Here is a 72,089-nt window from a genome sequence, read left to right on the forward strand (position 1 = left end):
GTTTCCCTGTAATAAGGTTCTCAAATATATTATTGAAGTAATCAATTAATGAGTTCCAATTTGTGGACATTCTACTTATTGAAAGATTCCTTCTTAAACTCTTCATCTTCTGTCAGCTGGTCTTTTTACTTTCTTAGGAGTTTTCCAGCCCAAAGGTGGGGCTTTGAAGGGTTAGGGTTTGACTGCAGTCAAAATATCCTAGCAAAGTGAAACATTGCTAAAGCCGCTTCCAGGGCCTTGAAAGCCCCTGTACTAGTGAGGAGCCTTGAAATTCATGGTCAGTCCTTTCATGAATGAGCATTTGAGTTGTTTTAAAATGTGCCTGGCTGGATTTACCCTAACCTGCTTATGCTCTGGTTTTCCTTGTGATGGGTGGAAGTATATGACAGAACGACTAGCCAAGGTCAGGAATGCTGTTGGTTATGAACCAGGAATTTCATAGGAAGTTTTAATCCACACTGAAACAAATCATCAGCCTCCTCCCTCTGCTCTCTTACCTATAAGTCACCTTCTTGTTACCTGTCTTGGGCATATTTTTCTTGTTCTTGTTCCTGAAATCTCCACCCAGCAATCATCCCTTTTCTCACGTATGTGTAACTACTTCATCATGCTTCCTAATGAGCCTGTCTCTATGACTCTCTCTCCCTGTGGTTCATTTCTGTTAGGTCCACAATTCCTTCATAATTACACAAGCTTTTCACATCCAGACTTCCCTGTTGTCATTATCTCCCACGGAAGACCTACCCATTGATGACTCCCCCGTCCAGTCCTGCCTTTCTCCTGGGCTTGTTTGGACAAGCAGCCCAGCCTCTCCCACTGGCATTCATTGAACACCACTCCACAGATAACAGGAGACTGGGTTGGACGCAAGAAAGTAATGATTATTATTATAGCTCCTACTTTTTGAGTGTCTGCTCTTTGCCTCATGCTGGGCTAAACTCTTTATGAGCATGATCTCATTTCATCTTCACAATAATACTCTGTGCTACACAATCTCGATATCACAAGTGAGAAATCTGAGGCTCAAAGAAGTTAAATAACTTGCCAAAGATCACACAGCTGAAGAGGTCCTGCCAGGCTATGAACCCAGATTCAATTCTGAAGTCCAGGCTCCCAATCACCATGCTATATTCCTTCCTTGAGAGCCTGCTTCTGGAATTTAAGCCTTTTCAAACTGTAAGGAAGTCCCACACATGATTTGCCAATTCTAGACATAGGTATAAATCCTCTCAACCTCTGCTGTCATACAACTGCCTCTTTGATGGTGATATTTTTCTATATTATATTATTCCAATTACTTTGCTGAATATGGAAGAATTTAAATTAATTTTTCAAAGTGTAATTTTAATATACCACACTCTAGGATAGTAAATTACTCTTAGGAAAAGTTATGCTACTTGGAAACTTCAAGTAGCCTTCTCGAGTAACCTGTAATTATAATGAATTCTGTTGATGCTATGTGCATTTTCATCGTGTATAATTTAATAAGTATGTGATGACTATCTAACTATAGTCTATAGTTCACAGAGTAATACTTTACAACAGTATTTCCTCTGTAGAGGTTATACTTCTATATGAGATGCTTGTTTTATGTCTGCATACAAGTGGTGTATTTCTACAAAATGTGCATACAAATCAAGCCTTACGAAAAAGATAGACTTTAGAAGCATAGTCTGTTTTAGAAACGCACTTCCAAAAATTTGCAGAAAAAATTACATTCCTTAATCCAATCAAGCTAAACAAATTCATTAAAATATCTGTATCCTAGCAAACATAGTAAGAATTATTTTGACAATACTCATAAGAGAAAATCTGTTATTCAAGAATAAAACAAAAAAAAAGTGAGTAAATTTTTCTGTCTCTGCAAAAGCACTGTGGACTCTCCTATATCATTGCATCCTTCAAGTGCTAAGTTAAAGAATAGAGATAATAACAAAGGAAACCCTATTGGCTCTACTTCAAACTATATTCTGAGTCAATCCACTTTTCACCACCTCCATTGCTGCCCTCTTGGTCCAAACTACTATCATCTCTCACCTGGATCACTGCAATAGCCTCCTACTTGGTCTTCCTGCCTCCCCCCTGCCCTACTTCTGTCTATTGACAACAGAGAGCCAGAATGACCCTGTTACAACCGAAGTCAAACCAGGTCCCTTCTCTGCTCAGAGGACTCCAATGGCTCTCTTTTCTTTGAGAGGAAAAGCTGAAGTTGTTACAGTGACCAATACGGCCTCCCCCACTCTGGTCCCCACCTGCTCCTCATCCTCTACGCGTCTTACTCGCTCTCCCTCTGCTCCCATCACACTGCCTTTTTGCATTTCCTCAAAGATACAAGACGCACTCTTGCCTTAATGCCTGAGCTCACCTGTGCCTTTGCCTGAGAGTCACTTAGTTACCTCCCTCACCTCCTTCGGATCTTCGCTCAAATATCACCTTCCCAGTGAGGCCTCCCTGGACCACCCAAATTAATAGCAACCTTATCATCCAATCAAATCTCAAATTCTCCAATCTCTTTTACTCTGCTTTATTTATTTTTCTTCCATAACACTTACACCACCTTTTCACATACTCTATAATTTACTTGTATACTGTATTTATTGGCTGCCTCCCTCATTGTAACATCCAACAGGGCAAGGTCATTATTGTCTGTTTTGTTCACTGATGTATCAATAAAAACTTGAATAGTGCCTGGCACATAGTAGCCACTCAAATATTTGGTGTGTGAATGAATGAGTGCTAAGATTACTCAGGTATTTGTCTTAGTATTTCATTCTCTCTGGGCTTCCCCAAAATGGCCATGATGCCAGCCTCCCTGAAATCTTGGGTAATTTAAAGAGCCATGCATTAAGATATAGCTTAAAAAGTGGTTTAAAAATTACAGCCATATTCTCCAGGGTTCTGACATTAATATTGAAATATTCATCATGACATCTTGAAAGGGTCTCTGCTTTATTAAATCCTCAAAATAATTTATCATGTCAGGGACAAAATTAATTGAATTATTCTCTACTCTTGAATCAAGAATTCAACTGATTTGCTGTTTTTCCTCATTTTGGTGTGCTGTCATGTATAAGCACAGCTTTGATTTTGTGATGAACTTTTAAAAGCTATTGTTAACTCATCCTTGTGACATTTTTCAGGCACAAATGCCATGATTTAAGCAAGCATCTACGGATTCACCAGTATCTGATCCTCATTAAATGTAATTGTTCAAGTATAATGAATCTTCAACTCTCAGAATGATAATCTCTCTGGAGTAAGAATTTCCTTGAATGATATGAGATAATGGAATCTGATGCTGTTTTTTTCCTCTTTCAACAAATACTAACCACCTGTCCGCCATGATAGATCTATTGCTAGATGCTGGTGCCCAGAGATGAACAAATACCAGTACTTGTCCAGAATGGTCCAGTCTAGTGGAGGAGACTAATAGGTAAATTTCTAACAATATGCTAAGTGCTATAGCAGATTCATTGAAAAGTTCTGTGAAAACAGAAGAGAGAGTGGTTTAAAAAAATTCCTATATTATTATTGTAGATCTTTGTATTTTTTCATTTAAAAAATATTTTCAAGCACATACTAAGTTCTAGGCATTGTGCTTGTCACTTGAGATGCAGACACGAATAAGATGCAGTCTTTGGAGAGGTGCTGCTGCTGCTGTTATTCACGCTGATCCTACATGTGTGGCTGAGAATGTTATTCTAGAAATGCAACTTGGAAAAAATGACCAGTTGTAACTGGCGACGCTTTTAGAGCATGCCTTTTCCATGGTGTAGTTACTGGACACTCAAAGTGCCAGGCCCTGAGCTCAGCACTGCTGAAGAGTCTACTCTCTAATTACTACCTCTGCATGCCAGGGTGCACTGGCTGCTCTGAGTTCCAGGAAATATTTCAACCTAATAAAGCACCGAAGACTTGTAACTATTCTTGATCATAATCTCTTCTTTATCTGATTCTTGCATAATGTAGCAAGGTTTGTATGAAAAGGCTGAAGCCTCATAAATACTTTATAAAATTTTAATGCTATTATTGTGAGAGGAAAAAATTAAGAAAAAACAAGAAATACCTTCAGCCATCTTCTATGAACATTTAAAAACTGAGAAACTGACTAAGGATATCTGTGAATTGAATTGCTCATCACTTTAAGTTAATGTTGTGGCCAAGAAGGCAAGTTTGCATCACATTAAAGTGTATCGTGAAGCCTATGTACAGTGATGTGAGGATGGAGTTAGTTACATGTGAACATAAATGTGCTCTTATAACCATTAACATAGTTGAGAAATGGCAGTAATAAAACTAACAATACAGTAGTTCCCCCTTATCTGCGGGGGACACATTCCAAGACCCACAGGGGATGTCTGAAACCACGGATAGTACCAAATCACATATATACTATGTTTTACCTATGCATACATACCTATGATAAAGCTTAGTTTATAAATTAGGCACACTAAAAAAATAAAAAACAATAACATAATAAAATAGAACAATTATAACAATTTATTGTAATAAACGTTACGGTAGATCTTAGCAACCTCAGTATTTTTTTTTCTTTCTACTAAGTCGGGAACTTGCACCTTTTCTCTTAAAGGAAGCACTTTACAGCTTCTCTTTGGCATATCCAAATTGCCAGCATCACTACTCTTGTGCTTTGGGGCCATTATTAAGTAGAATAAGGGTTGCTTGAACACAAGCCTTGCGATGCCGAGATAGCATATCGGATAACCGGGACGGCTGCTAAGTGACTAATGGGTGGCAGGGTATAGTGTGGACACGATGGACAAAAAGATGATTCACATCCTGGGTGGGACAGAGTGGGATGGCATGAGATTTAATCACACTACTCTGAATGATACAGCAATTTAAACTTATGAATTTATTTCTGGAATTTTCCATTTAATATTTTCAGACCTTGATTGATCATGTGTAACTGAAACCGCAGAAAGTGAAACACGGATAAGGGGGGACTACTGTATCGTACTTAGTATATACTAGATACTATTCGTATATAAGTAATTCAATAACCTAAATGACCCTGTGTGTTAGGAACCATGATTATCCCCATTTTACAGATGAGGAAAGGCACAGCGAGGCTCATCAGCCCAAGGCCACTGCTAATAAGTGGCAGAGCCAGAATTCGTCGTACCCAGGTGATAGGGCTCTGGAGTAGGTGAGGGCAACTGCTGTGTTACCACACAGGTAAGACGGGCAGATTAGCTGTGTTCATTATTTCACTCATAACATATTTTAGCAGACTCAGTATGTATTAAGTGGATGTTTGCACTCAGAAATGCGTTAGGGAAAAAATATTCAAAGTGTATGATGGCTTGGGACAATATTACCTTTTAAATGTTTATCTGACATCTTGAAGCCTTAAAATAACTTTCAAGAGTGACTCAGTTTGTGCTTAACCAAAATTTTACTGCTGATGAGTCAGCACAACCTCAGAAGGCCTAATTACCAATCATGTACTGCAAGGCACACCCCGATAATTAGATAATTATGTCTTGTAAGGTGAGGCTGGGAGTCTTGGCTACCGCGAGTTCACTTTGCAAGGCATAGGAATTAAAAGTGGTGTGAGCTCCATGTTCTTCTGGACCTAGAACTTCAATACTGAGTGTTGTCATTTTGAAGAAAACTGCTTAATATTTATAGTGAGGTGACTTCATAAGTAAAAATCTTCAAGAAGATTTTATGCGGATTTTAAAATCAACTTAGATGTTTGGAATTTGGATTGCTGCACTCTTACTCTGTGGTACGTCAACAGGTAAGACTCATAATTTATAATAAGTCCCTTAACAATAATGAGTATGGGGCGGGCCCAGTGGCAGGGTGGTTAAATTTGAGTGCTCCACTTCAGCAGCCTGGGATTCGCAGGTTGGTATCCTGTTACGGAGCAATGGGCTCGCTCTGCTCACTGCGGCGATCTGAGCCAATTAATCACAATGAGTTAGGGATCGAGAAACGAAGTTTTAATTCAATTAGCCAGCATAACCAGGAAATGGCATGCTGTCTAGAAAGGCACAATAGTGCCTCTCAAAATCCATCTTCAAGGATTACAGAATCTTGAGGCAGTTATATAGGGAAAATGGGCAGTAAGGAGGGGGTCCAAGGATGTTGGTCTCCAGGCATGACGGGCTCCAGCCATCACATTGTTCCATTCTTCTGTCAGCTGTGATGGATACCCTGTAGGTGTGTTTCCCACCTGTGGTCAGCCTGTTCCTGGAGAGAGACTCATAGAACAAAGTTTTTAATTTATCAAGCTATCAGGGAATACATATATAAGCAGAGGCCATAAATCAGGAGAACATGTGAATTTTTCAGAGTACATGCAGAGCAGCGAGTAGTCACACAGAGGAGGGACTGGGGCCATTTAGTGAACAAGATGGCCTCACTGTGCTCGCTTACAATTTTCCCCTATGTCCATAGTAACCCATAATCTTATGGTCAAGGGAGAGATAGGGCATCGTAATTCTTCTAGCTACTTCCTGCTGAATCAGGGTGTCGTAGGGAGACCATATTATGGAAAAGAGTTACTTTATATTCACTCCCTTAAGGTGAGCTGTAACTGTGAGAAGATAGAAGAGATCAAAGTTTCCTTTTAAAGGCATGTTTTAGCTCTCCAAGGGGTTCTGCCACCCACTTTCCACTCCATACAGGTGGGATACTTTCCTGTGATTTGGGGGCTGCCTTGATCCCGGAGTGATGTATGTAGGCTTTCATGCCTGTAAGTTTTACAGATGAGTGAGTGGTGAGAAGAATCTCCAAGGGGCCCTTCCATTTGGTTTTTGGGTGCCTGGTCTTTCCAGGTTTTCAGCATCATGATCACCAGGTCAGAAGGTGTGTAGATGGATCTCAGACGAATATGCAGACCTTTGAGAAGCAAACTCATGGACAGAAGTTAATACACAGCTTAATGATTTAACATAATTAGTAATCATAACACTCCTTAAAACGTCCAGAGATTCAGTCCCCGGGGAAGATGCCTGAAAGAGTCTCTCATATAGAATTTCTAAAGGACTCAATTTAAGTCCACTTCGGGGAGCTACTCTAACCCATAGCAGGGCAAGGGGCAGTGCCTTATCCCAAGTTAGTTGTGTTTCCTGACAGATATTGGCAATGGTTTTCTTTAAGGTGTGATTCATTTTTTTCCCATCTTTCCAGTTGATTGATGTCTCCAAGCTGAGTGTAGTATCCATCGGATGTCTAAGCTTCTGGATACTTGTTGGGTTATTTGGGAGACAAAAGCTGGTCCATTATCACTCTGCAAGATATTAGGCAGACCAAACCTAGGGATGATTTCTTTTAGCAACATGTGAGTGACTTCTGATGCTTTCTAAGTCCAAGTGGGAAAGTCTTTTACCTACCCAGTGAATTTGTCCGTAAACACTAACAAAACCTAAAATTCCCAGTTGCCCGGAGCATCTGGGTAAAGTCTATTAGTCAGTCTTCAGTAGGCCAATTTTCTTTATGTTGGGTGCCCGGATGTAGGGGACTGGAAGTGATCTTGGTGTTGTTCTTTGCACAGGTTCTGCAATTTTTAGTCACCTGTTGTATAGTCCTTTGTAAGTGAGGACCTGTGATGTACTTCTGGCTCTCTCTGGTGGCCGGGGCAATGCATGCTAGCTACCTAAGCAGACTCATTAATAGTAACAAGCAGTTTTAAGATTTTAGGTCCATGCCTGATTTTTTTTTCTTCTGCTGTTAAGAGTTTCCTTTCCTTCCAGATTGTCCCATGAGCATGAACTACAGCAAGGCATAATGGGAATTTGTGTATATATTTACATTTTTCCCTCAAGCTAGATCTAGAGCCCAAGTGAGGGCGATGATTTTCACCTTTGGGCCAATGTCCCTGGGAGTAGGGCTTTAGCTTCTAAAGTCTTTTATAAAGTTATGACCACATACCCCCTGCGTCTCTTATCTTGCCATCTGCTGCCATCTGTGACAAGTTGCAACTCAGTTTCTTCCAGCAGACAGTCCAACAAATCAGGTCGGCTAGAATACACTGTTCCAATAACTCGTAAGCAGTCGTGTTCTAAGGCTTCTGATGTCTCATTAAGGAGCAAGGTGGCTGGGTTTAAGGAGGACAATACTTGCATCCGTACATTTGGATTGTCCGAAAGGATGGCCTGGTATTTGTCCATCCTTCCTGTGAGCCAGTATCCTCCTTTTTGTTCTAATAATGTGAGTTCTTGATGTGGCACATATACCATGGTGGGTTGGCCCAGAGTGAATTTTTCAGCTTCCTGCAGAATGTCGCAGGTAGCAGCCACTTCCCTGAGGTGGCGGGGGCAGCCCTTGATAGTGTGATCCAATTGCTTGGAAAAATAAGCTATTGGCAGGGGGGTCATGCCCAATTTTTGAGTTAAAACCCCCAAGCTTATTTCCTGCCTTTCATGTATATATAGGCTTAAGGGCTTGTCGAAGTTAGGAAGTCCCAAGCCTGGCGCTGGAATTAACTTTGTCTTAACGGTATCAAAGGCCACCTGACACTCCTTTGTCCATTCGAGTGGCTCCTGGTCTAGCCTTCTTAGAGCCTCAAAGGGGGTTTTACTATGAGTCCATAGTTAGGAATCCAGATCCGACAGAAACCAGCCATGCCTAAGAATCCTCGTAGCTGTCGCCGGGTGGTGGCAGGGCTCAGGCAGGCTATAGCCCTTTTTTTTTGGTCTGGCAGCAGTTCCCTCTGGCCTTTTGATAAAGTAAATCCCAAGTACGTAACTTTCTGTTTGCAGATCTGTGCTTTCTTTTGTGAGACCTTGTACCCACGTTCAGCCAAATGATTCAAGGTCTTTATTGTGTTGGCCAGACACTGCTCATAAGTGGGGCTCACGATCAGCAAGTCATCCACATACTGTAACAGCAATCCTTCTTGTAATTGTCTCAGGTCTTTAGCCAGGGCCTCCCCAAATAGCATAGGGGAGTTTTTGAAGCCCTGGGGGAGCACTGTCCAACAATATTTTTGAGTAGCCTGAGTGTCTGGGTCACACCATTCAAAGGCAAAGAGTTGTTGTGATTCTTCTGCGAGCGGTATGCAGAAAAATGCATTCTTTAAGTACAAAACTGAAAACCAGCCGTATTCACCCGGAATGTTGGTTAGCAAGGTGTAAGGGCTGGGCACCATAGGGTGCAGGTCCTGAACCACCTCATTTATGGTGCGAAGCTCCTGAACAAACCGATATTCTTCTGAAATAGGGTTTAGTTTTTTGTTTTTGACCAGGAGAATAGGAGTATTATATGGTGACTGGCCAGGTCCGATTAATTCTGCCGCCAGGAATTGCTGCAGCACTGGCTGAATGCCATCTGAGCCTCCTGTTGTAGCAAATATCGTTTCGGGCGAGGCTTTATCTTTTGGGTTTTCAAAGGTGTATGTATTGGCTGGACATTCTTTGCTTTCCCAGGCTTCCCATCTGCCCACACGTGCTGTCTTACCTCCTTGAGACTCTCCAGTGGCAGCGGGTCCAGAGGTGGTATTTGAACACCTAGCAGGGCCACCTGGAACTGTAAAGATGATTGTTCCAGTGGCGTTTGTACCTCTAGCTGGCCTGGAGCAAAAGTCACTTGAGCATTCAGTTTACATAGAAGGTTTTGTCCCAGGAGGAGAACGGGGCATTCAGGCATATAACATTTTTCCAATTAAAAAGATCTGAGGTAGAGAAAGGAGAGTGCATCCAAATGAAGCCAGCCAGTTGCCCTTGCCCATTTATGCCTATGGGATATTCTCACAGTGGAAATTGCCTCGTTCCAGGAAGGGGCCCCCTGACCAAAATGTGTCCCTTGCCAGGTTCGTGAAGGAGAGAGTACCTCTCTTAGAACGACTGCCAATACCTCAGGCATTTTCCCCTGGACAAGCCGTGGGCCTGGGAAAAGGGGGAGGAGGGGGAGGAGGAGCCGGGGGACTCCTGGTCCATTGTCCTCTCTTCCCTGATCTAGCTATAGCAGCATAAAGGCTTAAACATAGGGGATTTTATTTTCCTTTCCCTCCTTCTTGTAGAACAATTCTAGCTGCAAAATCATATCATAATTAAGTGACCCGTTTGGGGCCACTTTTCACCTGAGCCCCGTGTATCTGGGGCCAGGCTTCATTACAGTAGATGATTATCCTTTTCTTTGTCGTGGGCTCATAACTGAAATCAGCCCAATTGGCCAGCATGCACTGTAGTGGGCCTTTGTTTTTTTATTTTTCATTTTTGTTTTTTTTGGAAGGAACAGAGTGGTGCCCATGGCGATAAAGTTTGTGTCTGACTAATGGACCCAGAAAAGGGTGCAGGGCTTGACTCCAGGCATCCAGGTAACTATGGGACTTAACCAAATCCCACTCCACCAGAGAGTACAGTTTTCACACCAGTGCTAAACAAGCCAAAGACACAAAGGGTAAGATCTAATTTTTCAAGGCCAGTGTAGGAGGGCAGATGCCTGGCAGAAAGTTTCTGTCTTGCAGGAAGTCCAAGTCCAGCTTACTTTAAGCCCAAACCTAACTTCCACACAATGACAGCAAAGAAGGTGCCAGATAAGACAGATAAAGAGGGTGGATAGATGGTCGGGCTGTGTTCTTATGGCTTTCACCCAAGGGTTAACACGCAAACAGCAGTGCCTGCATTGAGGCATCCAATTCTGGCTTGACACTTGACAGAAAAGATTGCAATCCTCACGTCCCCACAGATGATGTCACGGCACTGGAAGTGTGCTGTGAGATTCTGACACAGAGAAAAACTGGCACACAGGCTAGTGGAACAACACACACGCTCAACAGGAGAACAAGCCATACAGGCGTGTACACCACAGAAAAACCAGAGACCAGGCTTCCAGATAATATGCTAGGCAGTCTGTTCTTTCCTTTATCCCTAAACAATGGTGCCTAAACCAGATGGGCCTTGGCCTGAACTAGGCCCCAGACAAGAAAAAGGAACATAGTACCTGGGAGGTGCACTCCGGGAGACTCACCTAGCTGCAGATGCAAGCTCATCAGCTTAGATCCAGTCCTTCGTTTCCCGATCACTGAAGCGTTCGAGGCAGTCGGCGAGTGAGGAAGCCACAAGGGGAATTCCCCGGGCGGTTAAAGTCGCTTGGCAGCTGCAGGGAAAACCCCAAAACAGCTTCTTCCACATCGACTAGCCAGGGCAGAGCGTATGGTCCCCTCCGGGTCACCAGAATTTGTTACCGAGCAATGGGCTTGCTCTGCTCCCTGTGATCAGAGCCAATTAATCACAATGAGTCAGGGATCAAGAAACGAAGTTTTAATTCGGTTAGCTGGCATAATAGGGAAGATAGCAGGTTAGTGTCTCAAAAAACCATCTTCAAAGATTACAGAATCTTGAGGCAATTATATAGTGAAAATGGGTGGTAAGGAGGGGGTCTGGGGATGTTGGTCTCCAGGCAGGACGGGCTCCAGGCATCATATTGTTCCATTCCTCTGTCAACTGTGATGGATACCTTGTAGGTGTGTTTCCTGCCTGTGGTCAGCCTGTTGCTGGAGAAAAACTCATAGAACAAAGTTTTAATTTATCTAGCTATTGGGGAGTGTACATAAATAAGTGGATGCCATAAATCAGGAGAGCGTATGAATTTTTGAAGTAGGTATAGAGCAGTGAGTAGTCACACAGAAGAAGGGCTGGGGCCATTTAGTGTAACAAGATGGCCTCACTTATGCTCACTTACATTTCTTCACTTCTAAGATGGGTATGTAGCAGTAAATGAGAAAATACATACATATTTCTGAATTCAGTACTTGATTTCACAGTAGATGCTCAATAAATATTTGAGTGAATGATTAACGCTGATTGGAACTTCCATGTTGATTTTTTCCATTGGGGTCATGATTTTGTGAAGACATATTGGTCTGTGTACATTTCTTACACATTAACTCAATATTCATTGACTCGTGCTCTTTATACTGTGGATTCCTTATGCATGTCCTATGTAGCACCTGTTGGTTTTGTCTATTCTTACCACCCTGGTTCAATATTGTACCTATAAGCACAATACAAATTAGTTGGCATGTTTTAACCAAAATAGAATCAAAGAATTTCAGTGTTTTTTAGTCCCTGCCCTTCAGCTCTCCTCTATGTGATAAAAAAATGAAGGAGATGGAGCTACCATTAGTTTTAGTATATGCCAAGAACTGTGCCCTATTTTCCAGCTGCAGGACAGTCTTGACTGAACGCTGAATGCAGTTAGACTGATGAGTTCCAGAACAGAATTAAGAAATGAGCGAAGTCTGCTCTGCTCTGTTTTCTCATATTGTCACTTTCTCTTCTCAGGTGGCATCTCCTCCTTCCAGAGTTTGGTGCCCTCCTTGCTACCTCTACTCAAACCCCACTCGTCAAAATCCTTTCTGAACAAGGATGCTAAAACATGTTTTTCAATGAACAAATACAATCACCTACCATGTGCTAGGCACTGTGTTAAGCTCTGGAGACACAGTTGTGATTGATGAGGCTTCCCTAGAGCCCAAAGGAAATATTTGCTTTTCACTAGGGAGTGACTTCTGCTCGGAGGCTCACTGAAATAAGCACAAATTGTAAAATGGCAGGTACCAGAGGACTGAATGCAAATGCACTCTGTTGCAAATTTGATAGATGCAGTATAGGTAATAATACAAATGTGGTGCAGACTCAATTTTTGAATTATGGAAGCTGTGTAATGGATATATGTGTCTAGTAAAAAAGTATATATATATAATCTAAAATATAACTGTCTGTTTTATTAAATTTTTTTTTTTAATTTGGTAGCTAACTCTCTCCTCAGTTCCCTCCTTACCAATAAATCCCACGGTCAATCATAATCACTCTTTAGCGTACACATTGGGCTTCTCTGTGCTTTTGCTTCACTTTGCTTAACCACAACCCTGGTTAAATCCAACACTTCACCTACTTTGTGCCTGCATCTGTGCAGCTGAATGTGCCTGGAGGAAAACACAGACCGTGCTGACTGTCTCACTGGGAATTCGTGGTTAGTCAACTGAAGTGGACCCTATAGCTGCCAAGCCACCATACTCTACTTCCTTAGTCCGTTCATTTTCCCAGGCTCCTGGGTTGTTTCATTTTCTCCCCCGACTCAAACCTCTAACACCTCCCTGCCCACTAACACTCTTGGCTGATGGCCTTGTTTCCTATTTCAATGAGAAAATAGAAGCAAAGAGAAGAGATCCTCCACAAGCTCCCAGTACCACATTGACCCAGCTACCTGCATATACCCACCCACACATTCCGTCCTCTCTCTCACAAGAGATGAGCTGTTCTTGCTCCCAATAAAGGCCAGTCCTTCCTCCTATGTCTTAGACTCCATCTCCTCTCACCCGCTGAGGATAAGAATCAAAAATACTCCTTTTTATTTCTCCTGCTTCACTAATTTTCCTCCTCTTTACTGGATCATTCCCAGCAGCATACTAACATGTTATTTCTCCCATTTGAAAACTCCACCTCCATGTTGTCTGTGTAAGGTTTCCTATTTCTTTTCCCCTCCTTTCCTGAACTCACTCCAATCAGGCTTTCACCCCTAAAACTAAACACATCACAGTCATCAGTCACCCCCATGTTGATAAGCCAGTGTTCAGTTCTCCATCCTCATCTAATTGGACTTCACGGTATTTGGTACTCTTGACTGCTTCCTCCCCTGGCAGTACAGTTTAAGTTGGCTTATAGGATGGCACACTCTCCTGGGTTTCCTCCTATTTCTCTGACCACTTCTTGGCAGTGTTCTTTGCTAGTCCCCCCTTATCTTCCTGATTTCTTAATGATAGAACGTACGAGGACTCAGTCCTTGGACCATCCTGATACCAGCTCAACACAAGGTTGACATAAGGGAAGCCATAATGTAGAAAAGAAACTATATTGTAACTTTGAATGACCTCTGACTCACTAACCCAGCTGGATCTGCACCCTCCAGGAGATCTAACTGCTCTGTAGATTTTATGACCCCTGCTTGTGAATGTACCTCCCAGCTGAGATGAGATGATGACTTTGTTCTTGTGAGTTCCTTAGGAATGTAATGACCCCCAGACAGAGAGTCTATCTGGTGTGGCCACTCCTAGTCTGTAACACCAGAGGGTCAACATTCCTAACCCCCTCCCCTGTAACCCACAGGCCTATACAATTGCTTCAAGATTCTATGCCCCCCTTAAAATGGTTCTTTTGGACATTATTTGGCCATCTTCCCTCTTGCTAGCAAGCTGTAATAAAATGCCCTTTCTCTGCCAACATCTTGCCTCTTAATGATTGGCTTTGTCTCGCGGAGAGCAGATCATGCCCTTTGTGCAGTAACAATCCCTCTTTAACTGCTCACTCCTTGGTGATCTTATCTGTACTCATGGCTTTAAACACCATCTTTATGCTAATGACTTCCAAATTCATATCTCTAGCTGAACTTTTCCCTGGAATTCCAGTCTCATAAATCCAATTGCTTCTGTGACATCTCCATTTAGTTATCTAATTCATACAAAATCTACATATCCAAAACTGAGCTCTTGATCTCTACCTCCAAATCTGTTCCTCCCAGAGGTTTCCCCATCCCGATTAATGGCAACTCCAGCCTTCCAGGTGCTTCGGCCAAAAACCTTGACATCATCCTTGACTTTTCTATCACACTTCACTGCCAATTAATCAGCAAATTCTTTTGGATCCTCCTTCAAAATATATCCAGAACCTGACCACTTCTCACCACCTCCCTGCTAGCACCTTGATCTTAGGCACCATTCTCTAATCTAGTTTACCTCAATAGCCTCCTAGCTAGTCTCTCTGCCTCTACCCTTGGCCTGCGTCGATCTATTCTCAACACAGAAGCCAACCTCAGTCAGTCCCTGTCACTTTTCTGCTCAGAGCCCTCCAATGGCTTCCTAGCTCACTTCAGAGTAAAGGCCAATGTCCTTCCAATGATCTACCAGGCGTTACCTCCTTTAGCCCTGTGTTACCTCCTTTAGCCCTGTGTTACCTCTCTGACATCATCCCCTGCCACTTTTCTACTATCCCTTATTCAAACCCCTGGGGGCCAGAAGCGCTCCAAAATTTAGATGTTATTGAATTTAAAAATGGACTATGTTAAGTATACTGTATCATACCAAACCCCCAGAGGAATCTGGGGCTGTACCCGTAAACAATCACACATTATTTCTGTAGTAAAATGTATGACTATTCATATTAAGTGGGATAAAGTCTATATATACAGCCTTAGGTCAGTTTTTGCTGCCAAGTGAGTTTGCTGCAAACTAAAAAACAAATGAACGAAAAACCCAAAACCTCACTTTATTTTCCCCAGAGATTTTTAGATTTTGAATTTATAGAATAAGATGTTGTGGACTTGTCTCTCCTCCCTGTTTCCTCAGCTCCAGTCTGGACGGCCTCCTCATAATTCTTCAGTCACACCAGGCAGGGTCCTGCCTGCAGAGTCTTGTACTTTCCCTTTCCTCTACCTGGAATGCTGTCCCCCCACACACACCCCCCACCCCAGAAATCCACATCCTTTGAATCCTCACCCCCTCAGGTCTGGATTCAAATGTCACCCTTTTTTGTGAGCTCTTCCCTGGCCATCCTATTTGAATTGCAAACCCCTCCTCACCTAAACACATGCACCTTCACCCCTGCCCTGTTTTGTGTTTCTCCAGCATCTGCCACTATTTAACATATACCATATTTTATTTACTTATTTGTATCCATTGTCTGTCCCCGTCCCCTCACTAGACTATATACTCCACAAGGGCTAGGATTGTTTTGCCCACTGCTGCATCCCCAGTGCTGAGAACAATATCTGGTACATAATAAGCACTCAAATAAATATATCTTGAATAAATTAATGAATCTATTTTCCAGCTTTTCTATCTCATTGGAAAAGGCTGCTCACAGTAAGATAGAGAAATGACCCATTTAGAAAGTGGAAATTAGGAAAATATGAACTAATATGCCAATTTATATGATTTCTTAACCAATTAAAGCTAGCTTCATGTAATGTGCTATATTTCAGATGCTCCTTTAAAGAACTTTTAGGTCAAAGAGGAAATAAAACACTTCAATTGCAGAAAATATCAAAATATAATGACTCAAGAACTGAAGAAACTAGAAAAAGAACAAGTAATGTTGAAGGAAGAATTTAATTAATAAAAATAAAAGTAGAGGTTAATGTATTAGAAAAAATAGGAAAAAACCAATATAATTGATAAATCTATGTGGTGGTTGCCTAACAGAACTAAAAAAATAGAAAACGGTCTTGCAGATTTAAATAAACAAAGGGAAATTACCACAGGTGTGGAAGACATGAAAGTGATTATCCTTTGTATAAATTCATGCTAAAAGAATTGAAATTCTAGATGAGTATCTTATTCTTTACACCAAAATAAATCCCGGATAGATGAACATTTAAAAGTAAAAGAGTGAAGCAATAAAAGTATGGAAAGTAAACAGTGAAATTGTTAATAATCTTGGAGTAAAAGGCTTTTCTAAACAAGAGAAAACCTTAAATCCATAAAGGAAAAGATTGATCATTTTGTTGAATAAAATGTGAAACTTCTATATGACAAAAAGTAAACTCTATAAAGCAAAAATACAAACAACAAACTAGAATATCTTTTCTAAACATCTGACTGAAAAGGGGAAAGTCTCTTTACTATTCAAATTGTTTTTACAAATAAATAAGAAAAATCAAAGTTTAGAAAAATGTGCATAGGACATGAAGATCTCACCCACAGAAAATGGACAAATGGCCAGAAATGCACAAAAAGATATTCAAGTATGTAGTAATTAAAGAAATGCAAATTAAAAATGACAGGTTTTCATTCCGGTGGGACATATAAAAATTTAAACCTGCAGACCCTTCCGCGATGAACTGTATTGTTGTTCCACATTCTTTACTCTGCCTCCCTTGAAGAGGATTCTACAGCCCCACCTGGCCACATCACGTGGCAGAGAGAAGCCAATAAATGAGCTGAAAACAGTGTAAATGACTCTACGGGAGGAGGAGATGAGAGGAAGCAGAGAGCAGGATGGACTGGCTGGTGCGCCAGAAGCCGGCCTTGCTTTGCAAGGGCTGGGACGCGGCAAACACGGTTCACCATTTCAGCCACTCCCCGACAGGCGCTGTCAGTAGGGGCACTAGAGGGACACGGAGGCTCCAGGAGGTTGAGAAAGGAGGTGTTCCTTCCTGTTTGCTCCTGGTTCCCGTGTGCGTTTTTCCAGCACCGGCGTTACACCCCGGCACGAATAGGCGATGCAGTAGCAGCACTTGGTGCCGGCGTGCAGCTTTTCCAGTACTCCGAGAACCAGACGCATGGTGCCCACTCGAAGGTGCCTGCACCAGCCGGCCAGCACTCGCTCCTCCGGAGCCCGAGTCCCAGCTCTGGAGTGCAGCACTCCCTCCCCCGGGTTTAGCAGCGCCTGCCCCAAGATTCCACATTTGAATAACCCAACCTTTTCCGTTTCTTTCGGCAGCCCTCGCGCTGGTAGCTGCTCCCTGAGGTTCCTACTTGTGAGTTCCCACAGTGTCCCCTTTTGTCTTGCGTTCTCCTGTACCCGATTAATAACAATTCATTATGTTAAACTCTCAGAGTTAAGATAACTAGGGTGGTTTCTTTTGCTTGCCCTGATCCTGGCTGATTCAAGGAATAGGTGGGTTAAACCTTCAAATATTTTTGCAGCAAGTTAATAGATCATGTGTGACTAAAGTTGATAAATCGAAACTTGGCAGTATAAGCACATTCTACATAGATATGGAGGGAACCACAAGATCTGCAAATATCTTTACAAGTGGTTGCCTCTGGGGGAAGGTTGGGTCTGGGGGTAGGCAAGGAATGTTGCTCATCTGTACAATTTTTTTTTTAATGTGCAAACATTTCCTTCATTAAAAATATAATTTTAATTCCTTATCCTCTCTCTTTATATTTATTGTGGAATCTCATTCTTAGCTCATGGAGAAAAAGCAAAATATCCTAAAATTTTGAAGTTAAAATCTGGTGGATTTGAGAGTCAAAGACTTATTTAGTATTTTTTGGTAAGTGATAAAAGAAAATCCTCAATTTCAAGTCTTCAAACAGATCTAACCAATACTAATGAATAATCATAAATTGAATAAGTTATAATCAATTTAATAAATAATAGCAATAAATTGATAAATCAATAATAAATTGAATAAATAATGGTTAAAAATTATAATCCTAATTGAATAAATTAAACTATCCCTCCATAAAACAGCATGAAGTGAAGTTATTTGTTTTGGGGTTTTTGTTCCTGTCTGAGTATTAAATGAAACTGAAAATGAAAGGCCATCGTGAAAGGATAAATCAGAATCAGCAAATGGCAGAAATGATTAAGACTCAGTTTCCCCAAAGCCCCTCATTTTAGAGATGAGTAAATTGAGCTCTGGAAAGAAGAAACTTGGCTAAAACTAGATGACACTTTGCTCTCATTTACACTCTTAGAAAACATATATTGGACTCCTACTGTATGCCAGGCATTGTGCCAGGCTCTGGGGACACAAAGATCCCTTTCACCAAGAGCTTTCAGTCTAACAAGAATAGGCAAAAGTTCAGGGAGGACACAGTATTCCATCTTATGTCTCAGGCCGGTTAATAAAGCCTGTCCTGTTTAATAGTTCATTTCGTCTTCATAACGAGGTTGTGATATTATTTCCATTTTGCAGAGGAGGAAACTGAGACTCAAAAAAGGTGAAATAATCACCCAAAGCCGGGAATGTATGATTCCAAAGCCCGTATAGTCTCATCTGCAGCATTGCAATCTACATGGTCACGGTCATGATATGGGGAAGGGATAAAGAGGGGAGGGGAGAAGAGGGCATTTTTTGAAGAGAATCTCCCTGAGTCAGACTCCTTCAACTTAAAGACTAATTTCAATTAACCCTCACAGTGAGAAACAGTCTCTCTCTGGCCTGGTTGTTGCAGTACTGACACTCTTATCTTTTTGCTGTAGGAAAAGAAGTTTGCTATGAAAGGGTGGGGTGCTTTAGAGATGGTGTACCATGGACTGGGACTTTGTCGAGAGAGCTGGCAGGTTTACCCTGGTCTCCAGAGGAGATAAACACTCGCTTTCTGCTCTACACTAGACGTAATCCCAAAACCTATCAGGTAAGCTGACTTGCTGCCTTCACACATGGATTATTCTAAAATATAAGAGGTAGCTATAGATATAGAAGACATAGATGCAGTAACCTAGTATGGCATAAACTATTGATTTAAAGGCAAATATCTCTTTTTGGTATTATGAGCCAGATTTTTTTCTCGTGTTATTTGTCTTAGTATTTCAATATAAAGATTGCGCTGAATATGTTGTTTCATATGAGGTAAATTTGATATTTCATTTGGTTAATATATTAATTGAAAGCCTTCCACATGTAAGACAATGAACAAGCAACAGTGCCTATTATGTATTAAATTGAGTAAACAAGACAGTGTCTTAAATTTCTTATATTAAGGGAACGGGGTATGTAAACAAATACCTCCATTGCAACAGAAATTATGATCTGTGATCTAAGATACAAATAAAAGACTCTGGAGCACAGTGAAGAAGGGCTTACCTTCCCCTTAGGGGTAGGGATGGGAACAAAGAAAGGCTTTGAGGACACGTATTTGAGGTGTGTCCTGGAGGATGGGCAGGGTTTTTGTAAGCAGAGACAGACAGGGAAATGACATGGACAAATACGTAAAGGAGAGAAACTGTAGAGCATGTTTGATGAACAACAACATGTTGGGTTGGACTGGGGACAGAGAAGGAGTCCTCAAATGTGGAGTTAGTTAGAAAAGTAGCTTAGAGACAGATTGTGGACCTCGTTCCGGTAGAGTTCAGACTTCATCCTGTGAGCCAGGAGGCCCCACTGAGAGTTTTTAAAGAGGCTTTAGGACATTTACTCTGACTGCAGTATACCTTCTTGCCTGGAGCTGGGAGAGCCTGGAGGTGACTGCTAGACCATTTAGTACTGTGCAGTCCAACATGGGAGCCACTAGCTACATGTGGTATTAAAATTAAATAAAATTAAAAATTCAGTTCTTCAGTTGCACCAACCCCATTTCAAGTGCTCATAGCCCCACATGGCTAGTGGCTACCATATTGGACAGTGCAAATACAGGATATTTCCATCATCGCAGAAAGTTCTGTTTGATAGGGTTGAATAGAAAGCTATAGTGCAGTTTGGTTCAGACATGGGGAACTAGCCTGCACCAGAGTAATGAGAGTGAGTGTGATAATAGAAAATTGACATGGTAAACATCATAAACTGTCCTGAGATTTCACATGAGAGATAGGGAGAATAATGGCCCTCTTGTCAGAAAAATTTGGGGTGAAAGAGAATGAGTTAAATTTTGGAGAGATGAGGTTTGGACAAGCTATTGGAGATTTTAGTCTTATTTTGCTTAGCAGACAGTACAGAGCTGGAGAAAGAATTTTGAAAGTCTTTTACCCAGAGGTCAGAGTTGAAACCCAAAAGATGATATGATCTTAGGGACAGAGAAAAAAGCATGATACTAGACCCAGGTGGAGCATCGATATTTAGGGAGCAGGAGGGAAAGGAGCCAGAGAAGGAGCACTCCCAATGCAAGATCATTTCCAGTCTTTTCCTGCATGTATAACCTTGAGGTTTGCTGTCCATCAGACCCATCACACACAGGGCAGGCCTTGCCAGCCAAGACAGCCTTCTGCTCTGCCTTTGCACCCTACAAACATAATCTGATTTGTAGCTGTCTACTTAGCAGACACACACGTACATATGGACACACAACTCTTTACTGAAATATGCCATCTATTCTGTAGATGATGGCACCAGCTAGAACAAAGAAGGAAAGCCCTTATTTTAGGTATAGAGAAACTTATAAAGAAAGTGCCCTCAAAAGTTTGATTTTTCTAACTATCAAAAAGCAGAGAGGAATATTACTCAGCTTTAAAAAGAAATTAAATTCTGACAGATGCTACAACATAGATGAACTTTGAAAATATTTTGCTAAGTTAAATAAGCCAGACACAAAAGGACAAATATTGTATTGTTCCAGTTAAAAGAGGTACCTAGAATAGCCAATTTCATAGAGACAGAAGGTAGAATAGTAGTTACTAGGGTCTGGGGGGAGGGAGTCATGGAGAGTTACTGTTTAATTGGTGCACAATTTCAGTTTGGGATGATGAAAAAGTTCTGGAAAGTGGTGGTGGTGATGGTTGCACAACAATGTAAATGACTTAATGCTACTGAATTGTACACTTAAAAATGGTTAAAATGGTAATTTTTATGTTATGTGTATTTTGCCACAATTTTAAAAAATATAAAGAGAATCTGTGTTGGATACAAACGTTTTGGGGCAACTTCTCTGTCTGTGTAGGACTTTCAGGGTATGTGTGTCCATTAAGGGCTACCTGTATCCCCTGGTCTTGACCCTCAGTCCTCACAGGACTCGTTGGTCCTTTATCCTTCTGCACAGTGGCCATGCACTGAACCTTGTAGAACACAGGTGCTAACACAGAAGGTGATGAAGACCAGTCTTTAGGCGAGGCTAGGCCCTAAAGGCGATGAAGAGAACATCAGAAACCAAGCACTTTCCTAATAAAGAGACCATAAAAACAATGTTCCTCACGTCTTCCCTACTCCCTTCTGTTTGGAAAGAATCATGTGTGACAAACCAGATCTGTACCTGAATTTTGCAATAGTGGAAGCCTGAGGGTTTGCTGTTAAAGGGTTTTTTAACAACAGTGATGATATAGGATGAGTCAAGGTACACTATTGAAAACAAGGAGTGTCCCAGTCTTGACCCACATGCTGTGCTGTACAAATCTGACTGCTTTTGTTTATGAGAAAGCAGAAGTAAACTATGCAATGGTTTAACGTACTTTTCTCTCAGAGGGAGGAATTGTCAAGGGCAAACATGGTGCAATGAACTTGGTCTTCTGAGAGTCATAGGTCGTCTCAGCTACATTTTTGTAAGAATAAAAGCAACCCACTTCCCCCAGGAATTCATGACTCCTTAACCTAGAGGCTCATGCAATCACTAGTGGTGAGGCACGTTTTGCATAATTATGGCAGTTTCTGTGCCTGCAGCTTTTGTCAAGGCTAGAACGTAAATAACTGGTGACTATTTTTGACTTACTGGAAATGAAGTCACCTGGAAAGGAGTCAGCAGTTGTAGAATGGGTTGATCTCACACAAATTAGGCTCCATGACGACTCAAAGATAAGAATATTAAGAGAAAAGGCCAGCTAAACACCCAGCTAAACACTGATACTTGAATGACCCCTTTCTCTGGATAACCTGTTCTGTTCTGACACTCTCTTTAGTTTCTATCCTTGTGGCAGCAGAATCCGAGTTGTCTTCTTTTGATTCATGATGATGTTGTTTGGAGTTTCCCATTTTCTAGGTTAGTATGCCATTTTAGAGTGGTGTGCTAGATTGAATGTGAAGTCAACAAAAATGTTTTTTCTACCTTTTCTACTTTATTAAATTCCTCAGTGGCTTTTGTGACAATGGAGGATGCTCAGATCCCACAATACTTGTCAAATTGCCACTTCGAGGCTTGCTTGAGGTCCCACTTCTACAAACTATTCACATGATGGGGGAAGACTAAACAAATTTTTTCCACTAAATTCCCTCTCCAAAATAGGCTTTTTTGGTGTGGAAACAGGAATGTAGTAGATGTTTAAGGGGCTCTAGCTGGAGGGGAATGAGCACCTGAATTCTTTTAGATGCATAGATGGACAAATATTTTTGCACTTGGATTCCAGTATTTAGCAGAGAAGTGCTTCCTAGAAATCCCGAATACAATTGATTTTATTACCTACCTCAGCAGATCCCACATCCAGTCTGGGCCGTATCAGTCGAGAACACTCTGATCAGATCAGAACTTGAGAACACTCTGATCAGATCAGAACTTGAGAACCCAGTGGTTAAGCACATGACTTCAGAGAAGACTATGTGAATTTGAACCCCAGCTCCAGGACTCATTAGGTGCGGTACTTTTGGACCAGTGACCTGACCTCTCATTGTGCCCCTTCCTAATCTGTAAAATTAGTACCAAACTCACAGTGTTGTGAGGGTTACATGAGCTACTCTATAAAGAGCTTAGAACAACTTCTGGCACATAGACAGATGTAAGCGTTCGCTATGTTCTAATTACTGTGTAACCAACTTATGATTCTCATAATCGCGTGCATACAGTCTTGGAGATGCTTTAGCTAGCCAGCAAGTTGTATGACGAACTGCATATTACTATTAAACACAGGTAGCTAGTAATAGGCTCGTCGTTTGAATTTCCTAAGTATCTAAATGTGTTGCTTTCCAGTTATATGATTCACCATTGTGAAACTTGCTATTTGCTGATTAGAGTCTTCATTTTTTCTCCATAGAATTGGTTATACTTGTGCCTTTTAATTTTTTCTTAATAATGAAATCACTTGCATTCATAGAATTCTAACGTCTGTGAGAATTTGGTTATAAAAACGGTCCAACAAAATACAAGAAATACAAAAGAATGGTTAATGTAATCATGTAAAACTATCTTTAATATGCTGTTGTATTTCATGTAGTGAGATTCTTACCACTATTCCTCTCTTATAGAGTGAGGAGGAACTGCAAAAAAATCTTTTTTGCTACCCTTATAGCATGCTTCTAAGCCTCAAATAAGACAATTCCCATGAAATATGTTGACAACTGTGATGTGCTATACAAAAGTAAGGTTTACTGAAATTCTGCTTGAAACTGACCCAACATTGTCTTACAAACGTTGCCTTAAAACCAAACGTTTTTATTTCCTTTCCTCATGATTAAATATGTATATTGCATTTTATAACGCATTAATAATTTCTTGGTACTTTTGCAACATGTAGCAGTAACTGTTTCTTTGGTAAAAATGTATTAAAGAAGGTTGTTAAAAATCATATATAGCAGAAGACTTCTGAGTAGATTTAGAATAATTCTACTAAATGTTACATAGTTTTGAATTATTATTTTACCTTAATCTCTTTTCACTTGAAACAGGAGATCAGTGCAGTTAATTATTTAACCATCCAAGCCTCAGACTTCGGAACAGACAAGATCACCCGTATGAACATAGCTGGATGGAAAACAGATGGCAAATGGCAGCAAGACATGTGCAATGTATGGTGTGAATAAACTCTTCTTTACACTAGTATGAGAGCTTTATGTTTAACGTGAATGTACTTTGCATGGTATTAATGTGTATTTGTGGAAATCCTCCATTCGGTTATTTACGTTGTCTGTGTTCCAAGGTCTCAAATGAATTATACATTTTCCATTTATTTTCACTTATTATGAATTGCATAGATTATAAAGGGAGCGTACTTTATAATTATTCTTTGCTAAATTCTTACCTTTGACAAAAGATTGAATAGTGTGATCAATTTCTTGTTTAATTTAAGGAAAAAATTTCCAAGTTCAATCCATGAAATTAAGTTTCCTCTCTTATACTCAAGATTAATATACTGCTAATGTAGTAAGCAATTAATTATTTATAAGGCTATATAGTATAAGGGAATTAGGCTGTCTGAATTCATATCATGGTTCTACTTATGAGCTCTGTGATTGTGGGCAAGTTAATTAACCTATCTGTGCCTCAGTTTCCTTATCTGTAACTGAGGATGAAATAAATTACTGTGTACACGTAAAAGGATTAGGACGGGACCTCGCATGTGGTAGGTTTTCAATACCTGCTAGTGTTATTTCTTATCATGGCATCAATTGTTCTGGCATTTTGGCTTTCTTTAATTCTTATTTCTTTAATACTTACAATAAATCTTTGTACCAGGTGTTGCTAAAAGTGGAGGATGTGAACTGCATTAATTTAGACTGGATTAACGGTTCGCTGGAATATATCCATGCCGTAAACAATCTCCGAGTTGTCGGTGCAGAAGTGGCTTATTTTATTGATGTTCTCGTGGTAAGAAGAGTTGATTTTTTAAAAATTATATTTACTTGGTTTTGCATCATAACACCAAGAATTTGGGGCAATTTTATGTTCTTTTGTGTGTGTGTGTGTGTGTGTGTGTGTGTGGAAGATTAGCCCTGAGCTAACATCTGTGACCAATCTTCCTCTTTTTGCTGAGGAAGACTGGCCCTGGGCTAACATCCGTGCCCATCTTCCTCTACTTTATATGGGACACCACCACAGCATGGCCTGACAAGCGGTGCGTCAGTGCGTGCCCGGGATCCGAACCTGTGAACCCCGGGCCGCTGAAGCAGAGTGGAGCGTGAGCACTTAACCGCTATGCCACAGGGCTGGCCCCAATTTTATGTTCTTTTTATTAGCTTATGCAAGTATTGAACATGTGAAATAATAAGCATTCCAGTATGGTAGCCAGAAAAGGGAAGTTACTTCTTGTGAAATAAGTGCCTGTGGTTACACAAAGTGCCACTTGGTGGCAGTGTCCCTTCACAGGCTCCTCACCAAATGTCTCCCTCGGGCCAAGGCTGCTGCCTTGGTCAGCGTGTTGGGCCATCTAGGTTAGATTTTACCACATTGTAAACCTATCCTCAATGATTATAAACTGTTTCAGTCTTCCAAATGCTATTTGTTTAGAGCGTGAAATGCATTTTCCTACAGAAATGGGGTTCTATGGCAGTGAATTAGTTAGGTCTATAGGCCAGGCAGAACTCATTAACCTACATATTTTCTTTTTTTTTTTTTGTGAGATCAGCCCTGTGCTAACATCTGCCAACTCTCCTCTTTTTTTGCTGAGGAAGACTGGCCCTTGGCTAACATCCGTGCCCATCTTCCTCCACTTTATATGGGATGCCGCCACAGCATGGCTTGCCAAGCAGTGCCTCGGTGCGCGCCCAGGGTTCTGAACCGGCAAACCCCGAGCCACTGTAGTGGAGCATGCACACTTAACTGCTTGTGCCACCGGCCCGCCCCCCTACACATTTTCTAAAAGTATCAAATAGACTTCACTGTTTATGAAGGATATACCTTGAGACATATATAAATCTCCAAATGCTCTACCATTATAGAAAGTAATTTCCCACCCTAAAATGCAGTGAAGTAAAATCGAAAGATTTATGACCCTTTCAGATTTCTAAGGAGGGTTCACTTATTCATTCAACAAATATTTTACTCTGCACTTGCTGTGGGCCGGGCACTATTCTAGGCACTGAAGGGACACGGTGAGTGAGATGGTGCTTCTGCTCTGACAGAGCATAGGGACAAGTGCTGGGAAGAACACCCCAAGCAGTGGGATGCAGAGTGCAGACCAGCTCCCTTAGATGGGTGGCCAGGCAGGGTGATCTGGAACCCTGAGCACAGTTAGCAAACAGCCCAGAGAAGGAATCTGGGAGCCAAATACTCATGCCCCCCGCCACACACCTCTCTATCTGCTCTGTCCCTTCTGTCAGGGGAGACTAGAGTGCAAGGAGGTACTTCCAGTGGGTCTTTGTATACAAAGGATGAAACTGGCCTCGTCTCCTCTTTGGAGAAAAACCAGTTGTAAGCTTTTGTGAATTTCTTCATTGATCCTGGGGCCTAAGCTGTGGACTCTTCTAGGACCAGGATATAAATACTAGAGGCTTATAGAAAGCTGGGAAGAGATGTTTGCTGAACCTAAGGGAAAAGTGTTTGCTGAATTAAATGTTCATTGGATTGACCCAGCCACCTTGGAGGCCTAAGGTGAAGAGTAGGAGTGGATATAGGGTGAGGGAGCCCCCTGGGAATAATCCAGAAGCCAGGCCTGCAGAGGGAGCAGCTGAGGAACAGGTATGAGTCTTTTCTCTGCCTCAGTTTCTCTCATCTCATCACAGGTAACTAGGCCACGTCCCCACCTGGATTGGCCCTGGAGCAAGCAGGGGCCTGGGAAGAGGGTACGAGGTAGATGGGGAAGGAGGAGAGAAGGCTGAAGGGGAGGAAGGCTGAGAGCTGATCTCAGATACCAGCCTGTATAGGAAGCTAGGAAAGAAAGCCGAGATTTAAAATGGTGGCAGGAGTGGAGGAAGGGGGCCCTCAGGACCAGGAGCCTTTCCTGGGCAGCTATTCACGTGTAAACGAGAGAGAAAATACTCTTCCTCATAAAGCAGCACATAATACTGTCATTACTGGTGGAAAAAAATGGAACGTTTGATCAAATGACAAATTTATCCAAGTGAGGGCAATTACTTGATTTTCACTATTATCATAAAGAGAGCCTGAAATTTGGATGAAACTGAAAACCTTGCTCCTGTGTTCCCTGGTAAGTTGTGTGTGTGTGTGTGTGTGTGTGTGTGAACTCTTAGTCACATAGTCTCTTTGTGAATATTCTTAAAAGCCCCTCTTTGAAAATCAAAGCCATCTCAGACGTTTGCTAGAGTTGCCTTAACCTGGAGGAAAAAGACACAGGTGAGACAGATAACAGCTCAGGCCTGAGCGGCCTTTGACCTGTGTTGAGGGCGTGCTGGAAGGGTTGGGCCTCAGGAAGGATGGGCACGAGCTGGCAGCCATAGACACAGTCGCTGGGCTGTCCTCTTGTTCCTGAGGACCATGCGGCTCCTGAGTGCGGGGAGAAGAGCTCCGACAGAGGCGTTCCTTCAGGCCCGCCTGATGCTCTCTCCACTCAGCCGACATAGGTGGCTGTGGGGGTCACTTTTTCCTTTTACCAGTCCGTCATGGTGTGAGAGGGAGAAATATGTCAGCTCTTCCTTTATTTTAAGCACATTTAAATCCATTCTGCCTGCTCTTTTAAAAATACTTGTTCTGTTTTCTATTTTTTAAAAAAAAACCCTATCAGAAAAAGTTTGGATATTCCCCTTCTAAAGTACACTTGATTGGCCACAGCTTGGGAGCTCACCTGGCTGGAGAAGCTGGCTCACGGACACCAGGCCTTGGAAGAATAACTGGTAAGCCTGCCCTGGAGTTGGGCCTTGAATCTGTTTACATATTTGTTTACACACAAAATCAAAAATAGTGACTCACCTACACTAAAACATGAAGGTGCTTTCAAGCATGAGTGTGTGGGCACATGTTCAAGGGCCTTCACCGCAGCATTATCTGTGGTGGCAAAGTAATGGAAACTATGGGATCGTCCACCTGTAGGGGACGGGTGAACGAACTGTGACACATTCCCTGCTTTGTGATTCCACATCATTAATACAAAGACTGAGTTAGAGCCCCACTGACAGTCCTGGATGTCCACGACACATCTGGGTGGCAGCTCACCCAGTACACGCTGGCAGTGCTGAATTGGTTTGTTTAAGGGGCGTGCCCATGCCGGTCCAGTTGCTAAAATTTTGAATATTACCCCTGGATATACTGTTAAATCTAAAAATAAGCTGAAGAATAAAGTATACGCCATGAATTAGGTTTTTGAAGATGATAATTAACCATATCTCTTCTCTGCACTCTTTTCCAAACCAACTGAGTCAAGTGGATGGAGATCAAAATATCCACTCCGTTATCGACAAGCTGGGCTGGCCTCTCTCCCCTCTGCATCTCCAACTGACAAGTCAGTCAGCGTGTCCCATGTCTGCATCTGCTTTGTGCCTCTCTGTGGCCTGGCTGCCGTCCTGGTTCGGGTCCTCTCCATCTCTTGCCTGGATCTTGGCTGTCCTTGGCTGGTGCCCCAGCCCAGTCTTCCACAAGCACTGCCAGTGTCATCATCTTTCTCAGCACAGGCCCTGCCACTCCACTGCTTGAAACTTCCCATTGCCTAAAGCTTCTTAGCTTGTCATAGAAACATCTCAGGTTTCGGCGTGTTTTTTCATGTTTCTTTGTCTTTCCACATGCTGTTGCCCCTCACCCTAAGCATCCGCTCTTCATCCTTCAAGATTCATCTCAAATGTTTCTTCCTCAGGCAGAGTTAATTCTCTGTGCATCCCACACTCTTTGCAATATGCCTCTATTACATTTGAAAATACAAATATTGTATCACATGGTCTTATAATTATTTATGCACTTGTTATTCTCAGTAGACTCTGAACTACTTAGAAAGCCTCCCTTGCCCCACCCCCACCCCAGGCCCTCACTTTGTAGGTGCACAATTTCTGTTTGTTAACAAAAAAAAACAATAAACTGCAATTCTGTGTACACACACACAAATGCACACACATATGCTTTAATTTCACTTTTCAATTAAAAATATTTTTTCTAAAAACAGTTAAGATTCCAAATTGGGTTTAAAGTATTTTGCCTCTGCAGTCTCTTGGTATAACAGGCTTTTCCTGCTGAAACTTTCTTCTTTCTCCCAGCTCTCTGATCCCAACTCCAACCCCAGTCCACCGCCACTATTTTTATTTAGGATACTAAAAATTGTATTTTTACTCTGAAGTCGTTGGGTGGCAGAAATTCCCCTTTGCTCTAAGTTTGCAAGCCCAGAGGAAAGAAGAAATGGGCCCGAATTGTGAAGGCAGAACCTCATTGGGCCCACACAGCCTGTGGGGCATTTCAGCCATAAATTAAAGGGAAGAACATCACCGTATATGCATTAAAAATTCACACTGGGTTACAATAAACTCATGGTACTTTTGTCTTCCTTAATTCTTATTTCAAAAATCAGATACTATTTAACTCCAGTTTTTCCTGCCAAGTGAATTATACCGTTGAGTAAATAGAAAACAATAAATTTTTAAAGGCTCTCCGAACGTCCAAAGAATTTATGTCATTTGGATGTTTCAATCCACATTCCTTCCAAGTGATTAGTTTTTGAACAGTCATGTTCCTTGAAATAACAGAACTGAGACCTCAGAAAAGCTGTATAATAAAACCAGTTAAAAACAAAATTAATATGATAGATTTTATGACATGCATAAGTGTCTATGTCTGTGGTAATTATCTGTAACTGGTAGGCAGTTGTCATAAATGACTATAGCATGCGGGTTACTCAGCCGATTCAAACTTTTATTTTCCTTTTATCTATAAGCAGCATCCATGTTTTCCCTATTTGAGAAGAGATTACTCCCTCTGTGCTGACCCACATGCACCCAAATACATACACAGTAATAGATTCAGATCCCAAATGGTTAAGCTCTCGCTCATATGTAGGCGTCACGCCTCAGATCAATTAATATGTTGAACCTAATAGTTCTCCTCCTTCTGTTGACCTTCCTCCTGAGATATCCTAGAACTACACATCCAAGGTCCCCTCTTTCCTGCCTCTTGGAAGGACTAGTTGTCTTTTCTTTTTAACTTTTTATCTAGTTGCCTTGTCCTCAGATCAATATAGTCTGAGGTGTACCTGCTGTATTTGGGTGTGTCTCTGCAGGGCTCCTGACCTCATCAGAAGGCTGTAGCTAATCGGTGATTGCACACTAGCAGGAAAAAAAAAATTCTTCCTAGAGTTGAAGGTTAATTTTGAGATAAATGCTTTTGTCTTTCTTTTAAGCGTGGTTTTGGCAGAAACTGGACTGCAGTGGGTTGAGGAGAGGACGGCCCCTGAGGAGATGCGGCCACTCCACTTTGGAGGAGTTGGGATCTGAGGAACGAGAAAAGCCAGAGCATCAGTTAGAAGGGGCTGTATGGCCCGGAAGGAATGGGCCATATCAGGGCTAATAGACTGAGCTGGGGAAGAGAGCTTGATGAGATTGGAGAACGAGTGGATGAATGACAGAGTCAAGTCTCCAAAGCGGGGATGGGCCTCAGAGCACAGGTGGAAAGATAAAATTAGAGAGGTCAATGAAGCAAACCTACAACCATCTGAACAAAACAGCCACGCAGAACAAATACAGCGGGTACAGCGCAGAATGTGACCCGTCAACGCCACCCACCATGTTGAAATACCCTCTCCTCTTAGCTTCTGTGGTTCTGCCACTTCTGGGTTGTCTTTGTTTTTCTCTGATGGCTTCTCTCTGGGCTCTTGTGCAGGTTCCTTTTCTCTTGCCTCCCTTAGACTTTGGTGTTCTTCAAGGTTCCAACCTAGGCCCCCTTTCTCTCCTCTTCTCATTCTATCATTTCTTTTCCAGTGATTATATTAATTAGAAAAATAAAAACAAAAACCAAATTCTATGGCAGGCTAAGTGTGCTGATACTAAGTGTGCAAAAAACACCCCACACCTGTGGCACGCATCCTCACTTCTCACTCAAGCCACGTTTCCAGAGGGGGCGGCTGCAGCTCTGCTCCACATCCTCTCCATGCTGGGCCCCAGTCTCCACGTGACAGCAAGGAGATCTTGCTAAAATATAAATCTCCCCTTTGGCAAACTTATAAGAGCTGCCCATTGACAGCCAGATGATGTCCAAACTCCTTATCCTGGCTCAAATTACATCTGGCTCTTGCTTACAATGGTATCTTCATTTTTCACCAAATTCTAGAACTCTACACACCAGTCCTTGCAAACTAGTGACAGTTTCCCAACTGTGCTTAACTTTCTCATTCGGAGGCCACCTACATCCTCTTTCCTCCCCTGGGGATGCGACTGACCCCGTCTTTACCCTGGCTGACTCCTCTGGTCTCTCAGATCTCTACGTGTATTTCCCATCCCCAGCAGAGGCGTGTCCTCATTTCCCAAGACTGGGTTACAGGTTGCTTCTCTGTGCCCGTATAACACCTATGCTCACCTCTGTCTCTGCACTGGACTGAGGTGCCTTCCCCACAAAATGGAAAGCTCTTTGTGGACAAGGCTAGGACTTCATCCTCGTATCTGAGTGCTGAACTTAGTTCGTGGGACATAGTAAGTGCTTGATAAGTAATTGTCAGATGTGTAATGAGTGGATATGTGAATGGTCATAGCATTTTAGAGACCTGTAGATATTCTAGCTTTATTTTACTAGGCATTTGAACAAGAGACAATGGGCTAAGAGTCTGGACACCTGGGCTCTTTGTTCATTTTCCCTCTTACATATGGTGGCCTTGTCAAGTCACTTCACTTCACTGGGCTTCAGGCTTTTCATTTGTAATATAACGAAGTGGAACTAAGTGAGCCTTAGCTGAGGATTATGATTCCATTGTGATTCTATTATTTTAACTATGTTGCCTTATAGATTCATCTTTACATATTGAAGAGCGCTTATGTTTTATTTCTATTTTTTTTGCATACAGATGTTTCCTTCGAGATCATCTGCAATCTGTAACCTTAATTGTATATATGGTAGTCCATGTACAGACTCTAGAATAGCCACTTTGATTTTCCTCACTTCGTTAGCTGTTTGGCACTGTCTAGACACAGTCTTACTTGTGTGCAGGAATCTGACATTGCAACCTATACAGACCTGGCATTTATATACTCAGCTTGTATACCTGTACTTTGTCCTGAGTGGTGTTTCACCTATATAAATCATATAGAAGAGAATACCTTGCCTTTACCATCTATCCTTCCAAAATAACAACACTATTGATGTACTCTTTTATATAATAGACATTATGCTTTTTCCTAGGGTTGGACCCAGCAGGGCCATATTTCCACAACACTCCAAATGAAGTCAGGCTTGACCCCTCGGATGCCAACTTTGTCGATGTTATTCATACAAATGCAGTTCGCCTCCTCTTTGAGCTTGGTAAGTTTTTAACACAAACAGAAGCTACACTGAAGCTAGAGGAGAATTTTAGAAGCATTTATTCTGCTTTTATCTATTTCAGGTATTGGAACTATCAATGCTTGTGGTCATCTTGATTTTTACCCAAATGGAGGGAAGCACATGCCAGGATGTGAAGACTTAATTACGCCTTTATTTAAATTTGATTTCAATGCTTACAAAGAAGGTAAATACTTTCTAAAATATGAAGGCTACTGTTAAACATTCACTCAGCTCCCTCCTTGGACAAGATCCACATCCTTTTGTATATAATATAATATAAAAATATGTTTTAGCCCAAAACACAAGTCGCAAGTATGAAGCTCCCACTAGTTGTGAGATCTGCAAGGTTCTACAGACAGAATGTCTAGCATATTGTATTCACTCAATATAAATAAGGAGGATGTGTTCATTCATCCAACAAATATGTATTGAGTGCTTACTATGTGCCAGGCATTATTTTAGGAACAGCAGTTGTAGGAATGAATACAAAAGACAAAAATCCCTCCCTTATAGCTAATATTCTAATTTGCTAGAAAACAAAAAAAAACTAAATGCTAAGGAAACAAAATAAAGCATGGACTGGGAACATGATGTGTTGGTGACAGTGGGGGTGGAGTAAGGGAAGGAGATTTTTGATAGGGTGGCCAGGGAGTCCTTTCTGAAAAGATGACCTAAAGGCGTTAGTCTTGTGGATGCCTAGAGGAAAGGCATTCCAGGCTGAGGGGTGGGGATAGCAAGAACAAAGGGCCTGGGACAGGAGCCTGCATGAGGTTCATGGCAGTGAGGAGCCCACTGTGGCTGGAGTGAAGTGAAAGGAGAGTAGTAGGGCATGAGGTAGAGAAGGAACAGAAACAGAGAGAGATAATACAGGGCCTTGCGGATAATGGTAAAGACTCCAGCTTTTACTCAAGTGACATGGGAGCCATGGGAGGATTTTGAGCAGAAGAGAGACATAGTTGGGCTTACTTTTAACAGAATCACTCTGGATCACAAAATAAATTAATCACAAATTAAACAAATAGTATTTAACCTATTATAGTAGTTTCCAATAATAATAATACCTATAAGGCAGTTATAGGGCACCAAAAAGTTATTATTTAGGAATTATATTCCTCCATATTTTTATGTATTATCATCATGTAAATAGTGAAATACATCATACATAATATAACACTACTTCATAATATAAGAATGATGATATGATAATAAATATCTGGATGATTCTAAATATCTCACCACCTGATCCCATGTGGTCAGAACATCTAGATGATGTAATTATTTGATCTTCCATTTGGCTGTTGTAGAGGAAAGATACACAGATCACGACGTTGAGAATAGCTCAAACTTCCTCTTCACTAGAGATAAATTACAAAGTTTTAACATTTGTTCTGAAAGAATAAATGTTATTAGAAATATCTATTTGCGATGACTACTTAAAAAAAAACTGGTGAATCTACAGATACTCAAAATGAAAATTAAAGCCAATTCCATCTAGTACAGATAAGCAAAATTCATTCAAAAAAGGCCTGTTATAAAACTTATTTCTCTTATTATTTTCCATATTATGATTTAAAATCCTTCTGTTAGGATAAAATATAGATCATAAGACTCCTTTACATAACTATATTAAGTGTTATACACAGAGCATTTGAAATTCTGTAAGAATTAATTCAAGTAAAATACATTTATCATATGCTATCTTTTTGAGACATGATAAGATTTCCTACAACTTTATTGGATTAAAAGCACATTTATCATTCATGTTAAGTCTTTATATGAGTTTTAAGACTTCAAGATATTCTATTTTACATTATATTTATTACTAAGAAACCATTTACTTTTAAAATTCATAGTTCCTATATTCTAATTAAGCATCTTGTCTAAATCACAATTAGTTGTGAATATAAATCTGTATATAAAAAGAGCTGATGTAAGAGAAGTCCTCATTAAAAAAAAGATAATGCCAATTATTGATCTCTGCTTCTATATTGCATTTCGGAAATTGTACTATCTCAGTTATCTATTGCGTAACAAACCATAGTGGCTTAAAAGAACAATGGTTATATTGCCCATGGTTCTGAGGCTCAAGATTCAGGCAGAGTTCTGCCAAGATTCTGCTTTGGGATGTATCCATTGGGATAACTCATGTGATTGTGTCTAGCTGGGGGCTGAGCTGGGCTAGGCTGGGTGGGAAGATCCAAGATGGCCTTCCATGTCTGGGATCTTAGTACTGGTTCTCCTCTTCAACTGGTCTGTTAGCCTTCAGGGCCTCTCTCCCTAACCAGTTAACCTGGATTTCTTAATATAGAGGCTGGGTTCCAAGAGAGCAAGAGTGGATGCTGGAAGGTGTCTTAAGACCGAGGCCCTGGAACTTGCACAGTTTTAGTTCCTCCACATTCTATTGGTCAGAGGAAGTCACAAGACTAGCCTGTAACCCCGAGGGTAAAAAAATAAGCTCCATCTCTTGAAGGGAGGAATAGTAATATGATATTGCAAAGGGGTGAGGACCTAGGAAGGAGTGCTTCACTGGAGGCTGCTATTATAGAATAATGGTTTCCTATGTGTACTGAAACCCAAATCCAGGTTCTCAAAGATCAACCAAGCTGTGTAGGTCATTGGAAGAATAGTCTATGCCATGCATTAAAAATGTTCTTATGTAAGGTAAAGAGAGCATAAATGGCTGGACTGCTATGAGAACTTTAGACTACACAAATGTATTTAGATCTTGTTTATTATTACAATAATCCTGACTATTGGTGGCAATAATGTTATGCCTGACAATGACAGAACTAATTTGTCTTTAGCATTCTTTATAATACCTCTCACCTGTCACAGCTTACAGCTCAGCTGAAGGTGTGTACAGGTTAACATTGCTGGCTGTTTTGTGATTGAATAGGAGGGAAGTCAGTCCTTCCTGCAGAAACAGGGAGACAGAATTAATTGGTCTGAGTTGGAGACACTGTGTGCACAGGGATGCTTAAAGCTCTAAGTGCTTATGTCAGAGATCCAGGAAGTGTTGAGGATGTTAGTGTCAGAGCACAGAGTCACCTAATTTGCATTTGTTTATTTACCCTGCTTGAATGTCCCATTAGATTTACTCAAAGCTACTTTGGCACAAAGAAAATGATATTGAATATTGATAAAAGTTGTGCAATATCCAAACCCACATGCAAGGTCTGGCTGTCTAGACCCAAGTCAAGAAACTGTCATTTAAAGTTACTTTTTCCAAGAGATGGTTCATACTATCAGTTATCAGTTAATCAGTTCGCTGCTATCAGTTAATTGGAAATTGTTTTCACAGAAGTGACTTCCTTCTTTGATTGCAACCATGCCCGAAGTCATCGCTTTTATATTGAAAGCATCCTCAATCCTGATGCGTTTATTGCTTATCCTTGTAGATCCTACGAATCTTTTACAGCAGTAAGTAAAGCATTTTGCAGTGGAATTTAATTAGCAAGTCATTTTTTAAAGCCAACTAAAAATTAGGGCTTTGAGTATGTGGCAAAAAATGCATCTGCCATTTCGGGAAATAATAGATTCTTTCTGTGCCGAGTACTGAACAGTAGCTCGGGTTGCTGAGGGGCTTAAATAACTGAACCAACTATTTGTATTCTGGTTGTTTCAGCTCTTTTGAAGATTATATCCAATTTCGCTTTTTTGGCCATTTGTTATGCAGTAATTAGATGCTACTGTGTAACAGGCAAAAGTCCAGGGCAAAAATTTTTCTGTGTATATATTTTAAATGTCATCTTCAAAGACGCCCTGAGAAGTCTGAACCAATCAAACAAATTACTATTTACTTGGAACATGAAAATTATTCTTTTAAAATTTAATTATTTATACAGAGCAGAACTAAGGCATAGATAGCTCACAGGAGTTCCACACACATCAATATGTGACAAAATACCAGATCTGATTTTGCTTGATTCATAAAGCATGCCGTGCCAGATCTGAGCTAAATGTGTTTTTCACTTGGTTATCACCATGAAAAGGAGGATGAAAATCTATTTTGTAGTGGGAAGTGGAAAGATTTTCCTTCTTGTGCTTTAGAGACCTAGTTCCCTCTTTTATCAGGGTAGAAAAACGTGGGGTTTCCAGCCAAAATTTATTGTAAGTAATAGCACTTTGTGAATAAGTGCAGTGTTGGGACAGGAATAAGCATTTCCCTCCTGTTACAGAGCAAGGTGAGTGGAGGTCGTCCGGCCGTCTTCTCAGTTTCCTGAGTCAGTTGTCCGTACTCATAATGTGCTCTGGTGAACTGCCGTTCTCAGAAAGCTTGCCAGCCAAGCACTGGCGTTTCTGCCTATAACCGCCTTCCCCACCACCTCTCCCTTCTCCTGGCCCCGGATGTTGCTCTGAGTGGCTAAAGGATCCTTTACTATACTAAAGGCTGGCCCTCAGAGTCACGGCGTATTCAGAGATAATGGGGTTCAATCTGTCTGATTGGAGAAGCTTAGGCTTCTGTGCCCATGGATGCTAGTTATGGTTACAAACTAGAGAACCTCGAGTCAATTTCCTTGATGTATTTTATTGTACTTTTACCCAAATAGGCAGAAAAATAAAATAAATAGAATAGAATAAAATAAAATAAAATAAAATAAAATGAAGAGGGATTCTTGCACTTACTAGCCGTGCAACACTGGACAAAGTGTTTAACTTCTCTGTACTTCAGTTTCCACATCTGCAAAAGAGAAAGGAAAAGCATTATAATAATTAGGGACTTTGTGAGGATTAATTGAGTTAAATGCACATAAAGTGCTTAGAACAGCTCTTGGCATAGGGTAAGCACCCAGTAAATATGAGCTAAAAATAGAATTTTAAATGGGGTGTTTTACTATAGTCCTAGCCCAAATGTCCATGGTTTATAAATCTAAAAGTTCAAAATCTGAAATAGCAAATACTCGCACTGTGCTACCCAGACTTTTTTTAAAGTTAACATCTTGTTAGTTAGATTTTAAAACATACAGATAAAATTAAAGAATTGAAGTGCCTTATATTCCCTCACTGCTTCCCCTAAGATAGAGTTTAAAGTGAATCAGATATATATATGAAATAAATAGCAGCATGCTGTAAGTATCTTTCTGGATTTGCTTTTTTTTTTTTAATTTTATAAATTTGAAATCTATGGTGATGTATGTAAATGATGAAGTAAATCTATGTATTTACTTTCTAGGAATTAGCCACAATGTATTTATTCATTCCCCTACTAATGTGAGTTTTGGTTGATTTCAATTTTTGTTATTAAAAGCAATTCTGCAATAAAGACCTCTGCGTGTCTCCTTATGTACTTGGGTAGAAGTTTCTTTATGGCATATAATAGAAGTGAAATTGTCAAAAGCGTATGTGCATTTCTGTCTTTATTAGACATAACCAAATTGCTGTCTGCAATGTCTGTCCATTTATATTCGCAACAGAAGCAAATGAGAATCCTCCACTCCGTGTCTTCACCAGTACTTGGTATTGCCAATTGTTTTAATTTTTGCAAATCTGCTGAGTATGAAATTGCATGTTGTTTTAATTAGCTCATCCCTGACAACTAGTGAGATTGAGCATCTTTTCACATAGTTATTGGCTATTTGAGTTTCCTCTTCTCTGGATTGTCTCTTCATATCTTTTACCCATTTTTCTAATAGGCCATTTTTCTTTTTCCCTTCAGTTGTTTTGTTTTTGAAAACAGACACTGTGGCCTGTTAGGCAACTCAGTCAATTTTAAATGCATGTACTTTATTTAGATTCCAAAGAGTTATTATAGTTTAGTAACATACCATGAGTTTATTGAAGGACAACATTTATAATTACATTTCTAATTGCCTCTTATTTTCTGTCACCAGGGAAATTGCTTCCATTGTCCCAAAGAAGGTTGTCCAACGATGGGTCATTTTGCTGATAGATTTCATGTCAAAACTGGGAAGCCTAATAGATCATATTATTTTTTAAACACAGGGGCTCTTTCCCCATTTGCTCGTAAGTATTGTAGCTAAGTTTTATTGTAATGCTTTAAGGTACTTATCTTTAAAAATTCAGCAGTTTTTACTGAGTGTCTACTAAATAACTGGGCATTGGGCCAGACTTTGAGGATGCAATGAAGAACAATACAGTGAGTTTAGGCTAGTGGGGAAGACAGCAAAAAAAATCTGAGTTTCGATTTCAGATCTCGGGTAAGAAACTTTGTGTTAGGAAACAAAGGAGGAACTTCCACAACCAGGTCAGGGGTTACTTCTGAGGGAAAGCAATTTCTAAGCTGACTCCTGAAAGATGAATAAGAGGGAGAAGGAAATGGGGGTATTCCAGGCAGAAGGAAAAGCTTATGTGAACTCTAGGAGGTAAGAGAGCAGAAACTGCAAGACGATCCTCCTGCTGGGACTACAGCGACCAGGAGGAGAGTAATATGAGATGAGGTGGGAGAAGTAAATTGGGTCGAATAATGAAATTGTGTGCCATGTGGGGAGTTTAGGCTTTATCTTGGGGCTAAAGGAAAGCCACTGAAGGGTATTATCAGATTGGTTTTTTGAAAAATCACTCTAGTTGCTGCATGGATTATAGAGGGACAAGATGGAGGCTGAGTGACCTGTTAGAACTGTTGCTGCCTCACCAGCATATGAGGTGACGGATGTGTTAACTAACCTTATTGTGGTAATCATTTCACAATGTATGTATATCAAATCATCACGTTGTATAAACTTATAAAATGTTATGTCAATTATATCTCAATAAAGCTGGGAGAAAAAAAGAGAACAGTTGTTGTAACAATCCAGACAGAAAGGCAGAGAGAGATGGAGAGATGATTAGGGGGTAGAAACAGAAAGGAACCTGGTGAATGGATCTGAGGAATGCGGAAAAGCCAGAAATCAAGGATGATTCTGGCCAGGTGGATGAAGTGCCATTTGCTGAACTTGGCAACACAGGAAGAGAGGCTGGTTTCGAGTAAGTTGATGGGCTCAGTTTCTAACATGTTAGGTTTGAGATGCCTTTAGGACTTGGGAGTGTGCATGCCCACGAGGCGGTTGGAGATATGGCCCTCAGCCTCTGGAGATTGCGGTGGTCTACAGATAGAGATTTGAGAGTCACCCCGTTAGAATGGTAATCAGAGCCATGAAAGTAGATGATATAATTACCCATGAAGAGTGTGTCAAATAAAGAGACCCCTGCAAAAGAGACTGAGGAATGAGCAGAGAGAGAGAGAGAAGACAAATTAGTGTGGAGTAGTAGTCAAAGGAGCCAAGGGAAGAAAGAGATAAGAAAGGAAGGAAGGATGCATTCACTGCGCTAAATAAGCTAAAAGATCAAATGAGACAGGGGCCCAAAGGGCTTGTTGGATGAAGCACCAGTTCAGTCATTGAGCTTGGGGAGAATAGTTTCAGTAGAGAAGTGACGGTGGGAGCTGTATTTCCTTTCTTTTCTGTTTTTTTAAAGTTATTTTATTGAGGTCATATTGGCTTATAAAATTGTGGAAATTTCAGGTGTACATTATTATATTTCAGTTTCTGTATAGACTACATTGTGTTCAACACCAATAGTCTAGATTTTTGTTTGTTTGTTTTTGTTTTTGTTTTTTTGGTGAGGAAGATTAGCCCTGAGCTAACATCTGTACCAACCTTCCTATATTTTGTATGTGGGTCTCCACCACAGTATGGCTTGATGAGTGGTGTAGACCCATACCTGGGATCTGAACCTGCGAACCCAGGCCGCCAAAGCGGAGCACACCAGATTTAACCACTGCACCACAAGGCCAGCCCCTAAACTATCTACTTTTGGAAAACTAAAATTTATATTATTTTTAAATGTAGTTTTTTCAGCAAATTCACTCAAACAATCTAAAGTTGTATTTTTTCTTGAACATGAACAGCCTTGTTTCACTTTAACCTTGAAAGTTGCATTTACATTAAAGCGTCCAGAATGTCGTGCTTTTCACATGTATTTAACCCTTCATTTTCTCTCCTTTTTTTCTTTATTTCCAGGTTGGAGGCACAAATTGTCTGTTAAACTCGCTGGAAACAATGTCACTCAAGGGACCGTTTTTCTCCGTGTGGGTGGAGCAGCTGGGCAAACAGAAGAGTTAGTGTTGGCCAGGTAGGCAAGGACCAGGAACTGGCAGGTAACAGTGCTGGGCACTTGGTTAGACCGGCTCGTGAAGCAGCTCTGTCTCGTCTTTTCCTACAATACTACAGGCTATCATGTTATATTTGACTTTTCTTTTTACTTCATGTTTTCCAGATATAAAATAGAAATCATAATATCTATTTTCTTTGCAGTTCCAGCTACAAACAGAAAATGTTACATAATGATAACATAAATATACAGATCTAGATAGTAAAGCAAGTGGAAAAAAAATGGCAGTGAACAAGACATATTTTTAATCTAGTCCATTAGTAGTGTACAAATTCGAGCATATATTTTTGTTTGTATAGATTACAAATTACTTATGAAATAAGACATTTATATCAATTGCCAAATTTCTAATAAGCTTTCTCAGTAGTACCCACAGATACAGGACATGTGTCGGAACAGACAAAAGTAGGAATAATTTGGTAGAGACATTCACTGTGTATCTTGGGCTAATGTTCCCTTTTTTATTGAATTTTCCTTAATCATTTCTTTGATCAGCCTAACCATTTTTGTTTTACATATTTCACCTTCATTGTTTAATTCTGTAATTCATTTCAGAATTAACATTCTCCACACTAATTAGATGCTACCTTTTTGCAAACTGGTGAATGGATTAAATGTTTTGCCTCTGGGATTTCCAACGTCTTCAAATCCTAGGCAGAGGCATGACAAGCAGAGATTTTGTGGTTATTTTGCCAGTTGAGGGATGCATCAATCACTCTGGCAGAGTTTGTGCACATCATCTTGCCTTGGTGCAACTGCTTATAATACGGGTTCAGTCAGTGGTTGTCTGGGTCCTGGTTAATTCACAGGCTCCAGCCCATCTTTCTAGCCATGTCCCCCACTGTTTGGCTTTATTCATCTTTGGTTCAGCCAGATTACAATGATTGTTTCACTCAGCATTTGATAGATCCCATCCTTTTCTCCCTTCCTGACTTCACCCACGCTGTTCCTTTCTTCCAAACACCCTTCCCTATCTTAGCAGATCTCGTTTCCACCTGTTCTTCATGTCTCCATTAAGCTATTCCCCTGAGACCAGTTCAACACAATTGTGTGCCTTTGGCACTGAGGCCCCCAGGACACTGTGTGGTTTGTGCACTGCGCAGAGGCACCTGGCCAGGGGCCGGTGGGGACCAATAGGCAGTTCCTGCCCCTTTTAAGATTTGTGAAAATGTTTTGACATCTGTGTATTTCTTTTGCTAATGTCTAAAGAAGCTCTTTGTAATGTTGTTGCATGGTGAACCCAATCCTCTTTTAAGAATAATTAAGCATTTCAGGTTCACAGTAAATGTCTCAACTTGAAATGAAGTCCGCTAAATGAATTTGTATGCTAGTCTATTCATATTCAGTCAAGCTTTAAGAACCTGGCTTCATTGTAGATTATATTTTAGTTATTTGGGCTTCTAATGACGCTGTCATGAAGGACTGCACCGTGGGTGCACTGAGTGAAGGCAGTTCATGGAGCGCCAGGGAGATTATCCCTAAGAACCTGGAAGAAAAGTTGCCTTCTGATAATGAAGTCAATGTGTTCTACATGTAATAGACTAAGACAGGCCCTAGGAATAGTAACATTCATTCATTCATTCGTTTAACAAACGTTTAAATGCCTACCATGTACCAGGAAATGTTCTAATTGCTGGGGACACAGACACAGGTCCTACTCTCCTGGAACTTATCTTCCAGTTAGAGGAGACAGACAATAAATTAACAAAGGAACAAGGAAATAGCAGGAGTAAAGAAATCTCATTTGGCCTAATTTTGGCTTGGATAAAATATGCCTTATGCCTCAAGATAATCCACTTTGCTCTATTGCCCTGCTCACCAAAGCATCTTTTTTTTGTGTGTGTGAGGAAGATCAGCCTTGAGCTAACATCCATGCTAATCCTCCTCTTTTTGCTGAGGAAGACCGGCCCTGAGCTAACATCTATTGCCAATCCTCCTCCTTTTTTTTTTCCCCCTTTTTCTCCCCAAAGCCCCAGTAGATAGTTGTATGTCATAGTTGCACATCCTTCTAGTTGCTGTATGTGGGACGCGGCCTCAGCGTGGCTGAACAAGTGGTGCGTCGGTGCGCGCCTGGGATCTGAACCCAGGCCGCCGGTAGCGGAGTGCACGCACTTAACCGCTAAGCCACGGGGCCAGCCCAAAGCATCTTTTGATCACTAGTTTGGTTGCCCAATTCTTTTTATACAGATAAAGAAGGACTAGGGAAAAAAAAAGAGAACATTTTGGTTAATATAAAGGAAGCATTTCCCATTGTCAATTGATAAACACGCTTCTAGTTTATAGATCAGTTTTGTGTGAATTTCGTCCATCATTGACAGTTTGATCACTTCCTGGTGTTAATAAAATCTGGTTTCTGATTCTACAAAGCCAAGACTAGATCTTTCATTATGGAGAACTCATCAAGATAATGCCTCTGTAGGCATCCCCTGAAAATCAACTCACCCTTCCTTCAGGCTTCAGAGCCACGCTGTTCTGAGATGCTGATCAACGTGAATGGAAAGAATAAATCGCCTACAAGCAGATGCCAGCAAATGCAACTGTCTCTTGCGTGATATACACGCAGATGTTGTCTTCCACTTCAACCTTGTGAATACCCGGGGCAAACTTACAAGTCTTGTTTTTCTGTTTACAGTGGAACACTGCAGCCAGGCATGACGTATACCAAATTAATTGATACCGATGTTAACGTTGGAAACATTACAACTATTGAGTTCATTTGGGAGGAACATTCGTTTGAACATTCTCAGAACAAGTTGGGAGCAGAAATGGTGACAGATAGATCTGGAAAATATGGATATGAGTAAGTATTATTTTTTCCTTTGCTTTTTCAAACATGGTTTAAATTTTATAAATGGCATTTATAATCCACATATAATTTGAAATTTGTAACCAGTGTGAAAATTTGTACACCTTGAAATATTGCCATTAAAGAAAAGGAAATGTATTTTAAAAATCAACACTATATTTGCACAGGTGTTTACAAAGTAATAATTACTCATGAAGAAGATCTACCAATGCCTTTTTCCCCCTGGAATCATATTAATATCATTTTTTTCCCTTTAAATTTTTCAGATCTACCTTCTGTAGTCAAGACATTATGAGACCTAATATTGCCCAGATCCTGGAATCATGCTAATCCCAGATATAGTTTTGATGGATTTATTTAATGGAAGCAATGAAAAAAAGAATCTCCTTCCAGTTGGTATCCAGACCAAACTTGGCCTTTGTAAGTGAGAGAAAAGTACAGTTGTTGTTTTCTTCTGTCTATAATGTTTTTCTCATTGATAGACTTTTACATGTGTCTTAAAAATAGACTGAGCCCTGGCATAGAGTACAGTACTGTAATCTATAGGAATCTGGACATCAGTGACAAAATAGAGCTATGTTGGAATTTCCCTGAATAAGAGGAGGTGATGCAAGTTACAGTGGTGTAAACCCACTGGGCAAAAGTTAGACTCTGTCTGGTTGAGTTTTTGAAGTACATTTTGCATATTTCCAGGTCAAATAATCATTTTTTTTTTTTTTTTTTTGGTGAGGAAGATCAGCCCTGAGCTAACATCTGCCAATCTTCCTCCTTTTTGCTGAGGAAGACTGGCCCTGGGCTAACATCCATGCCCATCTTCGTCCACTTTATATGGGACACCGCCACAGCATGGCTTGACAAGCAGTGTGTCGGTGCACACCCGGGATCGGAACTGGCGAACCCCGGGCTACCGCAGCGGAGTGCATGCACTTAACCGCTTGTGCCACTGGGCTGGCCCCAAATCATTATTTTAAAATGATTTAAAGACTATTTATTATGTTGTACAATCTTGCTAAGACAAATTATGGCTATAGTTCATGATGTACAGTAGATTATAACCCTGTGGGTTGATATGTCTATCTATTAATAATGAAAACTAATGAGAGTACGTTAGTATTCCAGAGGTATTCCTTGGTCTTCAGGGTGTGTGTGAAGTAAGAGAGATTTTAGAGTTTATCGGTGATGTGCATCAGTTAGCAATGGGTCCTGGGGATCATCAGCCCCTTCTTCTAGAAGCCACCCGCTGCAGGAGAAGCACTCAGCTCCCTGGGCCATGAAGACCCCGTTACAAATCTGTATTTAGCCTAAAGGCAGTGTTTCATTTGTAAAGCACTTGACTAATTCTTTGTGTTTGCAATAACAATATTGTAATATATAAATGTGTCAATTGTGTTTTTTTTTTATTTTGCTTTGATTTCCTCTAATTCAGTTGTCCTTATCCAGTGAAAATGAAAAATGAATGTTTTTATTTGCACTGCTTTCTGTCACTGGACTCAGTATTTAGCCCATGGCACTGTGCTATAAATATTGTTGAAAAGAAGTGATGACAGAGACTCTGCAGAGGGTTTCTTGATTCTCCTTCGTGCCTCGCTGCCAGCGGAAACTTAAGAAGAGACCCATGGTGTACATAAACTCGAGTTGTGGCAGAAAGCAGAGAACAAAGTGGGGTGACTCCTCCCATCATGCAAGGAGGAGATAGAAGATAGATTGGAGCACAAGGCTTGGTGGAAGGAAGAAAGGCTATGAGACCACTTGGCATGATCTGGCTGAGCGGCCTACCCTAAGTGGTGGGCGTATCAGCCCTAGGCCTAGGCCAGCCCAGGAACAGGGAGCCATGAGCACTCCAGTGGGAGGCTCTGAGCCCTGCCACTGAGTCACCATATCCCAGCCCCGGCACTCCTTAGCAACCTGGCGGTAGAGTCAGCTTCGTGACTCTCAGGGTGGGACACATTCCTGTGACAGCAGCTGTCCTGAGCCTTCACTGCTCTTTGCTCAGCCTTCCTTCCTTTCGAGAAGGGCTTGGCCACCAGTAGGAAGAGTTATGGGTCAAGATGCGGCATTAGGCTCTGTGAGTGCTGGCCTGCCTCCTTGCCCAAGAGGTCTCTTAGCCAGCTCTTTCTAAGCTTGAAAAGACAAATGGGAGTCAATTAACTTCTAGGCACCCTATTTTAATAAAGTATAGATTTTCTGTTCCCTGGTTCTTAATATCTGTCCCCCTTTTTGCACTGCAAGAATGTTGTGAGGATGAAAAATAGTGCACGGCTATCTAGGCAAAGGGATTTCGAAAGTTCAAGGTGACAACATTATTTTCTGTGTGTATTGTGCCCTAGGAAAGCTGTAAAAAAATGATTCCCCTTCTCTCTGAGTGCCCTGCATTATCATAGCACAGTGTTTGGGGCCAGTATATGTTGGGGCAAGGACTGCTAGGAAATTCTTTTGCTTCTTGAACAAACTGCCATTAATGCTGAAAAGTAACTTCCAATCCAATTAGCCATTTGGTTCCTCCACCCCCGTTGCTGTGGATTCACGCTCATACCTACCGTGTCATCATATCACCCACGAAGGCCCGCCTCCCAACCTGCTAATCGGAGCGTCCCTCTCTCCGACCACGACTGCCTCCCTTCAGGCTCACCCGGTGACGTTCTCAGACCTCTTTTCCACTTCTGATCCATTACCCTTCTACTTCTTCCACACCGATTGTTAAATCAACCAAGTCACTTGTCCTGTAAAATTTCTCACATTCAACTGGTGGAATCCCTGGTATCGTTTAGCATATTTCTCTCTCCTGTTTATTTCCTATAAATCAGTACTTAGGTTGGGGGCCTTGATGAGATCCAGGTTGCTCTCTAGAGGCTAGGCGGTGGGCATTGACTGCCTGCCTGCTGTCCTGCAGGATGGGCAATTCCTGCACCTTAGTTACAGCTCTCAAGTTAACTGCTGACCTTGTTTTTTTTTTTTTTTTTTTTTTAATTTAAAGGATTTTGTATGTAGTGGCACTTTATAAATTTGAAAGGGCTATACCAATTAGAATTGTAGGTAAAATAGGATATTGGATGGCTTAGAATCTAGCTGCTGATCGGCAGGCTGAGAGAAGGGGGCCCGGAAGAAGGTTTACAAAGGTTCATGCTGTAAGACGACTGGAGAAAAGGGGCAAATGGATGTGTAAAGATCCAGTTACAGAAGAGGCCTTGAACTCTGTACTATGCCTCAGCTGGAGGAGGTAGATAATAAACGCCCCTGCAGAAGCCAAGGGAAATTCAGACACCTGGTTGAGTTGTGGGATTATTTCCCCAGGCTCCTCAGATCAGAGTGAATAATAGAAATTGCCCTGCTTAATAGAACCCTCTGGTTTTGTTGACTCTGCAACTCTCCAGAACAAGCAGAGGGCCTCAGGAGCAGAAGTATAATTTATGCCAAGTTATTGTTTCCCAGCCTTTTAAAACCTAAGCTCCTGTTAGATAAACATAAAAATCTCATGTCTCTCCTGGAGTCTTTACTCCTCCACTTGGGAAAATCTATCTTTTTTCATATTCCCTCTGGCCAAAAAGATTTTATAAATCTTTGCTTTCTGTAGATTGTGTAATAAAAATGATAGATGTGCTTTGTGTTGTATTGTGTTATTTTTTTTTCCCCCAAAATACACACTTATAATACCAGATGGGCCTTTTTTTTTTTTTTTTTTACACATGCTTCTTTAAGAGCTCTGCTGTAAATGATTTAAGTCTTATCCTCAAGAGAGGGGAGTCTCTCTACTAGATTTTATTCCAATATGAGAAGCTGAATGTCTGTATGGACTGGGCCAATGATTTTCCGCAAATGTTTTCTTCCTTCTACGGCCTGTTTTCTATGTTTGAGTTTTGCAAACATTTAGCCTTTACATAGTGTCGGGGGAAGAGTGAGAATCTCCCTCTGCCCTTTTCCTTAAGGTTCTTCTGGCTGGCCAAATAATTAACAAGACAGGTTAGCAGGAGAAAATAATACCAAGTTTAATAACATGTATACATGGGAGAAACTCAGAAATGAGCAACTCGTCCCTCTGTCTAAGTAGTGGCCTGGGACTTCAGAGGGCAGGAAGACAATTCTTTTTAGGGTCATCTATAGATAATGTGGTCAGGGAGAGACAGAGTTTTTGATAAAAGGGGCTTGGTGCCTTTCCTATTGTAACCTCTATCCTACATTATCTTTACAGCCATCATGATACAAGATCTGTTCCAGGAAGGAGCCACCATGTCAAATTCTTTAGGCAGTTAGTGGGGGAGGTCAAATGTCCTTCAGAGAAAACAATCAAGGTAAAGAGATATATTTCAGGGTGGCCAAATCTTGATCTCCCACAATAGTCATATATTTTTCTTTTTATAGGCTTTTTTTTCATTCATTCATTTAACAAACATTTATTGAGTTATCCTATGTGCCAGGCATTGTGCTAATTAATGAGGTTGTATGAAAAACAAGAGATGGTCCTTGCTCTTGAGGTATTACAGAGGGATAGGAAATCATTGGTTATTATACATCATGACAAGAATTGTGATAGAAGCAGACATGGGGATGAGCGCTGCATAGAAAAAAACAGTTTACTTGAGGACTCTAAGGACCTTTGCCCTCCACCCATTGATCTCCAATGGAAGCAATAATGACAGAGAAAGAAACCAGTAAGTTTTCACTTCTGAATTCTGTGGTTACTACCTATATTGTTATAAGTGATCGCATTTTGGAATTCAGTGTACTTCTTTCCCAGTAGCTGTGGTCCTGGAGGAATAGAACTGATATCTCACTCATCCATGCACACATTCTTCTATCCATCAAGAATCTATTGACTGTCAGCTGTGTCCAGAGAAGCAATAATTTCCTTGAGGGTCCCAGAAAGAGGGAGCAAAGGCAGTGCCCAATAGATTTAGGATGATGCCAACCAGAGCACGATAAATCCACTCAACTCAGGCTCGAATCTGACACACTCCAGTGGTCCTAACTGAGTCAACTGCAGAGCAATGCCCATTGATCATGAAGACAGATGCAATTACCAAACTTCAATCCATCATTTAGGAATAACCAGAGCAAACCTAACATCGACGTACCTTAAGGCTAGAGCTATATGAGTGTGTGGAGGATGAGAATGCCCCTTAAAGGTAAATACTATTATTTCCTGACTCTTAGCTCAGAGGGCATGTGGACAGCGGGTGATGCCTCTGGACATTGTTCTCTTATTGCAAGACAAAACTTGCAAGTTCTTTGTTTAAATAAGAACTCTTATCCGAATCATAATACCACATACCAGTGTGAGAAAAGGGAAGTGTTAGTGATTCCCTTCTGGCTTAAAATGAAAAGGTATGAGTATTTCTAGCTTCTGGAGAGCAGAAAGGAATTTAAATTTTATTTCCATAACAAAACACTTTAAGTCAACCAATCAGAATTAAATCTTTTACAGGATGAGGGAAACTTTAACAGAATATAACATCAGTATCTAAAGTCTAGGTGTTTTACTAACAACGTTTTTATGACGCACAGTGCCATTTACTTTTTCTCTGAAGCTGCAGAGGAAAATGCAACATTTTCTCTGTCTTATTTACAGAGGTTTCTTTCACCAGCACTTACAAATGCCTCTGGATTTTCAAGGCCAGAAACTGTAATTCCGTGGGTTATCACAAAGAGAAAGAGACAGGCCCAAGGAGTCCAAAACACACAACTTGGAAAAAGAAAAGTGTAGAACACACATGGATATGGGGCATATATTATTTTGTACCAACAATGTTGATGATGTTTTCTGAAATCTCAGAAACAGAAGTTTATTTTTTTTTTAACTTCCACAATATCTTAAAATTTAACGTAGTGAATGCAGCATGAAATTATGACTTAGAGGATCTAAGGTCCAGAATCAATTAATGAAGTGGACTTGAGGAAATAATTTCCCCTCTTTGAACTTCAGTGTGTCCACCTGTAAAACGAAGATAATAATTATGATTTCTGGGGTTGCTTTCTCATTCTGAAATCCTTTGGATAATTAAGTGAGGGCGTGTATACATGAATGAATGGATAGATGGGTGAATCAATCAATAAAAAATAAAATTTGGATTTTCTTGTGTGTTCATAGAATTATGTAAATATAATTCAACCATATAAATCTCAACCATATAAAGCTCCAAGTAGGTATTTATATGTTTTTATGATATACACTGATTGTACCTAATAGATTCATGTTTTTCTTAAAGTTTGGTATGTCTTTTTATTGTGGAAAAGCTCACTTACTTGAGTTTAATATATTTATTAAGGTACCCTCTAGTGAAAGAATGAGCATATTGTGACATCTAGTGACAGCTTAACAATCAAAAAACCACTGTACGACACTATATGCATTTTTAATAAATCAAACCTCTACACTACATGCGGTAAAATTTTTAGTTCCCAAAATCTCATTATCCCACTCTAGTTAAAATTCTGATTTGGAACCAATGTTGAAATTTAAAAAACAGCATGTGTAAAGATAGAATATCATTTTAAAAAAACCTCTCCTAGTCATTGAATTGTTGCTCTTGGAGGAGGAGTGTGTATCGGGCTGTAGAAAACATGGAGAACATTTCATTTCGTTCACCATGAATTACATAAATTACAATCGGTGAAGAAAGAGAAGCTTGGCGTCTCCCCGGTAAAGCTTGCCGGTTTACTGTGTATTTTCCCTAGCACGTTTCAGCTGGGACAGGGACTGTACCTGTGGAACCGAGGGGAGCCTTGACTATAACAGAGATACTCCGGCTTCGTGGAATATCCAAGGCATGGGAGCGGAAAGGGCACACTTTGTGGATATTCTTCAGGCATCTGTCATCAGGTTATACAAGAACTTACAGGTCTCGCTAGACTCTGTTTCGATGTAATTGCTGTTGGTATAGTAATCAATGAAGATATTTCTTTCCAGAGACTGAACTTTCCCCTTGGTTGAACAGCAACTAACAGCATGTGAGGAAAAAATTTAAGCTATGGCTACAAACCAGTTTAACGCAATTAACTGGTCAGTTTGTTCTAAAAAAGTGACAAAATCATTTTAGTCAAGCAACAAAGTTGAATTTTTTAAACAGAATTTCACCAGTTATTGATTTCAATTTTAATATATCAATACACCAATTCATCCAAAATATCACATTGGTTGTATGTAATGAGAGTGTTATGGAGTAAATAGAAAGCTAGAAAGAGATATGGTAACTTGCCTGTCATGGCATTAAATAGTTATCTTGATTAGTATTTTATAGGAAAACGTTTGATGTAGTAAGTTTCTATAACAACTCTTCATATTAAATTTAGATCAATCCTCACAGCAAAAGGACAATAGATAATTCTATGACAACTGGTTTAAAAGTCAGATGCATTTTAATCTTTATACAACTATGGAAAAGTTCCATGACTAATGAATCTTTGAAGTGCTGATACTTCATGCATTGAATGGGGCAAAACCTTGCCATTTCTTTGTAGCCCTTGTCATGGGAGTAGCTCATGTTTGCAGAGATTCCCTATGTCTTTCATCCTGACACTTCGTGTCCTCTCCTTCTGTTGTTCGCTCCCTTGACAACAGGCTGGGCTTCCACACCGCTGGGGAGGTTACAAGAAGGATCAATGGGGCCAGTGGGTGAATCACAGGTTCGTAAAGAGAGTGAAAGCTGGAAAATTATAGTAAATGTACGTGGTGTAACCTAGGCCACCATACAGGAAGGAAGCCTCTAGGAGAGGGGCTGCCACGATTTGCTTTCATTTAAACCCCTTTTTATTGAAGTGTAACATACAAGAAAGTAAACAATTTATCAATGTACAGCTCAATGTATTTTTTCAAAGTAAACACACCCATGCAAATTTAGAAAAAGAAGAACATTAATGGCATTACAGAAGTCTCCTTTGTGCTCCCTCTCAATCGTTACTCACCCAAAGGTAACCACTATTCTGATTTCTATTACTATAGGTTAGTTTTGCTCGTTTTTTAAAATCTGACTTTTTTAAAACTTGACAAAAAATGGAATTATACAGTATCTATTCATTCTTAGTTTGTCTAACATTATATCTATAAGATTGTTGCAAATAGTAATAGTTTGATCTTTTTCAGTGCTGTATAGAATTCTTTTGCATGACTATTTATTTATCCATTATACAGTTTGTGGACACCTGGGTTGTTTCTAGTTTGAGGCTATTACACATAATGCTTCTACAAATATTTTTGTATGTATCAATATTTTTGAATATATATTGTGTATGCATCATTTTGAGTATAAACCTAGGAAAGGAATTGCAGATTCATGAAGTATGCACATATTCAGCTTTACTAGTTGCTGCCAAGAAGCTCTCCAGGGGAGTGTAGCCGTTTACGCTCCCTTCAGCACTATTGAGAGTTCTTTTCACCCCCACATCCTCACCACACTTAATAAGGTCAGTCCTTTTAATTTAGCCATTCTGGTGAGGGTGTAGTGATATATCATTTTGGTTTTAATTTGAATTTTTCTGATGACAAATGGTAAAGAAAGCATCTTTTTATGTCCTTATTGGGTATTTACATATCCTCCTTGGTAATTATTAAATTTTATGCCCATTATTGGTTTCTCTTTCTCTCTTTTTCCCATTGATTTGTAGGAGTTTTTTTAAATATATTCTGGACGTGTATCCTTTGTTGGATATATGTATTACAAATATCTTTTCCCTGTCTATGGCTTGCTTTTTGCCTTTTTACTCTCTAGTGTCTTTTGATGAATAGAAATTCCTAAGTTTAATCCATTTTGAGTTCAATTTATCAGTCTTTCTCTTGATGATTATATTTTTATGTTCCAATTGAGAAATCTTTCACTGCTTCAAATTCATGCAGATAACCTCCCATGTTATCTTATAAAAGCTTTAGTGTTTTATTTTTAAAATTAAGGAATTATTTTTCAGTATGGTGTGAGGTAAGGGGAAGATCCATTTCAATATGGATGTTTAGTGGATCCATTTATTGAGAAGATAACCCTTTCCCCCACTGAATTGCACTGATACCTTTATCATAAATTAGATGGTCTGCATGCTTATGGGTCTGTTTCTGGACTCTTCTGTTACATTGACCTTTGGTCTATCTTTGTGCTCACATCTTACTGTTTTAGTTACTGTATCTTTATAATTAATATTGACATCTGGCAGTGCAAGTTCTCCCAACTTTGTTTTTATTTTTCAAGGTTGTCATTACTCTTTTTTAACCTTTCTCATTTCCATGTAGCTTGTTTGGGGCAAATTAACATCTTTACAATATTGAGCATTTCAATCCATGATCATGGTATATTCTTCCATTTAGTTAGTCTTCTTTAATTCCTTTCTAAATGTCCATAGAGTTTCTTAATCTGTGCCTTAATATGTTTCATCAGTTCTTTAAAATAAAATTGTATACATTTAAGGTGTACAACATGATGATTTGATATACATGTACATAATGAAATGATTACTACAGTCAAGCTAATTAACATAACCTCCTCACATAGTTACCATTTTTGTGTGTGTGTGATGAGACTACCTGAAATCTTTTAGCAAATTTCCTGTATTCAACACAGTATTATTATCTATAGTATTAGATCGCTAAACTTATTTATCCTATATAACTCCAACTTGTACCCTTGACTGACATCTCCCCATCCCTCCCCCAACTCCCAGTAACCACCATTCTACTCTCTGCTTCTATGTATTTGACTTTTTAGGATTCCACGTATCAGTGAGATCATGCAGTTTTTTTTCTTTCATTGTCTGGCTTATTTCATAATGGCCTCCAGGTTTATCTACGCTGTTTCAAATGGTAGGATCTCTTTCTTTTCTAAGGCTGAGTAATATTCCATTTTTTCTCTCTCTCTTTCTATATATATATATGTATATAAAGTATGCATATATATATATCAATTTCTTCATTTATTCACTTGTCAATGGACATGTTGTTTCTACATCTTGGCTATTGTGAATAATGCTGCAATGATCACAGTAGCACTGAAATCTCTTCAAGGTACTGATTTCACTTCCTTTGGGTATATACCCAGAAGAAGGATTGCTGGATCATACGGTAGTTTTATTTTTAGTTTTTTGAGGGATTTCCATACTGTTTTCTATAATGGCTGCACCAATTTACATTCCCACTAATGGTTCACAAGTGTTGCATTTTTTCGACATCCACATCAGCACTTGTTATCTCTTGTCTTTTTGATAACAGCCATTCTAACAAGGGTAAGGTGATGTCTCATTGTGGTTTTGATTTGCGTTTCCCTGATGATTAGTGATGTTGAGCACCTCTTCATATACTTGTTGACCATTTGTATGTCTTCTTTGGGAAAACGTCTATTCAAGTCCTTTGCCCATTTTTTAATTGGATTATTTTTTTTCTCACCGTTGAGCTGTATGAGTTCCTTATATATTTTGGATTTTAACCCCTTATCAGATATATGGTTTGCAAATATTTTTTCCCACCCCATAGGTTGCCTTTCATTTTGTTGATTGTTTCCTTTGCAGTGCAGAAGCTATTTAGTTTGATGTACTCCCACTTATTTATTTTTGCTTTTATTGCCTGAGGTTTTGGTGTCATATTCAAAAAAATCATTGCCCAGATCAATGTCAAGGAGCCTTTTCCCTAGGTTTTCTTCAAGGAGTTTTATAGTCTCAGGTCTTACATTAAAGTCTTTAATCCATATTGAGTTGATTTTTGTATATGGTGTGAGATAATGGTCCAATTTCATTCTTTTGCATATGGATATCCAGTTTTCCCAACACCATTTATTGAGGAGACTGTCCTTTCCCCACTGTGTATTCTTGGTGCCCTTGTCAAAATTTGTTGACTATATATGCTTGGGTTTATTTCCGCGCTCTCTATTCTGTTCCATTGGTCTATATGTCTGTTTTTATGCCAGTACTATTTTGATTACTATAGTTTTGTAATATAATTTGAAATGAGGAAGTGTGATGCCTCCAACTATGTCGTTCTTTCTCAAGATTGCTTTGGCTGTTTGAGGTCTTTTGTGGTTTTCATCTGTTTTAAAAATTTTTCAGCCAGTACCTTTTCAAGTATTGCCTTTTGCCTCCTTCTTTCTCTCCTCTCCTCCTGAGACATCAAGCACACATGTATTAGACTTTGTCTTGGTGTCCCATATGTTGTTTATGCCCTTTTCTATATGTGCCGGCTTTTTTCTCTCTGTCCCTTAATCTGGATACTTTTTATGACCTATCTTCCAGTATACTAATCTTCTCTTCTGTTGTTTCTGATCTGCCATTCAACCTGTCTATTGAACTAAATTTCAGTTATTGCATCTTTTGTTCTAAATTTTTCTACTTGGTTCCTCTTTATAAATTCCAGTTTTCTAGTGAAATACTCCATCTCTTCATCTACTTTCTTGAACATTTTAATCTTGATTACTTTGAAGTCCTTATCAAACCACACAATGAACTCAAAATATGTTGTTGTATGACTAACTAGAATTAGCTTATTTTAGGCAAACTTCTCTTTCAAATTGAATTAACCTGAAAACAGGTCTATCTGAAATTCTGTGTATAAATCTGCATAACTGAAGACAGAATTGTGGTATCCATATAAATAAAAAAATACAATTGGCTTTTATTTAGTGTAGAATCTTTAAATATAACATTGAAAGTGAAATATTAATCACATGTCACTTGTTCATCAATATTTATTAAAGTTAAGCTTGTCAATATAGTCAACAAGTAGATTACTGGGTTATTTGTTGAGTAGGTAATATTGATCAGAACAGTTGCATTGTATGACGGAAAATTATTCGGCTTAGCTAGTAGAAGTGAAAAAATCACTTTAGGAAATTTGAGGAAGATTAAACAGTTTGACATGACCTCATACAGAAACAATCTAAATCAGAAAGAAGTCAGCAGAGTAATAATAAAAGCTAAAATCCATTGGGCACACACTGTGTGCCAGCTATAATTCCAAGGACTTTACACATTTTCTGATTCAGTTTTCACAACAACTCTATGAGGTAGGTATTATATACAGATTAGGCACCTGAGGCACAGAAAGGTTAAGTGATTGGCCAAAGATCACACAGCCAGTGAATGGCAGAGACAGGATTCAGACCCAGGCAGTCTGACTCCGATGTCATTAAGCAATACTGCAAAAGGGTGCATGTTTTACACATTTTGGACCACAGGAGTGCTGGGAACCAAAAAGACATTTAGCACTTGACCAAATAGAGCATAGGGTCTGGCCAAACCTGAAGTGAGGGTTCACCATTTCTAGTTGCCCTGACAATGGACAACTTCAATGACGATGAAGGCAAAATGAGAAAACAAAATGATGTGCAAATTAAGCAAATAGTAGGCAGAGAAACAAGGGAGTAGGCAACTCCACTTAAGGAGAAGAAGTGTGGAGAAATTTGGGAAAGACTGTGTAGCAGACATGGCATGGCAGCATTCAGGGAAGACTCTGGGTTCCAAATAATGGGGCTAAAATGAACTGTGACACTCCAAATAAAGTAGACATATCTGCTGCTTCTCTCATTGATTTGGTCCACACAGAGCCAGTAAATCAGAGTAAAAAAGTCCATGGTGTCTCTTTGTTTTCTGTCTGTCATCATCGCTATCTGGATAGGATGACTGCACAACTCATTTTCTAGGTGGCTTGTGCAAATTGGCTTGAGATTGGAGCCATCCAATCTCCCTGCATGGTTCTGTGTGCCCTTACTGTCCAACAGAAATATTTGCTAAAAAAAATTTATTCATTATATACATTGTATATATATTTTCCTAAAATATATGCCTTATATATTTTAATTTATGGGTTAACTTTTCTAAAACATTATTAATAAGAAACAGGGATAAAATACATATGTGTGTGTATTTGACTGCATTTTAAAAATAAAAGGATAAACTTAAGATTTTTTTTTTAATGATTACCAATGGCAAGGAGAGAAATAGGAAGGAGAAGACAGAGACAACACTTGACTTTTCTGAGTAAACTTTGGAATCATGTAAGTATTTTACATGATTATATAACAAAATTAATTAATAGAAGAGCAATCCATAAATAGTAAATGAAAAGTGAAATAAATGAACTTCAGTGTATATCCAGTTGATTTGCTTATTTGCTTATTTGCATAATCACAGAAAAAAAAACTTCTCCAAGTGACTTTATAACAGTCATTTGACTTACATCCCCAGTGGGATAACCCTAAGGACAAAAAGAGCTTTTAAAAAAGCCCACATAAACTGTTATCAGTATCCATACTGTTATTGGCAGTGTTAATATTGTTATTTTGAGATTGATGTGTGTGAACTGTGAGATAAAACAAAGGAAAAATTAAGTTGATGTCATTGAGAACTGGCAGTTTTGGCATGGGAGATGGGATATAGAGACGCAAGATTATTGAGAATAAGTAAAATCCTATGGTACTAAATTTGAATTGAAAGTTCCAGTATGAGCTCATAATCTATTTTATATTTTTTAAAAAAGCTTTTTTAAGCCACTTTTTTAAAGGCCAAGGAACAATGACCAACCCAGTGGTGATGAACACCCCTAACACCCAGATTGTGGCCTCTAAATGCCATTTCCTACCAAAAAGAACCAAGGCTCCTTGGAGCAATGATTGATTCCATATAAAAGATAAAGCTGAAACGTCTTGTCAGACCTAAAAGCAAGGAAACTATCAAGGTTACTAGGGTCATGTCAAAAAGACTAGGACCCAACTAAAGAGGTTCCTACTGGCTGCCGATGGAACATGAGCATCGATAATCAGTAGTTATATGGCAATGGACTGAACCATTTTAAATACGTTTTTATCCAAGAGTTCAAAGTGATACTAAAAAACAAAAAAATTTCCCTGATGAGCTGAGGAGGATGCTAAACTCATTACTTTGAAAATTGACAAATAAATGGGAAATCAGTAATTTATCCTGCCTTTCCTATATGAACCATAACTCAGGGAAATTAAATATTTACTACAGAAGCAAGTAATAGTAATTACGGAGGCCAATTTCTTTCTATAGAAATATTCCAGCTAAATTATGAAAAAGGAATGATGTAAGTAGAATACCATTATTTTCAAACCCTAACGAATTAAAGGATCTAGGCAATAATTATCCAATGGCTGCTAACATCACCAAAAGAGAGACAAGCAGATATTTGGACATCAGAGTCTAGGAATACATGACCTCACACTGCTGTGTAGAGTCCCTAAGCAGCAGCTTTGGCAAACAGCTTCCTAGGCATTCTGCTATAGAGGATTCAGATTTCAGTTCTCCCTAGTAGATTTTTTTTTTTTTTTTAAAGATTTTATTTATTTCTTTTTCCCCCCAAAGCCACCGTAGATAGTTGTATGTCATAGCTGCACATCCTTCTAGTTGCTGTATGTGGGACACGGCCTCAGCATGGCCGGAGAAGTGGTGCGTCGGTGCGCGCCCGGGATCTGAACCCGGGCCGCCCGCAGTGGAGCGCGCGCACCTAACCGCTAAGCCACGGGGCCAGCCCTCCCTAGTAGATTTTATCACTGTTTCCCAAACTTGTGTGTGCATCTGAGTCATCAGAGGATTTTTAAAAAATACTGAACGCTAAATACTGCCTGTGAGCATATGATCCCATAGGTCTCAGTCGGAGAATTGATATTATAAACTTCCACAGGTATTTCTGATATTCAGCCAGGTATGGGAACCATTGATCTGTGTTACTTATTGTCCCCAAAGGCTCACCTAGTATCCTGCGTGGAACAGGCTGTAGGCAGGTAAAGCCTTGGGATTTTTTGAAGAATCTATCAAAAGCTAATATTCTCAATCACTCCTCCAGCTTATGCTGGCACCTTAAATTCCACCATCGCCACTTAAAGCATTTAGCTTTTTACTGTCAAAATAACTAAAGATGGGAATGGAAAATACATGGCCAATGAGATGCCATTTTTGACTCTCAACCCAGAGCCCCACTACTGATTGATCACCATCCTCTTTCCCACTGAAATCAGATGTGACCTCAGAATCCTTCTCACTCCAATGCTCCAGGAAGTCACGACCAGTTAATTATTGTTGACACACAAATCAAAAACGATTTGTCATCTTTGGCTCAAGCTGTGACTGTTATCCCTTGCACTTTGAGTAGGCAGAAAAATATAATTTGTTTGCATTTATTCCTTAACATGCATAGGGGTTCGAGAGTAGAAGATGATAAAATGAGAGAAATCATGAACACTTTACATGTCTGAGGCTGGTAGCGGTAGATGTGCTCATTCCTTTGACAAGTATCTATAGTGTTGACCATGTCCATGTCCATGTCCCAGGCTGGGCAGCAGGTTCAAAAGGAGGAAATCCAGACGCACTCCTATCTCCATGGAGTTTCCTGTTCCACACTTCTCAGAGGGGGTTATGTCAAGGGATGATCATGTGGTTTGGCAGTTTAAATAGATGAAACAATTTTGTTCACATACATGTGACAAATATGAAATGTAACATTTGCTATGATTTCCACAGAAATCTTATTTCCTTCTTAACAATTGTACCACATGTGAGGCTAGAACAAGTCTTTTGGCCTCGGCAACCATTTTACTTAACAAGAGCAATTCTTCTCAGATTCTCACATCATTTGTGGGTTTTCTCTTCCATTGATCTTGTTAATTTGTGTAATTTGTTGTTATTCCTCTATTTGTTTCGTCCCCAATTTTACTAAAAAGGGTCAACGGCTCAAAAGTTGTTCATTGAGATGGAAAATCAGAGATGACAATAGTAGCAAATACCATGGCCCAGAATAATATAATAAACCTAAAACCAGCTCTGGGTCAAATGAATCTGGAAGGATGAGAGGAGCAAGCCGAACAGCAGAACTTCTTCCATTTTCCTTCAGGTTTCTAGTCTGTAAGTAGTTCTCCAAAAGTGGCATAAAGTTTTTGACATTCTCATGACATTTTTAAGTAGCATATAGTGACCTCTTTGTTAAGGATATGAGTATTTTTTAAAACAAGCAGAAAATAGGACTCTTCAGTCTGAGGTTTATGAATAGGGGATGAGCTCAAGAACACAAACGCATCATTCAGTTCGTTCCTTGTAGAAAAACAGGTGCAAGTCACAGCATCACAGAGGAGCTTATAGAACCAGTTTCAAAGTCCGTGACAAATATTTTTGAGAGAACACAGAATGAGCTATTGGTGAAATCCTTTATCAGATGAATTGTTGGATGTTGCATAGTATTGTAGGGGAGGAAAGATATCTTCCTCTACCCTTTACGTTCTTGACTGGGACCCCGTAACAAAAGACAGATTAACAAGAGAAAGCCATGCAAATGTATTTAATATAAGGTTTATGTAACACAGGAGCCTTCAGAGGGAAATGAAGACTCAAAGACATAGTTAAACCTGATGGTTTTCTGCTAGGTTTGGTGAAGAGTGGAAAGTCACAGAAAGCTATGGTAGGGTAGAGTGTGAGCAGCGTGTGGTAAACCGGGAGAAACTCATCAAGGCCTGTTCGGCCAGATTCCTCTGTGTGTCCCTTCCTCTGGCTATAGGGAGGGCACCTCTCACATGCGGGTTTTATGATCTGCTTCAGGGGAAGGTCAGAAAGTTCTTTCTGCACCTGCCGTTCCTCAGATTCCATCAGCTTCAAATATCCAGTATGCCCAGGTGCCCTATTTTGGGCAGCGTGTCCTGAACCCCGTCGGTATCAATAGCATACCGTGTGGAATTGCTGTCACTTATGTGCGCCGCAGGCGGATGGCTGGCGGGGGGGGGGTGGGGGGGGAGCGTTTGATGACTTGTCCTCCCCTTTATCGCTGAAAGCTCGGCTGCAGGAGGCAGGATTTTCATGCAGCTAGACGACTAGTTTGTGACCCCTAAGACAAACCGGAAAAGGTGTGCTGGGATCAGGACAGACAGCACCAGCTGTGTTTGCAGCACAGAGGCTGTGACTACACAGCTGAAACACGTGGCACCAGAACACCGCTTAACGCACAGCTGAACTCACAAAGAACAGTGGTCAACGAAATGCCTTCTGATCTTGACACCGTGTTCAAAAACTGGTGAAATTTTGAATACGACAGTATCGTGGCCATGGAATAGGTGTTTAGCATGCTGTGTGGAGAAATGAGCTTATGTTCAGAGGGAATTGGGTACATGTGAAGGAGACAAAAGAATTTTCAATACTCTCATGATATCTATTCCATGATTTCAAGTGAGGTCCCTCAGTGATATTGATTTTCTTGAATAGCCTGAACCTCTCACTTCTTGGATAAAATATAATTTTTTGTGTGTGTGTGAGGAAGATAGGCCCTGAGCTAACATCTGCCAATCCTCCTCCTTTTTTTTTTGTTGAGGAAGACTGGCCCTGGGCTAACATCCATGCCCATCTTCCTCCACTTTATATGGGACACTGCCAGAGCATGGCTTGACAAGTGGTGCGTCGGTGCGTGCCTGGGGTCCGAACTGGAGATCCCCAGGCTGCCGCAGCGGAGCGTGTGCACTTAACCGCTTGCGCCACCGGGCCAGCCCCAATAAAATACAATTTTTAATACTGACGATAAAATTTTAGAATTTCTAAGAAGAGCAATCTGTGGTGAAAAACTGCTTGATCTCCAAGATTTTATTCTTTCTCATCACTTGATAATTCTCCCCTCCGCCTCCTGTACCCCCACTCCTGCCACCAAATAGGTATGTTGCTAAGAAAAAAGAAGAAACCTCCTTAACATCCTCAACTTAAGATGTTAAGAATCGCTGGATTCTCAAATATTCTTCATTCTGTCTGTAAAACATGCTAACTGATGTCTACAACACAGTGACTCAACATGTCCCTGTACTTCTGTCTGTTCTCAAAGATATTTGCCAATTGTACTTGTTTATATAGGTACGCAATTTAATTAAACGTTGTGCCATTATCATTAGAAATGATTAAACCATATCATTGTAACTGGTGATAGAAAAGAGGAAAAACACCAGAATCTCCTGGGGAGTTTTAAAAATCCCGACATCCAGGCCACCCTCCAGCCCAATTATATCAGCATTCCTGGGACTGAGTCCCAGGCATTGGTATTTTCTTTAAAGATCTCCAAGTGATTCCAAGGTGAAGCCAAGGTTGAGAAACAAAGATTGATCACAAAGCTGTCTTAGGCAGGGAACAAGAGAAAGAATTTGGCACAAATTACTAGCTTAGATTTTTTTTCTTCTTTTTTATCACAGCTCACTACAACCAAGCTATCTTCACTGGTTCTGCGGAATTTTACTTCTTTCCTTTTTTGATCCCTTTTACTAAGTACTGGGATTTGAGAAGTCTTGTGATTACCATTTTTAGGCCTAGTTTTATATAACTGCAGCTGATTTTTTTTAAGATATTGTGAAAGAAGTCCCCTTTTCTCTGCCCAACTGCTGCCCCCCAGGAAGTCCTCAACATGTAAGCATATTCAGACACCTTAATAGCAGCTAAACAGTTAGAGAATACTTAAAAGAAGGTTGAGGAAAAAAAAAAAAACAGCACAGGGGAGCTGGGCTGGAGGATAGTCCCAAAGGGCAAGATTTCATGCCCAGGAGGGAATTATTATACAGACCTGTTTAATGCCAGTGTAGCTCTAAGGATCATTGGTGAGAGAGGTTTCCCAATGCTGCCAGGTGTGCAGGACGCAGGAGATAATGCTTCTGTGTGTGCCAGGTGTGCAGGAGACAGGAGATAATGCTTCTGCTTAAGCAAAATGTAGGTGACGGTAGAGCCAAGAGACTGTCAGCCCTGTGTCCCCAGGGACCTGGGGGAAGGCCACTGCTTGGCTGGGCACCATTCTTGAAATCTCATTGTTACTGAGCAATGGGCTTGCTCTGCTGGCTGCAATCAGAGGTTGGGGCCATTTAGTGTAACAAGATGGCCTCACTTATGCTCACTTAAAATTTTCCCCCCATCAGTAGTAACCCATAATCTTATGGTCAAAGGGGAAACAGGGTGTCATAACTCCTCTGGCTACTTCCTGCTGAATCAGGACATCGTAGGGGGACGGTAGCGTGAAAAAAGAGTTACTTTTATTTTATCCCAGTAAATAGAACTGTGAGAAGAAGGGTTAGATAGAAGAGAGTAAAGTTTCCTTTTAAAGGCATATTTTAGCTCTCCAAAGGGTTCCACCACCCAATTTTCCCTCGATACAGGTGGGATACTTTTCTGTGATTTGGGGGCTGCCTTGATCCGGGAGTGTTGTATCCAGAGTTTTACACCTGCAAGTTTTACGGATGAGTGAGTGGTGAGAAGAATCTCCAAGAGGCCCGTCCATTTGGGTAACAACTGGTTTTTGGGTGCCTGGTCTTTCCAGGTTTTCAGCAAAACATGATTACCAGGTCAGAAGGCGTGTAGAGGGACATCAGACGTATGTGCACACCTATGAGAAGCAAACTCATGGACAGAAGTTAATACACAGCTTAATGATGTAACATAATTAGTAATCATAGCATTCCTTAAAACGTCCAGAGATTCAGTCCCTGGGGAAGATGTCTGAAAGGATCTCCCATATAGAATTTCTAAAGGACTCAATTTAAGTCCACTTTGGGGAGCTACTCTAACCCATAGCAGGGCAAGGGGCAGTGCCTTATCCCAAGTTAGTTGTGTTTCCTGACAGATTGTGGCAATGGTTTTCTTTAAGGTGTGATTCATTTTTTTTTTTTCCGCATCTTTCCATTTGATGAGGTCTCCAAGCTGAGTGTAGTATCCATCGGATGTCTAATCTTCTGGACACTTGTTGGGTTATTTGGGAGACAAAAGCTGTTCCATTATCATTCTGTAAGGTATTAGGCAAACCAAACCTAGAGATGATTTTTTTAGCAAGATGTGAGTAACTTCTGATGTTTTCTCAGTCCTAGTGGGAAAGGCTTCTACCCACCTGATGAGGCTGCTCACAAACACCAACAAAAACCTGAAATTCCTAGTTGCCTAGAGCATCTGGGTAAAGTCTATTTGTCAGTCTTCAAAGGCCAATTTTTTTTATATTGGGAGCCCAGATGTAGGAGACGGGAAGCGGTCTTGAGGTTGTTCTTTGCACAGGTTATGCAATTTTGGTCACCTGTTGTATAGTCTTTTATAGGTGGGGCCCTAGGATGTACTTCTGGACCCATTAGAGTCTCCCTCTGGTGGCCAGGGTAGCATGATAGCTACCTGGGCAGGCTCATTAATAGCACCAAGCAGGTTTAAGATTTTAGGGCCATGTCTGATTTCCTTTTTTCCTGCTGTTAAGAGTCCACTCCAGATTGTCCCATGAGCATGAACTATAGAAAAGGCATAACAGGAATCTGTGTATATATTTACTCTTTTCCCTTGAGTTAGATGTAGAGCCCAAGTGAGGGCAATGATTTCTGCCTTTTGAGCCGATGTCCCTGGGGGTAGGGCGTTAGCCTGTTAAGTCTCTTGTAAAGTTAGCACGGCCTATCCCACGCATCTCTTACCTTGATCCACGAAGCTGCTGCCATCTGTAAAGAGTTCCAAGTCCGGTTCTTCCAGTGGACAGTCCAACAAATCGGGTCGGCTAGAATACACTGTCTCAATAACTTGTAAGCAGTCGTGTTCTAAGGCTTCTGATGTATCATTAAGGAGCAAGGTGGCTGGGTCTAGGGAGGATGATACTTGCATCCGTACATTTGGATTGTCCAAAAGGATGGCCTGGTATTTGCCCATCCTTCCTGTGAGCCAGTATCCTCCTTTTTGTTCTAATAATGTGAGTTCTTGATGTGGCACATATACCATGGTGGGTTGGCCCAGAGTGAATTTTTCAGCTTCCTGCAGAATGTCGCAGGTAGCAGCCACTTCCCTGAGGTGGCGGAGGCAGCCCTTGATAGTGTGATCCAATAGCTTGGAAAAATAAGCCACTGGCGAAGGGGTCACGCCCAGTTTTTGAGTTAAAACTCCCAAGCTTATTGCCTGCCTTTCAAGTACATATCGGCTTAAGGGCTTGTCCAAGTTAGAAAGTCCCAAGCCAGGGGCTGAAATTAACTTTGTCTTAATGGTATCAAAGGCCACCTGACACTCCTTTGTTCATTCTAGTGGCTCCTGGTCTAGGCCTTTTAGAGCCTCACAGGGGGTTTTACTATGAGTCCATAGTTAGGAATCCAGATCTAACAGAGACCAGCCATGCCCAGGAATCCTCGTAGCTGTCGCCGGGTGGTGGCAGGGCTCAGGCAGGCTATAGCCCTTTTTTTGGTCTGGCAGCAGTTCCCCCTGGCCTTTTGATAAGGTAAATCCTAAGTACGTAACTTTCTGTTTGCAGATCTGTGCTTTCTTTTGTGAGACCTTGTACCCACGTTCAGCCAAATGATTCAAGGTCTTTATTGTGTTGGCCAGATGCTGCTCATAAGTGGGGCTTGCTATCAGCAAGTCATCCACATACTGTAACAGCAATCCTTCTTGTAATTGTATCGGATCGTTAGCCAGGGCCTCCCCAAATAGCCTAAGTGAGTTTTTGAAGCCCTGGGGAAGCACTGTCCAACAATATTGCTGAGTAGCCTGACTGTCTGGGTCACACCATTCAAAGGCAAAGAGTTGTGATTCTTCTGTGAGCAGTATGCAGAAGAATGCATTTTTTAAGTCCCAAACTGAAAACCAGCCGTATTCACCCGGAATGTTGGTTAGCAAGGCGTAAGGGCTGGGCACCATAGGGTGCAGGTCCTGAACCACCTCATTTATGGCACGAAGGTCCAGAACAAAGCGATATTCCTCTGAATTGTTTTTTTTTTTTTTTTTGACTGGGAGACTAGGAGTATTATACAGTGACTGGCCACATCTGATTAATTCTGCCGCCAGGAATTGCTGCAGCACTGGCTGAATGCCATCTGAGCCTCCTGTTTTGGCAGATATTGTTTCAGGCTAGGCTTTACCTTTTGGGTTTTCAAGGGTACATGTATTGATTGGATACTGTTTGTTTTTCCAGGCTGCCAACATGTCTGGTCTTACCTCCTTGAGAATCTCCAATGGCAGTGTGTCCGGCAGTGGTGTTTGAACAGCTGGAACCATAAGGATGATTGTTCCAGTGGCGTTTGTAGCTCTAGCTGACCTGGAGCAAAAGTCACTTGAGCATTCAGTTTACACAAAAGGTTTTGTCCCAGGAGGAGAACAAGGCATTCAAGCATATAACATTTTTCCAATTAAAAAGATCCGAGGTAGAAAGAAGAGAGTGTATCCAAACGAAGCCAGCCAGCTGCCCTTGTCCATTTATGCCTATGGGATATTCTCACAGTGGAAATTGCCTCGCTCCAGGAAGGGGCCCCCTGACAAAAATGTGTCCCTTGCCGGGTTTGAGAAGGAGAGGGTCCCTATCTTAGACCTGGTAATACTTCAGGCGTTTTCCCCTGGACAAGCCGTGGGCCTGGGAAAAGGGGGAGGAGGGGGAGGAGGAGCCGGGGGACTCCTGGTCCATTGTCCTCTCTTCCCTGATCTAGCTATAGCAGCATAAAGGCTTAAACATAGGGGATTTTATTTTCCTTTCCCTCCTTCTTGTAGAACAATTCTAGCTGCAAAATCATATCATAATTAAGTGACCCGTTTGGGGCCACTTTTCTCCTGAGCCCCGTGTATACTGGGGCCAGGCTTCATTACAGTAGATGATTATCCTTTTCTTTGTCGTGTGCTCATAACTGAAATCAGCCCAATTGGCCAGCATGCACTGTAGTGGGCCTTTGTTTTTTTTTTTTTGTTTTATTTTTGTTTTTTTTTGGAAGGAACAGAGTGGTGCCCATGGCGATAAAGTTTGTGTCTGACTAATGGACCCAGAAAAGGGTGCAGGGCTTGACTCTCGGCATCCAGATAACTATGGGACTTAACTAAATCCCACTCCACCAGAGAGTACAGTTTTCACACCAGTGCTAAACAAGCCAAAGACGCAAGAGGTAAGATCTAATTTTTCAAGGCCAGTGTAGGAGGGCAGGTGCCTGGCAGAAAGTTTCTGTCTTGCAGGAAGTCCAAGTCCAGCTTACTTTAAGCCCAAACCTAACTTCCACACAATGACAGCAAAGAAGGTGCCAGATAAGACAGATAAAGAGGGTAGATAGATGGTCCGGCTGTGCTCTCATGGCTTCCGCCCGAGGATTAACACACAAACAGCAGTGCCTGCATTGAGGCATCCAATTCTGGCTTGACACTTGACAGAAAAGGTTGCAAACCTCACGTCCCCACAGATGATGTCACAGCACTGGAAGTGTGCTGTGAGATTCTGACACAGAGAAAAACTGGCACACAGGCTAGTGGAACAACACACACGCTCAACAGGAGAACAAGCCATACAGGCGTGTACACCACAGAAAAACCAGAGACCAGGCTTCCAGATAATATGCTAGGCAGTCTGTTCTTTCCTTTATCCCTAAACAATGGTGCCTAAACCAGATGGGCCTTGGCCTGAACTAGGCCCCAGACAAGGAAAAGGAACATAGTACCTGGGCGGTGCACTCCGGGAGACTCATCTAGCTGCAGACGCAAGCTCATCAGCTTACTATCCAGTCCTTCGTTTCCCCATCACTGAAGCATTAGAGGCAGTCGGCGAGTGAGGAAGCCACAAGGGGAATTCCCCGGGCAGTTAAAGTCGCTTGGCAGCTGCAGGGAAAACCCCAAAACAGCCTCCTCCAAGTTGACTAGCCAGGGCAGAGGCTATGGTCCCAGCTGGGTTGCTAGAATTTGTTACCGAGCAACGGGCTTGCTCTGCTCCCTGTGATCAGAGCCAATTAATCACAATGAGTCAGGGATCTAGAAAGGAAGTTTTAATTCGATTAGCCTGCATAACCAGGAAGATGGTAGACTAATGTCTCAAATAACCATCTTCAAAAATTACAGAATCTTGAGGAAGTTATATAGGGAAAATGGGCAGTGAGGAGGCGGTCCAGGGATGTTGGTCTCCAGGCATGACGGGCTCCAGGCATCATTTGTTCCATTCTTCTGTCAGCTGTGATGGATACCTTGTAGGTGTGTTTTCCACCTATGGTCAGCTGGTTCCTGGAGAGAAACTCATAGAACAAAGTTTTTAATTTATCAAGCCATTGAGGAGCACATATATTAGCAGAAGCCATAAATCAAGAGAGCATGTGAATTTTTTGGAGTACGTACAGAGCAGTGAGTAGTCACACAGAGGAGAGGCTGGGGCCATTTCGTGAACAAGATGGCCTCACTTATGCTCACTGACATCATCACTGTTGCCTCTCTGGGAAGACATAATAACAACTGTTGGTTTCTCTGCAAGTCCTTGTTTCTCAGGCTTTCAAACTCATGCTCGTTTACTCGTTTAACAAATATTTGCCTGAAGTAGGAGGCTGCATGAGTGTGTTTGAAGAACAGGCCAGGGTCCAATGTGGCCAGAGCCAGAGAGCAAGGCAGAAAGTGAGAGGAAATGATGTCAGAGAGCAAAGAGACCAGCCTTGTAAGACATGGTAAGGAACTTGGAATTTATTCCAAGGATGTTGGGACACCAGTGAAGAATTTTGAGCATTTCCCATAAGTTAACTCTCTAATAGAATAACTTTATCCCTAACTTTTACAGAGCTGTCAGCTAAAGATATGTCCCCATTTTTGTGAATAGGCTCGCCATTAACAGAGTAACATAAACCTGGTGACTTTGGTAATCTTGTGTGTTTTTTTCCTTTAAATTCTTGTTTTATTAATAAGCCAGTTTTTCTGAAGAATGACTTCCTTGCAACTTCTTTGTAGTAAATGTCTTCTTTTCTTTCCTAAATGCTTTTGTTTCTGAGCCATTCTTTCACACAACCCACAGGCCTTAGCAGGATCCCTGAGTACAGAAAGAACAGATTCATGAGACCTGCCTTCCCTCCTATGGGCATCTGTGACTGGCGGGACCTGAGCTGGGCAAAGGGTGACCATAGCTGGACTATCTTGAGATATCATGTGTGACTGGTTGTGGTGGCAAGTCCCAGCAGCTCACCTGTGGTACTTGAGTGCGCCCTGTGTGCTGGCCCATTGGGCAACTTCAACCTCACAGAAATGGTGTCTGGGGACCCAGGCAGCACTGGGTAAATCTGCACTGGGATTTGGGGTTACACTTGACCTCAGGCTGTCTGGGAATCACAATTTCCATAGGCATCATAAATAACAATTGTTGTATTCAAGTGCTCTATCAAATCATGACTTTTAGGTAATTTAGGGACAGCAAATGGAAAGGCAGTTTTTCTTCTAATATAGACTAGCTCCTTTCAAGATACTAGGGTTTTGTACAAATATTATTTCTCCAGAAATATTCGTAAGTACTGCCCAAACCATTAAGGGTGTTTGCGGCCCTGTAGGAGATTTTTTTTTAACTTGAACTTTTAATGGACTGTAGGGGGAAATCAGTGAATAATGAAATACTGAAGTACTCTAAACTACTTTTCTACTGGGAAATAAATGGCACTCTAGAGGCCTGAATAAATCATTACAGCTAATAAAATTTCCTGATATTGCCTCTAGTGAATTTGCACCAGGAAGATTGAATTTATACAGATTTATACAGTCAAATAAGGTCAGTCTATATAACAGAATGCTGTTTATCCAGCATTTGGGCAACATAAATTTAGACTATTCATTTTGTAACCACATCAGCGGTGGGTGCCCTTTGAGACTGGAGAAGAGAAGGCTTACCTTGCAAGTAATACTTATTATTGCCAGTAAGAGAGGGCAATGCAGGCTTCCTTCCCAGACTGTTTGACTCAAAAGTTTGTGCCTTTAGTCAATGCAGGCTTCTGTTTTTTTTCTTGTCAAAATGAGATCTCATTTTAATTTGTATTTTTCATTATTATATTTTGTCATTACATTTTTATAATTTTCTGTTTTATATATAATTTTCACTTTTCATTATTATATTTTATATATTTTAAAATTTATGAATATTCTGTTTGTGTGCTTTCCCTAGTTTATCTATATAATTTGTCTTTTCCTTCTTGATTTACAAAAATTCTTCATATATCAGAGATATTAACTTTTTTGTCTGACATATATCTTGCAAATATTTTCCCAGGTTGTAGTTTATATTTTGTCTTTGTATTTATGCTGTGGAAATATTTTTAATTTTTATGCACTGTCAGATTTGGTAAGAAATGAGATTAAGATTAGGTTTACATTTTCAAATGGTTTATTATCTAAAATTCATTATTTTCCACTGATTTAATGACATTTTTATATTAGATTACATTTCTGTAGATACTTAGATCTGATGCTGCTTTTTATGCTCTGTTCTGTTCATTTGCTTAGTTTCTCAATCTTTGCACTGTTGACATTTTAGTGCCAGATTATTCTTTATTTTGGGCCAGATTATTCCTGGGGGTGGGAGTGAGGAGCTGTCCTGTGCATTGTAGGATGTTTAGCAGCATCCCTGACCTCTACCCACCAGAAGAGAGTAGCACCCCATCCCTCAGTTGTAACAATCAAAAATGTCTCCAGATGCTGACAGATGTGTTTGAGGGGCACAATCGCCCCAGGCTGAGGACACTGGTCTATTTCTATTTCAGTCCCTCATCATTTTAATAACTGTGGCTTTATAGTATATTTACTATCAGCTAGGGCAAGTTACCCTCTTTTTTCAGAATTTCCATGTTTAGACTTCCAGAACTTAGAATCATTTGGTGAATTAAAAAAAAGATCCTGATGTAAATTATACCAATAAAGTTGTTACATCAAAAAAAATTTTGTCAGGATTTTATTGGGTTTGCTTTTAATTCAAATACAACCTGATAAGAATTGACGTCTTTCATGGTGCACAGCCATCCTTTTCAAAACGTATCTCTATTGAGTTGAGTGTTTTTATGATCCCTTAGTTGAGACGATAGTTTTCTTTGTAAAGATAGATTGGCAGTTTTGCCCAGAGGTTGAGAACGCCAACTTTGGTTAAAATCCTGACTCTGCTGTGTTCTGCGAACGACCTTGGGAGGCTATTGAACTTTTCTGAAGTTCAGTTTTTTCAATTACAAAATGGTTGTAATAATAACAATGCCTCTCCACAGTCTGCTTTGAGGATTAAGTGATAATGTAAAAACTCCTCATCCTCAACAGGTATTTTTCATTAGTAACTATTGGGATTTCTAGATACTTTGTCTTTTTCTTTTTGTGAGTAGAATCTCTTCTTTCATGATACTAATTGTTTCCATAGGAAGGAATTTGTTGATTTTTGCATATAAGTTTTATAACTGACCACCTTACAGAATTCTCTTATTGTTTTCAATGGTTTTTCATAAATATAGTGATAGCATCCGGAAACAAGGGAATATTGCCTTCTCCTTGCCAGCTGATATACTGCTTGTTGTTGAATTGTTGCGTTATTTAGCACTTTCAGAACAATTCAAATTATAATAAGTAACGAGCATCTTTGTCTCATCTGGTGTGAATGAAGATGCTTCTAGGCTTTTACAGTTAAGCATTGGTTCCTGAGAAGTATTATTGTTATGTTGAGGAAGTAGCTTTCTATTCTTACTTTCTAAAGTGTTTTTTTTCCAATCAAAAATAAATACTGACAGAGAGTAGTTGTGGTGGTTGTGAGGGGAAGTTTGGGGGGAGTGGGAAACAGGGTTTGATCAACAAGTATAAAGTTTTAGTTACGCAAGTTGAATAAGGTCTAGAGATCTAGAGATCTGTCGTACAACATTGTGCCTCTAGTTAGTCTGTATTGTACACTTAAAAATCTGCTAAGAGGGTAGAGCTCATGTAAAGTATTCTTACCACAATAAAATAAAAATTAAATTAAAAGAATAAATATGGAATGAAAGGATAGACAAAGAGACCAATGGAACAAAATAGAGACAGACATAGATTCATGCAAATATGAAAATGATACATTATAGAATTGGCAGATGCAGACCAGTTTTGGAACACATCGGACTTGTCAACAAATAATGCTTGGACAATTGGTTATAGGTATGAAGTTGGACTCCCTACATCATACCATACCATACATATAAAATCAATTCTAGGTGGATTAAAGAGTTGAATGTAAAAAGAACTGTAAAACAATTAGAAGACAGTATCAAATATCTTTATAACTTCTGAGTTAAGAAAGATTTCTTTAAAAAGATATAAAAATATATATACCATAAAGGAAAAATACACATATTCAATTACACTAAAATTAAGAACTTCTGTTCATGAAAAGAAAACATAAAGGAAGTAAAAATCCAATTCCACAATGGAAGGAATATATTGCAACGTGTATAACTGACGAGTTATTATATTCAGAATATGTAAAGGGTACTTACAAATAAGAAAGAGAAAAATAACCCAATAAAAAATGGTAAAGAAGCACTTTACAGAGGAAGAAACCCAAACAGCCAAAGAAAAGAGGGTCAATGCCATTGATAATCAAGAAAATTCTAAGTGAAACCACTAGGCTGTTTTACTGCCAATAGATTGTCAACAATGTAAAAGTCTGATAACATCAAGTTGTTGTGAGGATGTGGAGCAGCTGGAACAGTTATCCAGTCCTCATGGAGATGTAAGTTAGAACAATCTGTTTAGAGATAGCTTGGCACTATCTAATAAAGACTAAGATTGAAAGACCCTGCAACCTATCAAGTCCACTCCTAGATATGTAATCTGGAAAAACTTACACAATGCACAGGGTCATATATAAGAATATCCACAGTAATAATTTTTGTAATACCAAAACCTGGATACAAAGTCAATAAATAGCAAAATGGATAAATTAATTGTGGAGTAATCATACAATAGAATACTATACAATGATGAAAACTGAATCAAAGCTACATGCAACATGAACGAACTTCAGAAACGTAAAGTTGAGTGAAAAAAACAAATCACAGAAGAATACCTACGGTATGATTCCATTTATAGAAAGTCAAAAATGTGCAAAACAAAACAGTATATTTTTAGAGATGCAAACACATGTTGTGTTTCAAA

General features: G+C 40.3%; 1 protein-coding gene across 1 annotated transcript; it reads left to right on the top strand.

Moving 5' to 3' along the window:
* Positions 1–18,671: 18,671 nt before the first annotated feature.
* PNLIPRP3 (pancreatic lipase related protein 3) lies at positions 18,672–43,742 on the top strand. The gene is made up of 12 exons (XM_087433012.1): positions 18,672–18,690; positions 18,909–19,063; positions 23,944–24,063; positions 24,731–24,862; positions 27,675–27,783; positions 32,252–32,371; positions 32,454–32,576; positions 35,694–35,812; positions 38,224–38,356; positions 40,351–40,462; positions 43,134–43,301; positions 43,574–43,742. The coding sequence occupies exons 1-12, from the start codon at positions 18,672–18,674 to the stop codon at positions 43,635–43,637; spliced, it is 1,374 nt and encodes a 457-aa protein (XP_087289138.1). The 3' UTR covers positions 43,638–43,742.
* Positions 43,743–72,089: the final 28,347 nt, after the last annotated feature.

The sequence above is a fragment of the Ceratotherium simum genome, chromosome 6 (assembly GCF_057802395.1).
Source record: "Ceratotherium simum simum isolate JZ-2026a chromosome 6, ASM5780239v1, whole genome shotgun sequence".
In the NCBI taxonomy this organism is placed as follows: Eukaryota; Metazoa; Chordata; class Mammalia; order Perissodactyla; family Rhinocerotidae; genus Ceratotherium; species Ceratotherium simum.

Excerpts from the sequence above, each read along its gene's own strand:
- PNLIPRP3 (XM_087433012.1), top strand. Across the intron at positions 32,372-32,453 it reads TCGCCTCCTCTTTGAGCTTG|GTATTGGAACTATCAATGCT; the intron begins GTAAGTTTTTAA and ends TATCTATTTCAG. Across the intron at positions 35,813-38,223 it reads CCTACGAATCTTTTACAGCA|GGAAATTGCTTCCATTGTCC; the intron begins GTAAGTAAAGCA and ends TTCTGTCACCAG.